Raw genomic sequence first — 67,330 nt, forward strand, 5'->3', positions numbered from 1 at the left:
AAATTATGCCATGTTCGGGGAAATGGGTGTTACTGGGGAACACTGTATTAAGAAAGGAAGCCTGCACACGTGCATATGTGTGATGATGTGACAGCAGAAGAGGGATCATTTGTGGAGAAGAGGGCACTATTTGGAAAGAAAAAGGAACCAGAGGGGTCGGGGTGAATGTGGTCAATAAGTGATGTACTTAAATGGATGCAAAGAATGTCATCTTGAAACCCCTCACTTCAGACAACAAATGTACACTAATTAAACAGCAACAGCAACAAATGGTTTGTTCAATTTTGCTTTGCTTCGTATTTTGAGACATGTTCTCAGCACATTGCTTGGCTGCCTGGAACTTGCTCTATAAACCAGGTTGACCTCAAACTTGAAGGAATCCATCTGCCATTACCTGCAACCACCAGCACTGGCGTTAAAGGTGTGCACCACCACATACTGCTTAAAAAGTGTGTGTGTGTGTGTGTGTGTGTGTGTGTGTGTGTGTAAGGAAATAATTAAGAACAGCATTGAGAATCCACAAAAAGACCATGTAAACCATAAAGTAAGTAAAAAATTACTAGAAAATCACTAGAAAAACACCACGACAAAAAGCAGCATGTGAGAGTTATTTTTAATTTAATTTAATTTTATTTTATAGCTTACAGTCTAACACAAAGGGAAGTCAGGGCAGGAAGAGGACCTGAATCAGGCACTGTGGAAGAAAGCTACCTACTGGCTTGCTTTCCATGGTTTGCCTGGCCTACTTTCCTATACAGTCCAGGACCTCCTTCCCAGTACTGAGCCCAGTAGGCTGGGCCCTCCCACAGCACATCAATCAAGAAAATTCCCCCAACTTACTTACATGTCAATCTGATGGAAGTGTTGTCTCAACAGAGGATAGCTCTTCCCAGATGACTCTAGTTTGTGTCAAGTTGATAATGAAACTGAGATAGCCTGTGGTGGGACGGGTGGGAAGGTGGAGGACTGCCCACAGTCAGAGGTCAGCTTCAGCCTTCCTGCCTGACTTGCACTCCTCACATTCCCTTCAACCAGGCGCCAGTCAAGTGTGAGAATGGCTTTGCCTCTGTGCTGAACTTAGACCGGAGACAGGGGAGGTTCTTGTCATTTGCAGATTGTAGTCTTAGAAGAACTGGTTCTCAGGAAGAGGTGTCCTACCCTCCCTTGATAGCCAGCCAGTCTTGATGCCACATTTGGCACTGAGGCATGAATATTAAGCCTTTCTGATTCCCAATCATGTGAACTCTCACCTCTCTGCCTGACAGAGTATGAAATATATACAGGGAACTTGTAGAGATAAAAATCACTGTCTGTGAGGTAAAAATATGATGGATGGATTTAATGGCCTATTAGACACTGCTGAAGGGAAATAGGCAGACTCCAAAGACAGCAATAAATATCATCCAGAAGGAAAACAGAATTAAATGCTAAAATGTATGACAAGATTAACAGCGCCTTCCATCCCTCTGTCCCCATCTTCTTTCTTCCTCCTTCCTCCTTCTTTTCTTCGTTTCTTCCCCATTCCTATTTTCCTTCCTTCTGTCCTTCCTTGAACTAACAGTAGCTCACTGGACTACAAAGATTAAAAATAAGTCTTGTCTACATGTAAACATGAGTGATCAGGTGCTGAGGACAAACACCTGGGCAGGTATATAAAGACCCCAGGCTCAGGAGGCTCCACATCTGCACACCTTCCTCTCCACCTTCTCCTCTCACCTACTCCATCCTCAACCACACACCAGAACCATGACCTGCTGTGGCTGTTCAGGAGGCTGTGGCTCCAGCTGTGGGGGCTGTGGCTCCAGCTGTGGGGGCTGTGGCTCCTGCTGTTGTAAGCCTGTGTGCTGCTGTAAGCCCGTGTGCTGCTGTGTACCCACCTGTTCCTGTTCCAGCTGTGGTGGATGCAAGGGAGGCTGTAGCTCCTGTGGGGGCTGTGGCTCCTGTGGAGGCTGCAAGGGAGGTTGTAGCTCCTGTGGGGGCTGTGGTTCCTGTGGAGGCTGCAAGGGAGGCTGTGGCTCCTGTGGGGGCTGTGGCTCCTGTGGAGGCTGCAAGGGAGGTTGTAGCTCCTGTGGGGGCTGTGGTTCTTGTGGAGGCTGCAAGGGAGGCTGTGGCTCCTGTGGGGGATGTGGCTCCTGTGGGGGCTGCAAGGGAGGCTGTGGCTCCTGTGGGGGCTGTGGCTCCTGTGGGGGGTGTAAATCCAGCTGTTGTAAGCCATGCTGCTGTCAGTCCAGTTGCTGTAAGCCTTGCTGCTCTTCAGGTTGTGGGTCTTCTTGTTGCCAATCCAGCTGCTGCAAGCCCTGCTGCTGTCAGTCCAGCTGCTGCAAGCCCTGCTGTTGTCAGTCCAGCTGCTGCAAGCCCTGCTGCTGTCAGTCCAGCTGCTGCAAGCCCTGCTGCTGCCAGTCCAGCTGCTGTAAGCCCTGCTGCTGTCAATCCAGCTGCTGTGCCCCTGTATGCTGCCAGTGCAAGATCTGAGGTTCTATCTACAAAACTCCTGAAAATCTGGTTCTCAAGAATTAACCAAAACTGTATCCTGACATTCTGAAAAGACTCTGTGTCCATTCTCTGAATTTTGCCATGGTGGGGTGCCAATATCAGCCCCCAACCTGCAAACGTGATGTTGTGGGGCACACCTGAGTTTTGCCCAAACTCCTAAGTCCCTTTTCTCTCCTACTTTCACCACTAGACCTTTCAAGGATTCCAAGATTCTATTTCACTTTCTGAGGATATTCTGAGGCTGGATGGCCTCGGAACAGAGGGTCTCACTGGCCCATGTCACCCCAACCCTCAACATCATCCCCTTCCCAGCTGCCTGCGCCCTACTTCCTTTGGAACTTAATCTCCAGGGCAAGATGGCACTGGAGACATGTAAGTTAAATCATGAGGGAAGGGATTCTCCCATGTCTCCCCTGTTTCTGTGGCTGTGACTCAGCCAGGAGCTTTCTGTTTGTTAAATGCTGTACCTGAATCCTTAAATAAATCCTTTGCACCCTCCTCAAGAGTTTGTACCATCGTGTCATGTTTTCAGTCTGTGTAATTAGGAAGCCATGTGATCTGCTTGTTACCCTCATACCTTGCTCCCCATGGCCTCCCTTTGCTCAGGTTCCACCTCAGACTTCTGTAGAGCTGGTGATTTAAATAACAAAATCAACACAAAGGTCTTACTGGAGATGTGTAGCCCAGTGTAGGCAACTGTGTAGCTTAAGTGAGGACCTGGGTTCCATCCCAGTATCATCAAAACAAAAGCAACAAAGCAAGCAAAACAAAGAAAGAAAGAAAAACAGGGAAAATACAGATGATCTCAGGATTGTGAAGGTCAGATGTCACAGGGCAGTAGCTGTGGCCTCTGTTCTCCTGTGTCCTCTGTTGATAACTTGCCAACTCTGTCTTCTCCGTGTGCTCTCTCATTTTCTGTGTGTCTGTGTCATGGCCCCATGTTACATTAAGGCCTTCATGGTCTGTTATGGCCTCATCATAACTTCTTACATTTGTGAAGACCCTTTCCCCAGATAAAGTAATTTCTGGGATGCTTCAAGGAAAGGTCATTGTCCATCTGAGGTGCCCCTTTAGGTTCAGGGAATCACACCTTCCTACCTCCCACAAGGAAGAGCATCTTTGATGTCCTTTTCAGCTTTATCTGTCAACAAACCCTACATTTTTTCCCAATAATCATTTGGCAACCCCCTTTCCCTCTACCTCCACCTCTCTGCAGGACCCCATGTCCGTCTCTTACCCATGATGCTTACTACTAAACTGAAGTCACAAAAACAAACAAACAAAAAAAACAACAATAACAAAAACAAAAAAAAAAAACCCCATCACATTGTGCTCTCACATGACATTCACAATGCATTGTATGGATTGTTCTCTCTGGGCTTTGCAAACATCAAATATTGGGATTCTGTAAACTCCAACCCACTATTGCCCCCCCCCGTCTGTCTCTATGATCCTCTTAACTCCCCCATGACCTGAATAAACTCTATTCTATACTATATGGTCATGTGGCTAGTCCCTCAGGGGGAAGGGATTCACAACATGGGTCCCCCAGAAGCATCTCCCTTGCCCCCATTCCTTGCAGGGGCCATATCCCCTTCCTACTTTCTTCATCTTTTAACTAACATTGGTGCTGTGACTCGGGACATTATCTTTTTCCTAACATTCTATAAAAACATCATTGGTGCCCTGTATGAAGAGATTAAATTTCCTCACGACACAACTGGATATCTCTCTTCTTTCATCAAGTACCTGCAAGTTGAGTCTCTGGCACAGTCTCTTGCTAGCCTGCAGCTATTACCTTTGCATAGGTCTTTATGATACTGGGTAAAGAACAAAATAGATATGAATAACTAAGAAAAACTACAGCTATGACTTGATGTCTCTTCTCTTAAAGCTTAGGATGGATGTGGTGTTTTGAATAGGAATGGTTCCCATAGGCTCATGTGTTTGCATTATTAGCCATAGGGAGTAGTACTATTAGGAGGTGTGGCCTTATTGGAGCAGGTATCACCTTGTTGGAGGTGTACTTGTTTGAAGTGTGTGACTGTGGGATGAGCTCTAAGATTTTCTATGTTTAAGATGCTCCCACTGTGGCACACAGTCTCTTCTGTGGATCATGATGTGGAACTCTCCGCTTCTCTATAACCATGTCTGCCTGGATACTGCCATGCTTCCTGGCAGAATGAGAATGGATTAAACCTCTGAAACCAGAAGCCAGCACCAATTAAGTTCAGAAGAGTTGCCTTGGTCACGGTGTCTCTTCAAAGCAATAAAACCCTAAGACAATGGCCTTTTGTGGTTGAACCTTCTTAAAATTAAAGATAAGTTATTCACATTATATAAGAAATAAAAACTTCTGAGAATCCAGACTTGTGCTCTACCAAAGGTCTGTATCTTCAAAATATCTGATGTCATTTTAGTATCCCTTTCATTATGGTACATATACACAGAGACACCACACACACACACACACACACACAAACACATCATGGAAAGAAAAACCCTAAAAGAAAGATATGGTTCATCATGATTTGGAAGGGAGAAGGGGTCACCTAAATCCATAAATATGTCACCCACTCCATAAATATTTATAAAACCTTTGAAATCCATAGTCCAGAATCCACTAGGCTGACTACTGCCTTGGGGAAAACCACTATAACCTTTATCCGAAATATGTGTATCACTTAGCTTTGCTAACTAAACTTCTGTTCAAATTACCTATGTGGCTTGGCTGAATTCTTTGTTTTTTAATTGAAAATATTTTTATTTTTGCTTTTGAAACAGGGTTTCTCTGTGTAGCCTTAGCTGTCCTGGATCTTGCTTTGTAGATGATGCTGCCCTCAAACATCTGCCTACCTCAGCCTCCCAAGTGCTGGAATTAAAGCCACTACCACCTGGCTTAGTTGAAAAATTGATTATACTATATTTAGATAATGTTCTTTCTCACCTGTTCTCAGATTCTTCTCACTTCCTTACTCACCCCACTTTATGTTCACTTTATGTTGTCTTTCAAAAACAAAATAGAAGCCCAACACACACACACACACACACACACACACACACACACACACACACACACACTCCCTACAAAAAACTACAAAAACAAAAATTAAAAACAAGCAAAATATCCATAAGGTGAAAACTGCTAAAACAAAACAAAAAGTCCACACAAAATACCACTAAGTTCCTTTGTGTTGGCTAGCTACTACTGAAGCTTATAAGTACATGTGGGGCCTGCCCTAAAGTGCACTGAATGTACCAGTGAGACTATTGGGCAAACACTTATTTTCCATTTACAAGTAGATATCTATTTCTAGTAGCTTCTTGGTTAGGGATAAGGCCCCTGGCACGTTCTCCCTCTCATTGCTGAGACCCAGTCAGCTTGAACCTATGCATGTCTTGTGCATGCTCTGGCTGAATCCTTTACTTCAAGAAGACAAGAACAGAGAGACACCTGTAACATCTGGTACAATATCTGGGATTAACTTCCTTCAAAGGCAGGACAAACTCTTTGACTTTTGTGAGACCAAAGGAGGAAAAATGTGTAAAGGAGCCTTTTGAAAAACCCAAGTGCCATTAAAGATTGTCTACACTTTGCCTAAATAATACAAAAAGTTAAAACTAAAGGCTAATGAAACTGCCCTCCTAGGTGTTTAACAGACAAAGATTGGAGACCTACACCTTTGGAGGGAGAGAGAGAGAGAGAGAGAGAGAGAGAGAGAGAGAGAGAGAGAGAGAGAGAGAGAGAGAGAGCAGCCATAAGGTCATAAGGTCACTCAAAGGTTTTTGAAGTGAAGGGCAAAGATCAAGAAGAACCTTACCAAGAACTGACTTTGTCAAGAGTCTAAAACCAAAACAGAACATTCCACTCTATGCTTCACCAGGTTGAGCTAGAAATTGGCTGATGCTGGCTGAAATGGGAAAAGTCAGGGAAGTGTCCTCAGAATAAAGTGACTCCAGGGCTCTATGAGACCACACAATCTTTCCTCTCCACCCTGGGCCAACTTTCTAAGGAAAAACATGTACTCTGAATTGTCATTGAGTTCAGGGGGTAGAATCTGAGAAAACTGACCAGATAAGGAAGCTTAATGAAACCTTTATTTCTGAGCACTCCGGGAGGCAGCTAGTTCAGGATCTGAACCAGGTCCCTGATCAGACTGTTCATTTTTAAAAGATGGGAACACAAAGTAAGTGGAGAGCTGGGGAGAGTTGCAGTGTTTTCCAGTTGTATTCTGACATGATGGGTTAAGCAAGGAAGTACCCATGGAGACTGGGCCAATCTAGGGCACCTGGCTTCAAGGTCCTTGTACTGGCTGATTTTGTGTCAACTTGACACAAGCTGGAGTTATCACAGAGAAAGGAGGCCTCAGTTGAGGAAATGCCTCCATGAGATCCAGCTGTAAGACATTTTCTCAACTAATGATCAAAGGGGGAGGGCCCAGCCCATGGTGGGTGGTGGCATCCCTGGGCTGGTAGACCTGGGTTCTATAGGAAAGCAGGCTGAGCAAGCCAGGGGAAGCAAGCCAGTAAGCAGCATCTCTCCATGGCCTCTGCATCAGCTCCTGCTTCCTGACCTACTTGGGTTCCAGTCCTGACTTCCTTTGGTGATGAACAGTGATATGAAAGTGTAAGCTGAATAAACCTTTTCCTAGGCCAGGGGACATGAATTTGTTTGACCCTGCCAGCAAGATGGAGAAGTTATCCTTGAGATATCTGGAATCAGGCAACTGTGTCCTTATAAGTTGTCCCTGAGATGTCTGGACATCTCACACTGTTATTACAACAGAAGCAGTTCAGCTATAAAAAAGTTCCCAGCTCCCCTAGGGCCTGGGACCTTGAGTTTAGTTTCATCCTGTGATTAAATGAAGTCCGAAAATAAAATAGTAGTCCTTAAAATAGGTTTTCTTTGCTTATTTCTAACACCACTGCCTTACCAGAATTGTTATCAGAGTTGTTAGGGCACAAGCCTGGGTCCCAGTCTTCCTAACCACCTTTGCCCAGTCCCTCTCCCAGTGAGCCAATTAACACAAGTCACAGTGAAAAGCAGAGAAAGGAAAAATATTCATTCAGTGCAGACACACTGGGAAGAGGAATGAAGAGGTGCAGTGACTCCCAAGTCTGTCTTCAGGGTCTGGACATGAGGCTCAGGCTTTGACAGCTGGCAGGAGGAGCAGAGCTGAGAGTCCTGGTCAGGGTGTGGTCCTGCCTGTCACTGACCCATCAGTGTCTCAGCTCCAGTCTCTCCTGCAAGGTGGTTCTGACAGGTTCTCAGACCTGTGTGAGGCTCTGGGAGACAAGCTCCCTCTGTCTCCAGAATTCAGCCTTTTTCTCTCCCCAGCTTGAGATTCCTGGAAAACTTTCAATTCCTTGAAGATCTTAATAATCTGATAGTGGAAGGTAGGAGTACACATATCCCTCAGAACATCTCTCTTCCTGCTAAGCTACAAAGGCTGTCCTGGAACATGATGAGAAAAGCAGGGATCCCGTCCCCCTGCAGCAGAAACCCCTGTCATCATTGCTTTGTCCACTGGGAAGAAGTCACACCAAGGGAAGTGGCAAATGGTGACCTGGCTCTGGTTTGAGGACATCAGAGAGCAGCCAGAAGCTTGGCAGGAAAAGGGATCGTCTGAGCATGTCTCAGACACACAGGAACAGATAAAGTCTCTGAGGGTAGGGACTGAGGAGTGAGAGGTTTAAGAAGGCAGAAGGCAGAAATTATCTCACAGAACTTTCATATCTGCATAGGTGACTCTGGTAGCTCCATTCTGTAGAAGAGGAGCCCACTGCTCAGAAGGACAATAAAATTTGCTCAAAGACAAAACAGTGTAAGGAACCTGGGTCCCAATCAGGCCTTGCTCACTGACATGAGCCAGGCAAGAAAGACTTTTCCTTCAATACAAATTCCATAGGAAATTACATCAGAAAACAAAACAAAACAAAACAAAACAAAAAACATTCCAAGCATGGAGAGTCAAAAAACCAAAGGGAAAATTACCAAACAAGTAAACAGGGAAGACAACAGTATGGAGGAAACCACGTGTAACTTCACACCTGACCTGGGCAGGGATATAAAGGCCCAGGCTCAGGAGGCTCACATCTGCACACCTTCCTCTCCACCTTCTCCTCTCACCTACTCCATCCTCAACCACACACCAGAACCATGACCTGCTGTGGCTGTTCAGGAGGCTGTGGCTCCAGCTGTGGGGGCTGTGGCTCCAGCTGTGGGGGCTGTGGCTCCAGCTGTGGGGGCTGTGGCTCCTGCTGTGGGGGCTGTGGCTCCTGCTGCTGCAAACCTGTATGCTGCTGTAAGCCCGTGTGCTGCTGTGTGCCCACCTGTTCCTGTTCCAGCTGTGGTGGATGCAAGGGAGGCTGTGGCTCCTGTGGGGGCTGCAAGGGTGGCTGTGGCTCTTGTGGGGGCTGCAAAGGAGGCTGTAGTTCCTGTGGGGGCTGCAAGGGTAGCTGCTGTCAGTCCAGCTGCTGCAAACCCTGCTGCTCTTCAGGTTGTGGGTCATCTTGCTGTCAATCCAGCTGCTGTAAGCCCTGTTGCTGTCAGTCCAGCTGTTGCAAGCCTTGCTGCTCTTCAGGTTGTGGGTCTTCCTGTTGCCAATCCAGCTGTTGCAAGCCCTGTTGCTGTCAGTCCAGCTGTTGCAAACCTTGCTGTTGTCAGTCCAGCTGTTGCAAGCCTTGCTGCTGTCAGTCTAGCTGTTGCAAGCCTTGTTGCTCTTCAGGTTGTGGATCTTCCTGTTGCCAATCCAGCTGTTGTAAGCCCTGCTGCTGTCAGTCCAGCTGCTGTGGCCCTGTATGCTGTCAGTGTAAGATCTAAGGTTTACTGGTCACAGTACTCCACTAATCCTGCAGACCAGTAAGTTTTCTCCAGACAGGAACAGGAGCAGCCCCCTGAGCTCTAAGGTTCAGCCCTGGGTCTTCACTTTTTGGTCTTGAAGCTACATCTCCAGACTGAGTGATGTGTCCTGGGGTGGAGAGGAACTCCTCTTGCTGGAAGCTCACTCCTCATTCCACACTCAGTGCATCTGATCTTCATCTACTTTCTTCTCTCCAGTCTCCAAGACTCTGACCTCCTTGGTACTGGGCCTCACTTGGAGGCTACATCAAGTCCACAGGTAGGTGGCAGACTGTGAAGACAACCTGGGGTCCCAGGGAACTATGACCTCCTTTCCACTAAGCATTGGCCTGGCCAGGCCCATTTCTATGTGACCTCCTCTGGGTTTCTGATCTTTCTGATTTCTCTGTCTGGGTGTGCACACTGTGCTTTTGATTCAAACATCCTTCAATAAACATTCTCTGCCCACTGTATTTCTCCTGTGGTTCTTTGTTCTCATAATGGATTAGTAAATTCTTTCATGTTCTCCCTACCCTGTGAGGTTTCTTGTGCTATTTCACAATGTTCTTCTGCCTTCTTCCCCTTCTTCAACTCCCACCAGGGCCAAACCCATCACACACCCAATATGAAGTTGAGTAGGCTAGAAAAGTTGGGACATACAGCAGCTACTTCAGAGTTGAGCGCCTTTGTAGAATCTGGATACAAACATGGCACAGTGGGTGAGGAGTTTTTTTGTTTGTTTAGTTTTTAGTCACCAAGTCAAAAACAATTGAAAGGCAGCCATGTGACTAAGAACTGGACGATTCTTGGGGTACAGATGCTTCCTTCATGGGTGTAGCCAGAGCTTCTGCACAGAGCTGTGTGGCCTGAGGCTTTCCTCGGAGTATCCGAACCTGCTTTGCTTGACAAAGATCCATTTAGGCTTACTGGAGGGGGGTAAGGTATGTTAAAGCCCTTTATCTATGTCTTGTGATCTCTTATTGCTACCATGAGTTAAGATGAAAGGAACTAAAAAAAAAAAAACAATTTCTTTCTTCTGTAGCGTAGGCTATCTCTCATCGGTAGCAGCTCATGTGGCCCAAGAGTGAGTCATGGATCAGTGGCACAGGACACATTCCATCGCTAGGAGGATGTCTGATAGATACTGAGGATTAGAACCAGAGCTTTATAGAACACATGTCATCCAGATGATAAAGCTAATGTTCCATACTCCTAATTTCTCACCCTCTCCTAGTTTCTCCTTTTTCTAGAGTTCAGGGCCTCACACACACTAAGCACGTGCTCTACCAACTCAGCTACCTCCAAGCACCAGACTTGTATATTTCAGACTACAAGAACTAAGGTCCCTAGACTGTTATAAGAAATTATAGAAACTGAATGGGTTCAAATAGGAGAAATGTGTTTTCTCAGGAAGTGTCTAGAGCTTAAATCCAAGGTCTCAGCCAGGAGCTGAGAGCCCCCATTTCTAGATGGAAGGAGAACAGGTGTTTCATCTGGTGGATGTTAGCATTCTTAGTGTCTTAGTTACTATTCTATTGCTGTGGTAAGACATCGTGGTCAAGGCAACACACTGAAGAAAGGTTTATGGGGGCTTTAATCAGGTTAGACTCCATGACCGTCACGGCAGGGAGTATAGCTGTAGGCAGCAGTTGAGAGCTTACATCCAGAGACAACTACCATGAGGAAGAGAGGGTGCTAACTGGGAATGTTGAGAGCTTTTTTTTTTTCTTTTTTCTTTTTTTTTTATTCCACATCTAGGACTTTATTCAGATTGTAGTCTTATTACACATGGTCCAAGAACATTCAAATAAGAACTAAAATCAGAAGCTAAAGATTGGTCTTCAAACATCACAGCCAATAATGTCACATTTGCCTATGGTTTCTATAAAACCACATCCACATCTCAGTGGCCACCAAACCATTCAGCACAGCTTCCTTAACTGTAAGGTGTCTGAAGCTACCAGTTTTAGCACTTGGAATTTTTTTTTTTTTTTTTTTCATGCTCTGAGTACCTGTAGGGATTTCACCAGGGGTTGGGGGAACCAGCTCAACCTTGGCAAAGTGCCAAAATGTGGCCAATCGAGGCTTCGAGTAACCTCAGAGTCTACCTCCAGTGGCTCACCTCCTCCAACAAGGCCACACCTCCTAATCCTTCCCAAACCAACTGCAGATTGAGTATTCAAATGAGCCTATTGAAGCCATTCTCATTCAGATCACTGCACATAGTTTGCAGGTTGCAGCCTTCTAACCTGTTTTCCTCCCTCCCTGGTCATATTTCCTTTGGGGCCTTTCTCTCTATTTTATAAGGATATGATGAGATTTAAGGCTGACCCAGATATTCTAGGTAAGCTCATTTCTCTTTGGGTTTGGTTGGTCTTTGTTTTGAGTTTAAATTTAATTTTTAATTATGTGCATAGCTGTTTTGCCTGTATGCAAGTCTGTGTACCATGTGCATGTAGTACCTGCAGAAGTCAGAAGAGGGTGGTGGATACCCTGAAACTGGAGTTGTGGGTGGTTATAAGCAGCCGTGTAGTGCAGGGAATTGAAAATGGGTCCTCTGCAAGAGAAGCAAGTACTCTAAACCACTAAGCCATTTCTCCAGCTCCTGGTTTCTTGTCTTCCTAAGACACAGTTGCAGGCTAGCTTTGAACTCAAGAAATCTTCCGTCTCCATCTTTGAAGTCCCAGGACTCTAAGCATAAGACACCATCCCTGTTGAGGCTCATTTCTAAATTACTTGTTGTCATTTACAGATTTATTTATTTTTATTTATGTGAGTGCACTGTCACTGTCTTCAGACGCACCAGAAGAGGGCATCAGATCCCATTACTGATCATTGTGAGTCACCATGTGGTTGCTGGGAATCGAACTTGGGACCTCTGGAAGAGCAGTCAGTGCTCTTAGCTGCTGAGACATCTCTCCAGCCCCATTTCTAAATTCTTAATCTGGATGTGTCTGCAGATTCTCTGTCAAAACAAGCTAAGGTCACCTTGTGCTCTGTCTGTGATGTTCACAGACTCCGGGGATTTGACATAGGCATGCTTTTTGGAGAGCCGCCATTCATTATCCTCTCCCTCCCCTGCAGAGAGTCACACATGCTCCGTGATCACATCCACCCACCCCACCTACTTTTCAGGCACACTCAAGCATTGCACTGCCCCTTGAAGCATACTTCTATGGGCGTATTAGCCATTTCTCTCATTGATGCCACAAATACCCAAAGGAAGCAATGTGAAAAGGAAGGGGGGCTGAGACCTGTTTTTGGGGGGTGCTGTTCATCATGCTGTACAACGGATGAAAGCAGGAATGTTTGCAGTTAGAAAGAAGAAAGAGACGAACTTTCCGTTGGCCATCTTCTTTTTCTTCAGCTCAGAACCCAAACCCATACATACTGGCATCCACGTTCAGAATGGGTCTTCCCACCTCAGCTAAACCTTTCTGGATTTTCCTTCACACACACCTAAGTGTGTCGTTTCGATGATATTTTGGTGTGGAGATGTTTTTTATTTATTTAAAACATCATAAGTACACCTGCCTCAGTTTTTTAAAGAAAGTGCCATGCCCAGCATCATAGTGAGGAGCACCCTGCTCTGTGAACCTACTTCTACAAACCCCAAGGCACAGGGCTCATGGGAAATTGAAATGTACCACCCAATTACCAAACATAATACATAAGAGGAAAGCATGCACAATTCAATGGCCATAAAAAAGATAGATTCATCAAAATATTTTGTTTAAAAATACTAAATTCAAGTTACATGGAAATTGCATGTGCATAAAGCATTGTGTGTAATCAGAAGGACTCGTTAGTGGTTGCTTCTAAAACAAACTTGAGTCAAGATGTTAAACTTGTTTAACTTCTCTTTTCAAAGTACGTCACAACCGCACCAAAGTAAACTACCGTATTTTAGCCATTCCAAAAGCCGTTCTACAGATCGGACCACATGCACTCCCCTTGTGGTCTACACAGACACAGCTGCTAATGGAATGAAGCAATGGGCCAACCTAGAAAAAAAGCTGACCTCATCAGGTGAGAGTCGGATCTTTAATCACATTCTCTTCCTTTTCCCACCATGTCTTTTCACATTGTCTTTGGAGAACAGGCAACTGTGAGCAGCTTATTCACACTCCCTCCTGAGACCTCTCCTAACCACTACACTACACTACCTTTACAGGTCCCCAGTCCTGACCCCTCCCCCTGCAGGACTAACATTACTAAGAGACTCTAATACTGCTGCGAGAAAGGGAGACGTCTTACTTACTGCTTGGTTGCCTTGATATCAATTCACCATTTAAATAAGGCTTACAGTTAAAAACTAGAAATCAAACCCCACACAGACAGCCTTAGGAAAATTACCCTAACCATGAAGTCTCCCTCTACTCCCATGCAGGCATTTGCTTTTCCTGCAGGAATCCTAAGCATCATGCGGGCCTCCCCTTTCAAGAACACTATTGGAGCCAGCTTGCTGGAAGCTCTGGGGCAAACAGGCCCTTTCAAGCCCATTACCCATCAGGCTGGTCTCTCCAGTTCTCAGTATGCACACCCAAAGTGCTAATAAAAAGCTTCTGGAGAGGGCTACTGGGGAAGGGGCAGCCTGGCTCCCTGCTGAGGGGTGGGCAGGGAAAGCCCCACACACAGCGAATTGCTTTGTGAGGTAAAGACTTACTGTCAAGGATGCCTGCAGCTAACCATCAGACTGAACAAGAGGACCCCAATGAAGGAGCTAGAGAAAGGACTGAAGGAGCTGAAAGGGTTTGCAACTCCATGGGAAGAACAAAATTATCAACTAACCAAACCCACCACAGCTTCCAGGGACTAAAACACCAACCAATGAGTTCACATGGAGAGACCCATGGCTCCAGGTGCATATGCAGCAGAGGATAGCATTCTCTGGCATCAATGGGAGGAGAGGCCTTTGGTCCAGTGAAGGCTTGTTTTCCCAGTGTAGGGGAATGCCAAGGTGCTGAGGTAGGAGAGAGAGGTTGGGAGATGGAACACCTTCATGGAGGCAATGGGAGGGAGATGGGATTGGGAGAAGGGGATGACATCTGAAATGTAAATGCAGAGAATATCCAATTAAAAAAATAAAAAGACTTCCTGTCAGAGAGGAGCACCTTGGCAGGAGGTGGCTGGGTGGTTTTGTTTTCAGCATTCTGGACATCAAGGGAAAGAGGAGCATGCTCAGATACCCCTGTGGCCACAGAGCACACCTCTGCCTTCCCACAGCTGCCTCTGTGACAGCAGTTTGCCATAGCCTCAGAGGAGATCGGGGCAGCGTTGGCAGGTGCCGCCCTCACTGAAGCAGAGTTCTTGACTTTAGTTTGGGTACCTGTGGAAGGGTCCCAAAAAATCTGACTGGCTTAGGACCAGTCTCACAGTTCACACCTTCATCTTCTTCACCAAGAGCTATCAGCCTCCTCTTTTAAATTGGGGCCATATGATGCAGGCTTCCATGTAAATGCCGCTCTTCCAAAATCTAACGTTCTATCAGCTCTCGAGGTGCATGCCAGTAGCTTATACTTTTACCTTTCCAGGCATCAAAGGCATCCACGTTTCCTTCAGCTCGGCTACCGAGTCGTAACTCCAAATATTCGGAACAATATTCCCTGTCTGTCCTCTGGAAACGCTTTCACTATGAATTCTTTCTCCCAGCTGCTCATCAATGGCATCTGCCCCATAGGTCTCTGTCACACAGTCACTGACGATTCTACTCTCACAGATTGCACCAGATGTGTTAAAACAGCGGAGAACCCAAACTGTTGGCAAACTAAGCCGTAGGAGTCACAGAATTCTGCTGAAGCCCTGGAGAATATGCGTCCATCTCATTGGCCAAGTAGTCAGACAAGCTATTTAGGTAAGGGATGGCTCTTCCTGCAGGGAGGCTCGAGTCTGCTCATGAGCAGGGGAGGTTATGAACCTCCCCATGGAGGTAGTCCCAATGTATTTAAATGGATGTTTATCATGGCCAATAAATAATACATGCCCAGGACTCATCTGTTTTTAGGGGAAAATGACCACTAAACATAAATGCCAGCATAGAGGCTTCAAAGCAACACAGAGACTCTTGCTGGGCTGTGTAAAAGCAGCTGCCCATGGTCAGCTGGTGAGTATCTAGAATTTCCTCTGCTTTGTGGCCTGACAACATTCTGTCTGACACCAAAAGTTTGCCTTAAGGGGTCAGAAACTTTGAAACAATCACAGTTCCAGACCTTACCGGCTACCATCTGAGAAGCACAGCAAAGGCCAGCCCCTGTATTGGCACTCCTTAGATGTGTCCACTGAGGCCTCGGTTTGGTAAGGTAGAGTTTCTGCATGGCCATCTGCAACAAACCATCCAACCGTCAAGGATGTCTGCTGTGTCAGACACAGCAGGGTCTGATTCAGAAAGCCTGAGACGTGGGACAGGAGTAGGATCTTCACTTTGAGAAACATAGCTCAGGAGAGCCCTTTCTGCTTCCGCAGAACAAAACCCTGAATAGTGGGGATCACCAGGTTCTGCCAGGGTCTCCCTGGGCCAGGGGATTCTAATTGGGTCCACATAGAAGCCTGGTGCCTGAGGTCCCTGAGTCATCAGAGAGGTCAGCCTCCCTCAGAATGACCCCCAGGCTGTGGAGCCTGGCAGCCAGCCAGCACCTTGTGGGCATAGCAGTGACTGCTTACCTGACCTGTAGCCACTAGGCCCTCTCTTAGGTGATTTTTAATCCCATTAAATTGACAAGCAAGCTTGACCATCACACCCACCCACCCCCAACATCTGAGACCAGCAGTCGTGAGTACAGATCTATACAGAGCACCATCAGCTCCGGAACCCTCATTGTCACTACCTAAACCACCCAGAACAGATTCTGGCAAGACTCTGGGAAGGATCTACCTTGGACCATGATGTCAGAGCTCTATGGCATAGGGGACAGAAGATGACATTTACAGGTACTCTCATTCTCAAAAAGGAGACGACAGAAGAAATCAAAGAAAAACCTATCCCCCAGCAGGTCTGAGATCCTGCTAGACAAATTTAATTAGGGACTGAGATTTTAGGTAAGAACTCTACAGCGCGGTACCCTGTCTTGCAGACCACAAAGGGTCCCATTGGATTCCAGGCCACCATCAAGCCCCCTTCTTCTCTCTGGAACGGCAGCACCCTAGCAGCTCAGGCGTCTTACCAGCTCTATGCATTGCAAGTGCTGTCAGACAGTTCAGCAGTTGATCAGGCTGTCTCTGCAGGACATGCTTCTTTAACAAGGGGTCATCATGCAGCTTAGGGATTCCTTCACTGAGGTCTTCACTCAATGGTCTCCTTCACTTCTTGCAAGCAGAAAGAGAAAACAAGTCACATCTCTAATACTTGGCTTGGAAATATCCTCAGCTAAATATCTACATCAACCACTTACAAGATCTGCCTTTTGACCTTGGCACCAGGTCCACCTGCATATAACACGATTGCCTGCCCTCTGGTTTCTAATAACTGCCACTTCTTTCTCAGACCTCTTTGGCAGAGTCTCACATGTCCACCAACAATCTATTCAGGGCTTTTTGGTCTTTGTGATGTATCTCAGTGTCTTTCCATGCCTGACTATCTACATGAAGGCTCCATCGTGTGGTAAAGTACTGCCTTTGCTGTCTTGCATGTTCGTGTGTTCCAATACCACCCCAGCAGCCTTCTGTTCCCAGATACCAAAGTCCCATTTGTTTTCCATGATCCTTTAACAAGTGATCCCAACATAGTACTTTGTATCATTTGACATTTCCTCCTAAATTCTGGTGACAGAAGTCTGAAGCTGAGGGTTAGCAGGGTCCCTTCTGCTGGAGAGCACAGGGTCATTCCATGTGATTGACATTTCCTGACTTGTGATCAAATAACTACAATTGGCCTCCTCAGTCACACAATATGTTTCCCCACACGTCTGTCTGTTGATCCATTGATCTGTTGACCATCTGTCTGTCTGTGCTCTCTATAAAAGTTCTTATTGTGGCATGTGGAGATCACAGAGATAAACTAGGGACCTCTCTGCACCTAAAGATCGTTGATTTTTGTCTGCAAAGACCCTTTCTCACAGTAATGTGTCCATGCATCCTTTTGGTAGATAAGATGACATCCACAAATTTCACATATTGGGAAATGGAAACGCCATAATGATGAACCAGAGCAGACAGAACTCACTATACCTCAGCAGAGGTGCTCTCTGCCCTCTGGGTATATCAGCACCATATCCCAGGGGTCCTTTTCTTGTGTGGTTCCAGTAGACTGTGCCATGAAGCAGGTTCTCTAAAGAACACAAGGAGATTGTGTGCAGAAGAGAAAGAAACTGGCATTCTGCAGCTCACATACGTGGTTGCTAACTCAAATGGTTGCTTAAACAAATGGCCACCAATCTGCTTGCCTATTCCTGTGGTTCACACCTGTGGCCACTGACCTGACATATGGTCATAAGCCTGCTCATGTCCCGTAGCTCACACATGTATTCATCATGCTCACACAGGGTTGCTGACCTACCCACTCCCTCAGCTGGTCATTTTGTACCCATACTCACAGGCCTATCAACTCAGCTCTGCTGCTGTGAATCGGTGGCTAAAGGTTTGTTCGTCTGGTTTCCCTGACCCCTGGCCAAGAATATGCATCCGGATCTGTCACAAGAAGCCCTCCCTTCAGCAGGAGCCTTATCCCCAGTAGAAGTGGACACATGACTCAGTCCATCCTCATGGGTCTCCAACTAATGTGTGTGGGCTCAGCCTATGTGATCCTGGTTTCCTAACCACCTTTGTGTGGACTTCAGTGTCCCATAACAGAAGAGGACATAGATTCAGAGAAACTGCCTAACTGGTGCCTAGAACATGTAAGCCAACTCTGTACCATCCCCCCACATCAAAAACACATGTGTGAATTATGTGACCAGTGAATATATAGTTATGGAATGTGTATAATGTATTTGTGTGTGTGCATATATTTGTGTATATGCTGTTCATGACTCACTATGCTCATGTACACAGTGTGCTTGCATGCTGTGTTCATATAGGTATAATAAAAAGAATGTATGCATTATGCACAGCGTGCTTATTTGCAGCAGATATAAAGTGTACATGTCTGTAGCATATACTCATACACATACAGTGTATACATAGTGTATGTGTATACAAACATAGTGTGAATGGGTGCAAGTGTCTCCTACTCCATTTTTAGCTGGTTCTCCTTCCTCCCTGCCCTGTTTTCATTGTGTCATGCTGACCTTTGGCCTTCAGTTCCCAGCTGATGCCCATCTGTAAAGCTGACCCTTTCCCACAGAACTGCCAACCTGAGGGTCAGCATCCATCCTTGATCATGTCTCCCTGTCCCTTGATGGAGGCTTCTCAGAAACTCTCCATGAGTTTCAGATCAGTTTTCAGAACATCTTTGTGTGGTACCCAAGACTCTTAGGATCTAGAGAACAGAAAGTATTTCAAGCTTGTTTCCTGACCCTCCCATAACAAGGAAGGTTCCTATGTTAAATGCTTCACACAGCTACCCTTTAACAGCCTTGGGAGCTCCACTCCCACCCTTTCTTCATGCTGAAGCTCTCTGCAGCTCAGCTCTGATCTTGCAAGTGTGTAGCTAAGTTAGGCCATGTCACCTGTACCGTGTACTCTTTGATGCCTCTTTTTCCAGATTCTCACAGATACCCAAGACTCTGAACCACTTCCTTGGTTCTCCAGCCTCCATTGCCCATGCCCTGTGTGCTCAGGTTGGTTTCACGAGCAGACTGGATAGAGTAATGCGTGTTGGCACTAGGAGGACAGAATGATTCATGCTGGCACAAGGGACTGATACAGGAGGCTCAAAGGAAGACTGGGCAGAGATAGGTGTGGGAGCAGGTTGCTGGTCAGTAACTAGAACAAAGAACCACAGGAGAAATACAGTGGGCAGAGAATGTTTATTGAAGGATGTTTGTATCAAAAGCACAGTGTGCACACCCAGACAGAGAAATCAGAAAGATCAGAAACCCAGAGGAGGTCACATAGAAATGGGCCTGGCCAGGCCAATGCTTGGTGGAAAGGAGGTCATAGTTCCCTGGGATACCAGGTTGTCTTCACAATCTGCCACCTACCTGTGGACTTGATGTAGCCTCCAGGTGAGGCCCGGTACCAAGGAGGTCAGAGTCTTGGAGACTGGAGAGAAGAAAGTAGATGAAGATCAGATGCACTGAGTGTGGAATGAGGAGTGAGCTTCCAGCAAGAGGAGTTCCTCTCCACCCCAGGACACATCACTCAATCTGGAGATGCAGTCTCAAGACCAAAAAGAGTGAAGACCCAGGGCTGAACCTTAGAGCTCAGGGGGCTGCTCCTGTACCTGTCTGGAGAAAACTTACTTGTCTGCAGGATTAGTGGAGTACTGTGACCAGTAAACCTTAGATCTTACACTGACAGCATACAGGGGCACAGCAGCTGGACTGACAGCAGGAAGACCCACAGCCTGAAGAGCAGCAGGGTTTGCAGCAGCTGGACTGACAGCAGCAGGGCTTGCAACAGCTGGACTGACAGCAGCAGGGCTTGCAGCAGCTGGACTGGCAACAACAGGGTTTGCAGCAGCTGGACTGGCAACAACAGGGTTTGCAGCAGCTGGACTGACAGCAGCAGGGCTTGCAGCAGCTGGACTGGCAACAACAGGGCTTGCAGCAGCTGGACTGACAGCAGGAAGACCCACAGCCTGAAGAGCAGCAGGGTTTGCAGCAACTGGATTGACAGCAGCCACCCTTGCAGCCTCCACAGGAGCTACAGCCTCCCTTGCATCCTCCACAAGAGCCACAGCCTCCCTTGCAGCCTCCACAGGAACCACAGCCCCCACAGGAACTGCAGCCTCCCTTACAGCCCCCACAGGAGCTACAGCCTCCACAAGAGCCACAGCCTCCCTTGCAGCCTCCACAGGAACCACAGCCCCCACAGGAACTGCAGCCTCCACAAGAGCCACAACCTCCCTTGCAACCTCCACAGGAACCACAGCCCCCACAGGAACTGCAGCCTCCCTTACAGCCTCCACAAGAGCCACAGCCTCCCTTGCAACCCCCACAGCTGGAGCAGGAACAGACAGGCACACAGCAGCACACAGGCTTGCAGCAGCAGGAACCACAGCCCCCACAGCTGGAGCCACAGCCTCCTGAACAGCCACAGCAGGTCATGGTTCTGGCGTTTGGTTTAGGTGGAGTAGGTCAGAGGAGCAAGTGGAGAGAGGGAAGTATACAGGTATGGAGCCTCCTAGTCTGGGGTCTTTATATGCCTGTCCTGGGTGACTGATTGGCCCAAGGTCTCTTCCTTATGTCTATTTTTATACTCTATAGGGACATTGCCTGTGATTTAAAATAACACAAACATTGCTATACCTTGTGACATACTTCCTACACAAACTGTTGTCTTCCCTAAGCCTTTAATTTTCTGATTTGAGGTTCTGGCATGGCCACGGTGCATTGCTGGGTGGCAGAAACCCGTTCTCCACAGTTTGCAGTTCCTGGGGAAAATGTACACTAGTGGGAAAACACCATTCAAAGATCTCCTGTGGTCACTCTCCATTCATTTTCTTCCCCTTTGAAGTTCAGAATTACCTGTCAGGAAATTGTTCACACTGTTCAATGGCACCCTTCATGAGAGGGTAAGTATCCATCCAGGCATGACGGGTCTTTTGTGCTGGGTCTCACACAAACTCTTCATAATCTTGTGCTTATTTAAAAATCATATTTTCTAGACACTTATAAGCTTTGCATAAAATAGTTTATTTGTACTCCCCTATAGAGTGGATGATGTTCCTAACAGAAGCCACGGGTTGCCAAATAAAAAGCCCACTGCCAGGTATAGGATTCTTTATCTTTGAGCTCTTGGTCCAAGGTGTCCTGGAGACCCTGACCCTTTAGACAAGGATGTAGTGGGTTGGTCTGCTGCCACTTGGATTGTAATGCTAAATATTGACCTCTAAGGCCTGATTGCCCACAAGGAGGAAAGAATCCCCGCATACACTAGGACCTTGCTCCTGAATTTAAATCTATTGGTTAAATAAAGATGTTGACAGACAATAGCTAGGCAGAAGAGACTAAGTGGAGTTTGGGGTTCTAGGCCTGGGGGTCTGAGGAAACTACCAGGAGAGGAAAAGAAGATGGAGAGAGAGGTAAGAACCTTAAAATAATGGCCATACGGGCTGGTTAACTGGCGTTAAGAGCAGACAAAACATGGCAAATCACATAGTGGAGTTAGTGGCAAGGAAATAGTCATAATAGCATAGAGGGTAGATATCTGTCCAGCTCTGGTGCTGATTAAGGCTTATTATAAATATAAAGGGTGTGTGTGTGTGTATGTGTTATTCAGGAACTGAATATGCAAAGGTGGGGTAGAAGCCCTGGATTGAGGTTAAATATTTCTACAAGCACAAGCTATTATCATTGTTCTTTGTTGCTCACAAGAATTTGATGGTTAAGACCCTATTGCTGAAGACCACATATATTGTTAGTATACTACAATGAAATCAAGCTGCTGCTGACCTACAGGCTTCCTCCCTGTTGGTTAGGTTTCTTGGTATTGGAAAGTCAGACATCCCTAATGCAGGAAAATGTCAGGAAGGATCCGGAGTCAGGAAAATATGATGAACCAGAAGTACACAAAGCAAAACTACTCTCTGTGGAGCATGGAGTGAAGTTAATAAGGAACTCAGGGGATGGAAACCAAGGTTTATGTGAAGTGCAGACGCTTGGGAGATCAATCAGCCATATTGTCCTAGACCCAGGGCAACAATGAGGGTGTGGCTAACATGTATGGACCATTTTGCCTGTGACCACATGAATTCTACCATATCTTGGCTACCTACCTCTGTGTGTGAGCACAGCCTCAACTGGGGCACATGTTCCCTGAGGGCTGAGAGAGAGGGAAGGAGGGAGGGAGGAAAGGAAGAAAGGTGGGAAGGGAAAATTGGCTGTTGAGACATGCATTCTTTTAGATGCCCCCCAGAATTAGTAGATAATTTAAGAGATCAAAATTATAAGCTTACCCTTTAACTAGCAGCTCTCTGTTGTCAATGAATATCAGATTCTGGCAGGTGTCTGACTAGATGGCCAGGTTCTTGCGTACTGCACTAAGAAGCTGAATAAACATCTGCTGTGGGGTGGTGAATTTGCTGAGGTATGCTCCCCCTCGTTACCTCTGACAGTAGAGAAAGCTGACCCCAGGAGTCATAAGAACACGACACCTCCACTGGGCTGCACAGTAGAGCTGGCCCTAGTGGTGAGGTAATGAGTGAGCCACCCCATCCCAAGGGCGTGAGCGTAGGAGAGATAGCCACGACTCACTGGCTGTAGCTCTCAGAGAGTGGGTCCTGCAGCACACCTGAGCAACACAGTAGAGCTTGTCCTGACAGCAAAGGCACAGGTGAGCCAGCTTCCATGGTGTGAGAGCTCTGGGCGGGGGGGGGGGGGGGGGGAGAGGTGTGCCTCAGGTTCAGTGGGTGTCTTAGTCAGGGTTCTTATTCCAAGAAGCAAGTTGGGGAGGAGAGGGTTTATTTGGCTCACACTTCCATATCGCTGTTCATCACCAAAGGAAGTCAGGACTGGAACTGAAGTAGGGTCAGGAAGCAGGAGGTGATGCAGAGGCCATGGAGGGATGTCACTTACTGGCTTGCCTCTTCTGCCTTGCTCAGCCTGCTTTCTTATAGAACCCAGGACCAGCAGCCCAGAGATAACACCACCCACAATGAGCTGGACCCTCCCTCCTAGATCAGTAGTTGAAAAAATGCCTCACAGCTGGATCTCATGGAGGCTTTTTCTCCACTGAGGCTCCTTTCTCTGTGATAACTCCAGCTTGTGTGAAGTTGACACAAAACCAGCCAGTACGCTGAGTAACACAGTGGAGCTGGTTCTGGAGGTGTAGGTGTGGGTGAGCCAGCCCTGAGGGTGTGAGAGCAGGAAAACTGGCCCTTCCTGTTGTAGTGACAATGAGTGAGCCAGCCCAAGGCCTCCCCCTGGTGGTGCAGATGAGTGAGAATCAGTGGGCTGACCAGCTCAGCTGCCACGCAGTCCAGACCCTGGGCTTTGAGTTGGCTTACCCACAAATCTACATCATTTGTGAACTGTTGGGGTGCATGAAAAAGCCAGTCCCGCTGATTCAAAACTTCAGGGTCTCCATGACACAGGGCAACAAACAGGATAACCCTGAGGAGTCCCAGTAACAACCCATATCATGGTGTCGCAGAAGCCAGAGACCTCGAACCAGACCAATGACTCACTGCAATGTAAAGTGAAGATGTATGAAGAGAGGGAAATACTTTAAAACACGCTACACACTACAGCTTCCACGATGAGTTGTTTTCTATGCTTTGTTTTGTATGTTTGCTTGCTTGCTTTTTTATTAGGTGGGGGAGGGGTTGCAATGGTGAAAGGGGGATAAGTGGGACTGGGGTGCGTGGTGTGAAACTCACAAAGAATCAATGAAAAAGTTCAAGAAAAGAAACTGAGTGGAGACATGTATAGAGGTTAAAAGTAGGGGCAACTCATTAAGAAAAAGTGCACTTCCAAGGGGAAATGAGGGCAGGACTAGGATACAGGCTGGAAGCTCGGGGTGCTTGCTCTTCTCAGCCTGGGGCCTTCCAGGGCTTTTATATGGTCTATGCTTTTTTGTGCATTTTGTCATTGTTACATGATGGCGTCTAGTAGGGAGTTTTCAGTCTTCCTTTATGCCAACTGGTTTCTTTCACGTGATCATTTTTAAATTTACCATTTTAATAATTCTTAGGAATTATTTATTTAATGTGTATGGATGTTTTCCCTTGATAGAGATAGAGATAGAGATATCAAACATCATGACCAAGGCAAGTCTTATAAAGGAGAGCATTTAATTGGGGATGGCTTATAGGTTCAGAGGTTCAGTCCATTATCATCAAGGTGGGAGCATGGCAGCATCCAGGCAGGCATGGTGCAGGAGGAGCTGAGAGTTCTACATCTTCATCTGAAGGCTGCTAATGGAAGACTGACTTCCAGGCAGCTAGGGTGAGGGTATTATGCCCACTTCCACAGAGTTATAGATGACAGTGAGCTGTCTTGTGGGTGTTGTAAATCAAATCTTGGTCCTCTGTAAAAGTAGGATACAGAGCCATCTCTCTAAATCCTTTCATACAGTAATTGGTAAAGATTTTTAAATTATTATCTATGTGTTTGTGCACATATGAATTGTGCACACATGTGTGCTGGTGCCCCCAGAAGACAGAGTTGGGTTTCTCTGGGGCTGAAGTCATAGGCAGATGTGAGCTGCCTGATGTGGTTGCTGGGAACTGAACTCAGATATTCTGGAAGAGCAGTGTATGCTCTCCGCCTGCAGTGATCTACCTGCCGCTATCGCCCGAGTTCATAACTTCTGTATAGATAAATGTTCTGACCTCCGGATCAGCACACTGACCTCTCTTGAATGCCATTATCTGGATATCACACTGGTGCTACAAATATGACATGTCCTTTCTGTGACAGCAAAGTTGTAAAAATGACTTGCATTTTACATCAATTCCCCTTACATGTGAAAGAAACCTGTGGTATGAAAAGACTGCACCCATGGAATGATGGCCTGTCAGAAAGGGGTGTTTGCAGGTATAACTAAGACCTTTTGTATAATTAAGACATTGTCCTATGTGGTCCTGGACAAACCGGGTGAGCTCTAAAGTAGGCGTATTAGTTGTCAGTGTTTAGGAAAACAGAACTAGAATAAAATACATTTATCATAAAAGGGAATTTATTGAATTGGCTTACACACATGGACTGGGTGATTCAACAACAGCCCTCTGCATGTTGGAGAGGCAGAGAATCTGGTAGCTGATCAGCCCAAGATATTAGATACTGCAGAACAAGGGAGACCAATTGATACAGCCTCAGTCAAGTGCTGAAGGCCTGGCGCCTCCTTGAAGAGTCACTGATGGTGAGTCCACACAGTGAAGGGCTGAAGATCCTGGATTCTGGGCATGGCAATGGCAGCTATGAATGAGGGAAAAGACGGAGCTTGCACACATACACATGTACACACACTGATTCCCTCTTCTTTCTACTCTCTTCCATCAAGACCTGGAGCCCACTGAACAGTAGCATGCACATTCAGGCCATGTCTTCCCCTCCCCCATCATTACTCTACATCAAGCCTCTCTTGAAACTTCCCTGTGTCTCACCCAGTCTGGGCATCTGAATCCAGACAACCAGACCCCACCATCCCAAGGGCCTTGAAGAGAGATGTCAAAGAGACACTACAGCCAAAGAAGATGCAGATGGCTAACAGGACAAGGGCTCTTCAGTTGATGAGAGGATCACTGGCAGACGACTCTCAGAAAAATGAGGAATCTGCTACTATAACAAAGAACTCTTTCAAGAACACACCTAGGAGAGGGCTCTGAGCTCTGGGTGGGTCTCCAAGCACAAGGTACAACTCAACAGTGGCTTCAGTGCACCCTTGGGGACTGAATACACCCCCAGCTGGGCTTGAGAAACACAGACTCTATGAGACTAAAATGCATGTGGTTTGAAGTCTGAGCTGGTAGTCTGCAGTCTGTTTTGTTATACAGTGAGGACTACATAGGCAAGCAACCTTCATGCCATTCACACTGAGCCAAGAAGTTTTCTAGCCTGCCACCCAACCCAAGAGACAGACACTGACCCTTAAGCCAGCAGCCACATAATCAGTGAGTTTCAGCTGTCTGCCTTCCAGGCCTCTGGGTTTGGTTAATCCAGATTCACCTCACTTAGTATAATTTACATAAACAAACTCCAGCAGCTTTTGGCACACTCCAGCTTTTGGTTCCTCCCAGTACAGTTCCTGAAGCCATGGTTTCAGTGATACTGATTCTGTCCCGTGTCCTTCCCATGTGCCTAGGCATATGTATGCCACATACTCTGCATGGTTCAGGCATTTCATCTTCACCCAGTGTCTTAGGCTGTGAACAGACACCATGACCAAAGTAACTCTTAATGAAGGATAATATTTAATTAGGGCTGGCTTACACATTCAGAGATTCAGTCCATTATCATTAAGGTGGGAGCAAGGCAGTGTCCAGGCAGGCAAGGGGCTGGAAGAGCTGAGATTCCACCTCATATCTTGAAGGCAGCTGGCTAGGAGAAGACTGCTTCCAGGAAGCTAGGGCAGGAGTCTAAATTCACGCCCATAGTGACACACCTACTACAACAAGGTGACACCTCCTAATAGTGTCACTCCCTGGGCTAAGCATATATAAACCATCACATTCCACTTCTGGGCCCCCATAGGCTTGTTCGAACCCATGAATCTCTGAAGGCCATACCTAGCCACAGCATAATAAAAATGTACGTTTAGTCCAGCTTCCAACGTTCCCATAGTTTATAGCAGTCTCAATAATGTTAAAAGTCTAAAGTTCAAAGTCTCTTTTGGGATTCATCCAATCACTTAACTATAATCCCCAACACAAGACAGGAAACCAGAAGAGCAAACTCCAAACTCTGTATCTCCATGTTTGATGGCAAAGCAGTTTTCAGATCTCCAATTCTTTTTTCATCTGTGTTGACTATTACAAACTTCTTTCTCCTAGGCTGGTTCCACTCCCTATTAGGAATTTTCCTCAGCAGATATCCCATGGCTCTGACACCTTTAACATCTTGGGGTCTCCAAGGCAACTTCAACGTTACAGCTTCTTGTTCCAATGTCTGGTCCATGATCTTCTGGGCTCCTCCAAAGGGCTTAGGTCACTTCTCCAGCTCTGTTCTCTATAGCACTTTAAGTTCAGGTTGATCCACACCAATGCTGCTGCTGTTCTGGGTGATGGTACTCCCATGGTGTTCATCCCATGGTACTGGCATTTCCAGTACACTGGGGTCTTCCACTGCAACTAGGCTTCACCAATAGCCTCACATAGGCTCTCTTCATGGTGCCAAGCTTCAACTTGTTCAACTGAACCCTTCACTCCTGAGCCATCAACTACAACTGAGACTGCACCTTTACTAGTGGCCTTCCTGGCCTCTCATGGTGCCAAACCTCAGCTGCTTTCTATGACCATTTCATACCATTAAAACCATTACCACCTGGGTGACTCTTACACAGTACCAAATCCAGCTGCAGCACAAGGTACAGCCTTGGATATCTCCGGAACACAGCTTCTTTGTGCTTTCAGAAAACACTTCCCAGATTTCACCTCAGTAATGCTGGTCTCTTCCTAATCACTGCTAATTTCTTAGCTCCAGCTACCCAGCATCAGTTGTCCCAGAAGTCTCTTCTATTCTTGATTCTAAAGTTAGAGCCACATGGCCAAAAGCTGCTGAGTTCTGCTGTTTTCTGGGACTGGAACATCCCCCCCAGCCCCGTTTTGTTGTATTATCATGACTTTTTCTATCTCCTTCATTGCCTAAGATTGGCTGTCTTGGAACTTCCTCTGTAAATTGGCCTTGAACTCAGATATCTGCAAGGCTCTGTCTCCAGAACTGTCCTAAAGGTGTGTTCCACAATGCCCGACTTAAGTTTTTCTTCTTTTAGAACCTGCTCTGTCCTAGGCTGGCCTTGAAATCAGAGATCTGCTTGCCTCTGCCTCCTGGGATTAAAGGCCTGTATTATCATACCTGAACCTAAATTTAGCTAGGTGGAATCTTGCCGCAAGGTCACCACTCCCTTAATTCAGCTTAATATCTGTGAACACAGGATTCAGCTCCATTTCATTTCCTGGTGTCCTCTTATAGTTGTCCTTTCTCAGCTTGCTATGCTTGTTCAAAACACTCTTCATAAGACTTAGCCAAAGAACAAAGTCTATGCTGGGCATTTCTGAGACTTCCTTTGTCAATATAATTAATATAAATCTCTTTCCCTTAGCCTCAGGTAGACTCTTCAGACAAGGACAAAAAGCAGCCACATTCCTCACTAAAATACCACAAAAATAGTCTCTAAGCCACATACTGAAATTCTTCTCCACTGAAAACTCCATTGAAGAGTTCAAATAACTCATAGCAGCAAAGTCTTTCATACTCTTACTAGGATGGCCCATTAAGCCCCAGTTAAAACATTCCCAAATCTAAAGTCCCAAAATCCAATTCTTTCAAACAAAAGTATGGTCAGGCCAATAACATCAGTACCCTAGTCCCAGTACCAACTCTGTCTTAGTAAGGGTTTTACTGCTGTTAACAGACAACATGACCAAGGCAACTCTTATAAAGGATAACATTTAATTAGGGCTGGCTTACAGGTTCGGAGGTTCAGTCCATTACCATCAAGGTGGGAACATGGCAGCATCCAGATAGACATGGGGCAGAAGATGCTGAGGGTTTCATCTCTTGTTCCGAAGGCAGCTAGGAGAAGATCGCTTTCAGGAAGCTAGGACAAGGGTCTTAAAGTGCACACCCACAGTGACACACTTACTCCAACAAGACCACACATCCTAATAGTACCACTCCCTGGGCTAAGCATATACAAACCATTGCACCCGGCATGGGGACATGAATGAACCTGTTTTGCAAATGAGCATGCAGAGGTATTAAGAACAGACAACTTGCTAGAATGTATATGTATGTGCTCCTAACAGCAGAGCCCAGGCCCTCCCACCACCCATTCATCAAGCCAGTGGGTACTACACCCATCCTCAAGCAAGTGTCCTTCTGACTCCTGGGAGGATCACTCACCCTGCTCCCCATGTCCATGTGCACAGTCTCCTCTTTCGTTCCCAACACCAGCTCCTGAGAGGAGTCTTGAAGGTTCCGGTCCTTTGTTGTCCTCTCCTGCTAATCTTCGGTATGACCCCCTCCTTTCCTTAAAAAGGCAGTGTGAGTTCCTGGCAGCTGTGGCAACAAGGACTTCCTGGGCCCTGTATAGCAGTCATTATTGATCTTCAAGTGAGTCCATAGATAAAGTGTAGGGGGAAGTTATAGAGGGGAGGTGTAGGTGGGTTCATTTGTTGGGCCAAAGATGGTTTTAAAAAAATCACTGTAAGTACTGTATCACATGCACAAGAAGGGTGTTTATTTGTTTATTTGATGTTTTACAGTGCCCCATTTGGGCCAAATGAAGAAAAGCAAAGCAAAAAGAAAGAGAAAAACCAGGCATAGAAGCTAGTGGTGAGCATACCTTATGGTAGGGTTGGCCTTCCTGCTATTGGCATGGAACAATGGATGGGGCTCTCGGGGGGCCGTGGATGTCAAGAGAAGCACTTCCATCCTGGGTGGCATGGAAAAGGATCTGGGTTTCCCATTAGAGGTGAGTGGCAGGAAGACCATATGCTCCTCTGTTGCCCAACACATGAATGTCCACCTTTGGAGATCAAGAAAAGCCCTTCTGGATCACAAAGTGAAATTAGAACTTCAGGGTTCTGAAGTGCAATCGAGATTCGTCAAATAGATGAGATGATTGGACCTCTGATCAGAACCTCAGATCTTGCAATGGCAGCAAATGGGAAGAGAACAGCTTGATGAAAAGCATGAAGACCCACAACCAGAAGAACAGCAAGGATTGCAGCAGCTGGACTAGCAACAACTGGACTGACAACAGCAGGGCTTACAGCAGCTAGACTGGCAGCAGCAAGAATTGCAGCCCCCACAGGAGCCACAGCATTCCTTGCAGTCCCCACAGGACCCACAGCCTCCCTTGCAGCCCCCACAGGACCCACAGCCTCCCTTGCAACCCCCACAGGACCCACAGCCTCCCTTGCAGCCCCCACAGGACCCACAGCCTCCCTTGCAGCCCCCACAGGAACCACAGCCCCCACAGGACCCACAGCCTCCCTTGCAGCCTCCACAGGACCCACAACCCCCACAGGACCCATGACCTCCCTTGCAGCCCCCACAGGACCCACAGCCTCCCTTGCAGCCCCCACAGGAACTACAGCCCCCACAGGACCCACAGCCTCCCTTGCAGCCCCCACAGGAACCACAGCCCCCACAGGACCCACAGCCTTCCTTGCAGCCTCCACAGGACCCACAGCCTCCACAGGACCCACAACCCCCACAGGACCCACAACCTCCCTTGCAGCCCCCACAGGAACCACAGCCTCCCTTGCAGCCTCCACAGGAACCACAGCCCCCACAGGACCCACAGCCTCCCTTGCAGCCCCCACAGGAACCACAGCCCCCACAGGACCCACAGCCTCCCTTGCAGCCTCCACAGGAGCCACAGCCCCCACAGGACCCACAGCCTCCCTTGCAGCCCCCACAGTTGGAACAGGAACAGGTGGGCACACAGCAGCACACAGGCTTACAGCAGCAGGAGCCACAGCCCCCACAGCAGGAGCCACAGCCCCCACAGCAGGAGCCACAGCCCCCACAGCTGGAGCCACAGCCTCCTGAACAGCCACAACAGCTCATGGTTCTGGTGTTTGGTTGGAGGTGGAGCAGTTCAGAGGAGTAGATGGAGAAGGAGGTATGAGTGTGGAGACCTCTTTTCCAGGAACTCTTAAACCTTTGTGTGCTAGCTGCCTGGACCACATGGTCACTTCCTGTGTGTATTTAGGATCAATGGTGGGGAAATCCCATTTGTTCTCTACTGCAAAACAAAAGCTTCATCTTTGGTTCCCCTTGTTGTTCTCTAACACTCATTTGTTGATCTTCCTGTCTACTGTGGAAACAGAAGCTGCATGTCCACTCAGGATTTTCTAGGTCCCCCCAATACACACACACACTTTCTGCACATACATTCTTATTCTATTCAACTCCCCCACTGCCCACTTGCATCATCTCCTATTCCCAAAGACCACCTTCCTCTCCTCTCTTAGTCCCCCTTCTACTTTCAGTGTACATGTGTCCACAAGTTTAATCAGGATTGCTTACAAGGGCATGTGCAAGAAGTTATTTACATGAACTCTGAGGTTCTTTTTGTATGAAACACAGACTCTCCTGGAGCTGAAGAGATGGCTCAGCAGTTAAGAGCACTGCCTGCTATCAAAGAGAGCCCTGGTACCATTCCCAGCACCTACATGGCAGCCCACAACCACCTGTAACTCCAGTTTCAGGGTATCCTATGTAGTCATCTCAGGGCACTGCACATACATGGTGCACATACACGCAGCCAAAACACTCACATGTACAAAAATGAGTGGAATTTTCCATTCTATTCAGCTATCTGCCTGGGCATGTTGTTCCCCCACAATAATTGCTGCTCTATAATGCATCTCACTGTTTGAATGCATCCAATTCTTCCGTCTGTCCTTCCTCTACTTTCCCTTGTTCTTTCTTCTTTCATTTCTCCTTCCTCTATTCTACTCCATTCTTTTCTTTCTTTTTTCCCAACTTTCCTTCCTCCTGCCCTACTCCCTACCTTCCTTCCTGCCTTCCTTCCTGCCTTCTTCCTGCCCTCCTCTCTGCCTTCCTTCCTGACTTCCTCTCTGCCTTCCTTCCTGCCTTCCTCCTGCCCTCTTCTCTGCCTTCCTTCCTCCCTTCCCTCCTCTCTCCCTTCCTTCCGGCTTTCCTCCACACCTTCCTCACTCCCTTCTTTCCTCCCTGTACTTCTCCCTCCCTCCTGCCTTTCCTTCTTTTCTTCCTTCCCTCTCCTTCCTTCTCTCCTTCCTGCTTCCTTCCCTCCCTTTCTCTGTCATAGCTTCATATTTGTCTGCTGTACTCAGGTGTCATAGTTTCCTTTCCTGTCATTGTAATAAAATTCTGTGACAAAGGCCAACTTAAGGAAGAAACAATTTACTCTGGCTGACAGTTCCTGGATACAGTCTATCACATCAGGGATGTGAACAGCAAGAACTCGAAGCAGCTGCTCAAATGGCATCCACCATCAGCGAGCAGAGATTGATGAAAGCTGCTCTTGTTCGGCTCCCTCTCTCTAGTTACACAGTTTAGAACCAAAGCCAGGGAGGGGTGCCACCCATGGTGGACATTTCATCCTATCTCAATTAATAAATAAATAATAATAAATAAACCCAATAAAAATAATCCCACACAGTCCAGAGGCCCACTTCCCAGGGGATTTTAGATTCTGTCAAGTTGACATTGAACATTAAGCATCCTATAGTAAAGTTGTCAAAAATAAATGAGTTTTATTATAATATTATAAATAAACAAAAAAGCAATTTCCTACCTCAAATTTAAAGATTTTGACTGGTTTCTTGTGTTACTATAGTAATCTGAATGAAAAATGCCCCCCCCCCCCGCACCCAGGCTCATCTATTTGAACACTTGGTTTTCTCTTAGTGGCACTGTTTGAGAAGGTTATTGAACCCTTAGGAGGTAGAGCCTTGCTGGAAGAACTGTATCACTACTGGAAGGTTTTGACCTTTATTTGTAGCCTCCGCTCACTTTCTGTTGATGCTTCGTTTCCTACACACAGATGAAACATCATTAGCCTGCTCTGCTGCCACGCCTCCCCTGGCATGCTGAACTTTCCCTCTGGATAAACCAAAATGAATTCTTCTATAAGTTGCATTTGGTCATGGCAGTGTTTGAAAATGATATCTAATTGAGTGGCAGACAAAGTGACAAATAAGAGAAAGATTTGACAGAATAGAATATGCCCAACTCTCAGGAAAAGACTCATCACTGCCACAAAAAAAAGGAATGGAACTAATACATCTATTTTGATGGTTTTCTTTGTAGTTGTCTTGAGTATGTCTTAACACACCATTATATGGAGGAATTGAATATCAAAAGGTGAGCCTGGGCTTCAAATGCCCACCTTTAAATGTACCTTTCATTCTTCTGTATTGTCATCTCAGACAGTTGTCTGTTAATCTAGGCTGGAAGCTTCTAGCCTCTGATCAACTTTATCCAGGCCTAGAATGTTTCCGGGCTCTAGGACCTGCTGCTGAATGAGTTCACCCTTTCTAGTTCTTTCTGAGCACTTGCTGCCTGGTCAGCTCAGTTATTCTAGCTCAAAACTCCTCCTCTCCAAGATGACAGATTTAATCTGGCTTCTCTCCCTCTCCTTCCCCTACCCATCCTCTCCCCCCCCCCACCTCTCAGCTTCTCCTAAATTGCTATGCTTCACCTCAAACTAATGCTAACAATTTGTTCTAATCTTCTTGCTCCTTTTCTGACTTATTCTGTCTTCGTTTGTGTCTAACTTGTTCTCTCTGCAACCTGTTTCTCTATAACTTCCAGTGAAGCTCCCCTTTCTTCTTTCCCCCCCTCCTGCCTCTCTTAAATAGCTTCTCTTTCCTCTCTTTTTGTGAGAGTTGGGCATATCTTACTCTGTCAACTTTCTCTTATTTGTCACTTTGTCTGCCACTCAGTTCGACATCACTTTCAAACATCTCCTTCTACAAACTAAATTTACCTACATTGTTTGAGTTTAAAGGGGTATACTAAGGCTGTGTGTATATTCTAGCCAGAAGGATTAAAGGTATGTGCTAAGGGCTGAGCCACACCACAACTAAAAACAGGACTTTTCAGCGAATAACAGGATCTCAGGGTTCATAATGTGATCAAATATCCTTCAACACCCACCTTTGCTGATCAGCATAGCCCTAGGCTTCCTCTCAGCATAGATTCAGGACTATAGGCTGACCTTACCCAGCTGCTCTGTGTTCCCAGAAGTTTGTGTCTTTTAGTCCTGCTGGCCTTGGTGTCACTCTCAGAATGATGATCTCAGGGATGGGGTGAGGGTGGGGTGGGGTTCCTCTGCCTCTGAGCCCTAAGCCTGATGTCATCTGGGAAGTTCTTTGAGAATGCAAGGCTTGTGGGCTGCCTCTCTGAACTGTTCAGCAGAGCCAGAGGCTTTCCCTGGTTCACCTTGCTAAGAGTACTCAGTGCTCTTAATCACTGATCCATCTCTCCAGCCCCAAACCCCTTATTTTGTACAATCAATATGTACTAACATTTTAAGCCTACAGAGGCACAGGCATTTATAAAAACCCACCAGAGACAAGAACACAAATAAATCCATTGTCTCCAGAAAAATATGAGCCCTTTACATGAGAAAGGATTGTGCCTTCTGTCCCTCCTTTTGGGATGAAGGTCAAAGATGAGCTCCTGGACAGAGGCAGAGGCCTCCTGAATGCTTGGGGACACCAGCCTGACATAGATGCTGCAGCTCCTAACCGGTGCTGGGCTTTTGAGAAGCAGGCTTACAGTGCAAGGAAACTGTGAAGCTTCTGCTGGGCTCAGGGCACTTCAGAGCAGTGTGGGCTGGAGAGCTCTGAAAACCCACAGTGGACTAAAGGAAACCTATGGAGTTCCAGAGAGCAAGAGTAGAAAAAGAAAAGAGAACTGTCCAGTAAAAAAGAAAACAAATGAAACAAACAAAAAAATCAAAACAGAAAAAAGGAAGAAAGAAAGGAAGAAAGAAAGAAAGAAAGAAAGAAAGAAAGAAAAAAAAAGAAAGAAAGAAAGAAAGAAAGAAAGAAAGAAAGAAAGAAAGAAAAAAAAAAGGCTTGGGTGAATGAAGGCAGCAGCTGAAAACAATGGCCCCCAGACTTGAAACAGAACCAGTCAAAGATGAACAGACTCCAAGAGGCCTGCTGAGCAAGGAGCCCGGAAGAGCCAGGTAACTTCTCCTGAACTTTCTGTTCTGACACATGATTAGAATAGGACCTCAATTTTGTCCAGTTTGAATGGAGAACCAGCAGAGCTCATCATTTCCACAAGACAATGAAGCAGAAACAACACACAGAAAACTCCTCATGAGTTGAGACCCAGGCTGTAGGGCCCTGGACAGGGAGGAGTGAAGAAGCTCTTCTGTGCCTCAGAACACAAGACCTTGGGAAGTCAAATCCTGAAGAAGTGTAGGAAAGCACTGATATAAAGGAAGTGACAGGAAAGAGCAATGTTTATTACATTGTGGTGCAGCTGCAATAGGAGAAAACAAAGAGCGATCAGGAAGTGACCATGTGAGCCTCACACCTGACCTGGGCAGGGATATAAAGGCCCAGGTTCAGGAGGCTCCACATCTGCACACCTTCCTCTCCACCTTCTCCTCTCACCTACTCCATCCTCAACCAAACACCATGACCTGCTGTGGCTGTTCAGGAGGCTGTGGCTCCAGCTGTGGGGGCTGCGGCTCCTGCTGCTGTAAGCCTGTGTGCTGCTGTGTGCCCACCTGCTCCTGCTCTAGCTGTGGGGGCTGCAAAGGAGGCTGTGGTTCCTGTGGGGGCTGCAAGGGAGGCTGTGGCTCCTGTGGGGGCTGCAAGGGAGGCTGTAGCTCCTGTGGGGGCTGTGGTTCCTGTGGAGGCTGCAAGGGAGGCTGTGGCTCCTGTGGGGGCTGTGGCTCCTGTGGAGGCTGCAAGGGAGGCTGTGGCTCCTGTGGGGGCTGCAAGGGAGGCTGTAGCTCCTGTGGGGGTTGTGGCTCCTGTGGGGGTTGCAAGGAAGGCTGTGGCTCCTGTGGGGGCTGTGGCTCCTGTGGAGGCTGCAAGGGAGGCTGTGGCTCCTGTGGGGGTTGTGGCTCCTGTGGGGGTTGCAAGGGAGGCTGTGGCTCCTGTGGGGGCTGTGGCTCCTGTGGAGGCTGCAAGGGAGGCTGTGGCTCCTGTGGGGGCTGCAAGGGAGGCTGTGGCTCCTGTGGGGGCTGCAAGGGAGGCTGTGGCTCCTGTGGGGGCTGTGGCTCCTGTGGGGGCTGTGGTTCCTGTGGGGGCTGTGGCTCCTGTGGGGGCTGTGGCTCCTGTGGTGGCTGTGGCTCCTGTGGAGGCTGTGGCTCTTGTGGGGGCTGCAAGTCCTGCTGCTGTCAGTCCAGCTGCTGCAAGCCCTGCTGCTGCCAGTCCAGCTGCTGCAAACCCTGCTGCTGTCAGTCCAGCTGCTGCAAACCCTGCTGCTGTCAGTCCAGCTGCTGTAAGCCCTGCTGCTCTTCAGGTTGTGGGTCTTCCTGTTGCCAGTCCAGCTGCTGCAAGCCCTGCTGCTGTCAGTCCAGCTGCTGCAAGCCCTGCTGCTGTGCCCCTGTGTGCTGCCAGTGCAAGATATGAGGCTCCACATGTAAATATAAAACCCTACATCATCCACTTGTATCTAAGATGATCATGGTCTTAGATCAGCCACACACACACACACACACACACACACACACACACACACACACACACACACACATTTACCTCTAAGGTATAAAAATAAGCTGCTGAAAGAAAAACTGATTAACGCATGAGATTAAAGACTTTGTCAACCCTGTATCATCAATAAATAAATATACCCTCACTAGCAAATTTTGCTCTTTTGTGGTTTGTTTTAATTAGAAAATATTCACCATGTCCCTACACTTTAGCTCAGTTTTCTCTTTGCATTCTTGCCTTTGTCCATTTATCACAAAAGGTCCTTCATTTGTTTCTTTAAATAAATTTGAATCCACAAGCTGCCCAAGTCAGAGGTAAACAGAGCATGTCCATTGCACAGTTCTGGGTAGAGATGGGGACACCCAATTATAACATGTTGGCAGGTGTGGGTAAGCATTGGAGAGGGTTGTAGGGTTGTGGGAAAAGCAAGAAGACATGAGGAATCAAATAAACTAACCTAGGGAAAGGCAGCTAAAGCTGTGTTTGGAAGGAAATTCATAGCATCAAAATGTGGATGTTGAAAGAATAAAGTAGCCCAAGTTTCCCCCTTTAAAGACTAAAGGAAAAGAAAGCAAACCGGAAGTACACAGAAAACAATAATAGATACTGGGTCTCAGCTTGTCTTAGTGACAAAATACCATCACCAAAGGAGGGTGAGGAGGAAAGGGTTCATTTGGTTCACACTTCCAGATTACAATCTATCACTGAGGAAGTCAGGGCAGGAACTCAAGCAGGGCTGGAACCTAGAGGCAGGAGCTGATGCAAAAGCCACTGGAGGAGTGTTGCTTACTGGCCTGCTTCCCATGGCTTGCTCAGCTTGCTTTCTTATAAAACCCAGCCCAGGGATGGCGCCACCCACAGTAGACTGGGCACTCATCCAATGATCACTAATTGAGAAAATGCCTTTCAGCTGGATCTCATGGAGGCATTTCCTCAACTGAGGCACAGCTAATGAAACTGGAATCAAACACATTAATAATAATATTAATAATAATGTTAAAGAATTAAAGGCAATTTATTTGACTGATCAGTAAAACTGGCAAGTCCTAACCAGAATGACCAAGAAGAAAAGAGAACAGTCACTAGTGTAGGAAGGAAGGAAAGAGTGTATATTTCTGGATAATGCACTTGCTGTCTTAGAAGAAGCAGATTCACAACTTGAAAGACTCCAAACCTCACTCAAAGAGAAGCACAAAATCTTAATAGTTCTGTAATTATTTTTAAAAGTAGATTTCTAGGGTTGGCGACATGGCTCAGCAAGTAAAAACACTTGTTGCCAAGCCAGAGCCACACAGTGGAAAGAAAGAACTAACTTCTCTGACATCCACACATGCATCATCATACATATGCACCACCCCACCCCAACACACACACACACACACACACACACACACACACACACACACACACACCAAATTAAAAATAGAGAGGCTACCTTCAAACCTTCCCCTCAGACCCAGTTCTCAAGGTTGCCCCTGATTGGCAACAGAATGTCAGCTGCACTTCTCCTCTCCCAGTCCATGCCTCCTGTGGCTCTCACAGGAGCCTGACCCTTCTCCCCCTTCCCTATCTTCCTGCCCCTGCTCACTGCTGTGCCCGACTCCTACTGGAGAATACACCTCTTGCTCAGCAACATGCCACACCTGTCAGCAGACTAGGTAGGCTGCCTATGGACCTTCTCACTCTCTCTGTATCCCTAGACACAATTCTCAGGGCTGTCCTTGACACTGCCATAGACCATCTCCCATTTCCCTCTGGCCTCCCCTTCTTCCAACCTCCAACACCAGGAAGTATTCCCAATGAACACACCAACTGAGCAGGTTAGTAAAAACAGGCAACACACAGTCAACATACTCTCTGGAAATCCAGGGGGTGGTAAAAAAACAGAAACCAAGGAACAAAAATATCCACCCATCAAAAACAAACCCAGAAATCAGCACCTAGACCTATATACAATCACCCCAAACCCAGATGCCCAGATGCCAGCCTATGAACACAATCGATAACAACCAGGGCAATATGACATCACCAGAACCCAGGCCTCTACCTGAATATTCCAACGTAGTTGAAGCACAAGAAAAAAGACATTAAAACCAACTATATGAAGATGATAGAAGTCTTTCAAGAAGAAATTAATAGATCCTTTTTTAAAATTTCAGGAAAACACAAACAACTGGAGGAAATGAATAAATTCCTCAAGGAAAGCCAAGAAAAAACAAACAGCAGGAAATGAATAAAACTGTTCAAGACCTGAAAGTGGAAATAGAAGCAATAAAGAAAACAAGCTGAGGAAATTCTGGAAATGAAAACTGTAGGATGAGAACAGGAACTACAAAGACAAGGTGTACACAGCAGAATACAAGAGAGGATCTCAGGCATTGAAGATACGATAAAAGAAATGGATACATCAGTCAAAGAAAATGTTAAATCAAAAAAGTCCTGATAGAAAACAACCAGGAAATCTGGGACACTATGAAAAGACTAAACAAACCTAAGAACAATAAAACTGAAGGAAAGAGAAGAATTCCAGATCAAAGACCCCAAAATTCTTTTCAACAAAATCATAGAAGAAAAATTCCCTAACCTAAAGTAGAAGATAGAAGAAGCATACAGAACACAAAATAGAGTGGACCAGAAAATAAGGTCCCCATGCTGTATAGTAATCAAAACACCAAATATACAGAACAAAGAAAGAACATTAAAAGCTGCAAAGGAAAAAAAAGACCAAATAATATATAAAGGCAAACCTATTAAAATTACATCTGAATTCTCAATAGAGACTCTAAAAGCTAGAAGGGCCTAGACAGATGTGCTCTAAGAAATCACAGATTCTAGTCTTGACTACTATACCCAGCAAAACTTACTTTCTTTCTATCCTTTCCTCCAACTCTTCTATAAAAGTCCCACCCTGGCCTCTGACCAATGTTTGGCTGTGGGTATCTGCATCTGTTTCAGTCAGTTCCAACAAAACTTTCAATCACCATAGATGGAGAAAATAAGATATTCCATGATAAAGTCATTTTAAACAATACTGTGATGATTTGCATATGCTTGGCCCTGAAAGTGGTACTATTAGGAGGTATAGCCCTGTTGGAATAAGTGTGCCACTGTGGGTGTGGGCTATAAGACCCTGATCCTAGCTGCCTAGAAGTCAGTATTCTGCTATCAGCCCTCAGATGAAAATGTAGAACTCTCAGCTCCTCCTGCACCAGGCCTGCCTGGATGCTGCCATGTTCCCACCTTAATGATAATGGATTGAACCTCTGAATCTGTAAGTCAGCCCCAATAAAATGTTGTCCTTTTAAGGGTTGCCTTGGTCATGGTGTCTGTTCACAGTAGTAAAACCCTAACTAAGACAAATACCTATCTACAAATCCAGCCCTACAGAAAGTGCTAGAAGGAAAAATCCAAACCAAAGAGATTAACTACAACTACAGAAACAGAGGAAATAAGTAATCTCACATCAACAAAACCAAAAGAATGGAAGTACAAACAAACACACACAGGCCCCACTACCACCACCACCACCACCACCACCACCACCACCACCACCACCACCACCATCAACAACAACCACAAAATAACAGGAATCAACAATTATTAACCATTGTAAATATCAATGGCATTAACTCCCCAATAAAAAGGCACAGATTAACAGAATGGATGTGAAAAAAGGATCCATCCATTCTATCCCTCTGCTACATCCAAGAACTACACCTCAACATCAAGGATAGATATTGCTCAAGGTAAAGGGGTGTAAAAAAAGCAAGCTGGCATAGCCATTTTAATATCTAGCAAAATTGATCTCAAACCAAAATAAATAAAGAGATGGGGAAGAGACTACATACTCATCGGAGTAAAAATTCTCCAAGATGACATTTTAATTCTTAACATCTGTGCTTCAGACACAGGGCACCCATTTTTGTAAAAGAAACATTACAACTTAATTGCATGTTGACCCTCATACACTGATCACGGGAGACTTCAGTACCTGCTCCACTCACACCAATAGACAGGTCATCCACACAAAAATGAAAAAGAGAGATGGTGGGGATAACTGGTGTTGTTTACCAAAGGAATCTAACATGCTTACAGAATATTTAACCCAAACACAAAAGAATATGCCTCCTTCTCAGCACCTCACAGAACTTTCTCAAAAGTTATCCACATATTCAGACACAAAATAAGTCTCAATGGGTTAAAAAAGAAAAGAAAAGAAAAGAAAAGAAAAGAAAAGAAACTAACTCCCCGCATCCTATTAGACTATCTAATTCTATCTATCATAGATTAGGGTTGGAAAGATCTCATACTAGTAACTTGGCAGCACACCCAAGAGCTCTAGAACAAAATGAAATAAGCACACCCAGGAGGAGTAGGTGGCAAGAAATAAATGAAGGGCTTAAATCAATAAAACAGAAACAAAAAGAACAATACAAAGAATCAATGAAAGAGTTGGATCCCTGAGAAAAAGCAACAAGATAGACAAACCCCTTACTCAAACTAAAAGATGGAGAGAGAATATCCAAATTAATAAAACCAGAAATGAAAAGGGGGACCTAACAACAAACACCAAGGAAATCCAGAGAACCATAAGGACATAATGTAAAATTTGTACTCTGAAACCAAGAACAAAAAAAAAAAAAAAAAGAAAGAAAAGAAAAGAAAAGAAAAGAAAAGAAAAAGGAAGAAAGGAACAAAGAGGGAAGGAAGGAAGAGCTGTTTATGGTTGCACATGCCTTTAATCCCAGCACTCTGGAAGCAGAGACACATAAATCTCTTAGTTCAAGGCCAGCCTGGTCTACAAAACAAGTTCCAGAACAGCTAGGGCTGTCACACAGAGAAACTCTGTCTAAAAAAAAACAAAAACAAACAACAACAATAACAAAAAACAAAAACCCTGGTGAGGTCTTCTAGTAATGGAGGATACTGGCCACCTTTTGTAGTTAAGTAAGGTTTCCAGTGATAGGACTAGGTTACATTCAGTTGAATTTTGGGGGGTCCCATAGACAACCCTAAATAACCCATATTGATGCTAAGACAGAAGACTGCTCTTTGAAAATTGACACTGCTGAGGACAACATCCACAAAGTCACTCTACATAGAGAGGTCAGGTTGGTACCTGCATGGAGCCTTCACCCTTACATTCTAGTCTCTGCTATGAGAGGATATTCTGCAGGGAATGGAAAGAGAATCCTAGACACCAGCTGTCTTAGCTAGGGTTTTATTGCTGCAAAGAGACACCCTGGCCAAGGCAACTCTTATAATAAAGGTAAACATGTAATTGGGCTGGCTTACAGTTTCAGAGGTTCAGTCCAGTATCATCATGGTGGGAAGCCTAGCAGCATTCAGGCAGACATGGTGCTGGAGGAGCTGAGAATTCTACTCCGTAATCTGCAGGAAACAGAGACTGCTTGCTGCACTGAGCTTAGTTTGAGCATAGCAGACCTCAAAACCCACCCTTAGTAACACTTTTTCCAACAAGATGACACCTCCTAATAGTGTCATTCCTTATGGACTAAGCATTCCAAACACTCAAATCTTATTCAAACCACCACACCAACCCAGCCACAAAACCCTTGGCCTACAATATGTCGTGCCTGTAAGATGTGCTGGGGCAATGGTGGCATAGAGCTTATGGGAGTGGGCACACAAAGTTTGGTTTAACTTGAGGCCCACTCCATGAGAGGAGCCTATGCCCTGCCTGGATGGCCAGTAACTTTAAACTAGAACTGGATAGCCTAGAGACCTAGGATAGAACCAAACATGAGACTGGGAAAAAATCATATGATTCCTAATGATATCCTGCTGTACTCATGGGAAGAGGGAGAGGAGTATTGTGATGCCTTGTCCAGTCAGAGAGGTTTCCTCCCTGCAACAGATGGGAGTGAGTATAGAGACCCACAGCCAGACATTATGGTGAGAGGGAGTCTAAATTGGAGGTCTCCATCAGATCCCTCTCCTAGGAGATTGAGGGTGTAGAGATCATGTTTATATGCACTGTGTGAAGATGTGTCTCTGTCCTTCCTTGCCTGCCTAAGGAAGATTGGTCAAAATAAAAAGCCGATGATAGACGACAAGCTGAAACATGATTAGAATGTAAGACATCCGGCAAAGAGAGAGGACTCTGGTAAAGAGTCAGGCATGGAAGACTCAGAGGAAGTCAGACCATGAAAGTGAGGAGAGGTAATCAGTCACATGGCAGATCGTATAAACAGGATCATTGATGTACAAACTAGTTAGTGAGCAAGCCTTGCTTAAGGCCTGGGCATTTATTAATAAATAATAAGCCTTGGAATAATTATTCAAGAACTGTGGTGCAGGTAGAAAAGACCACCATTACAGGGAACCCCATGGAAGCCAGGAGATGAAAGATTATAGGAGTCAGAGAGGATAGAAAACAGCAGGAGAGCACAACCCACTGAGTCAACTAAGCAGAGCTCACATGGGCTCAGAGACACTCAAGTAGCAAGCATGGGATGAAATGAGTCTGCACCAGGTCAACTGTGTTTATGTTATGGCTCTTAGCTTGGTGTTTTATGGGACTTCTAACAATGGAAGCAGATACGTTTCTGACTCTTCTGCCTCTTCTTGGGACTCTTCCTCTTATTGGGTTGCCTTGTCTGTTCTCAATATTAGGACTTTTACTTTGTCTTGTTTATATGCTCTTGTTGGACTGTTGGAGACCTGTTCTTTTCTGAAGAGGGAATGGAGTAGGGTGCAGATCCAAAGGAGAGGAGAAATGGGGAAAGGGGTGGCTGGAATGAGTTTAAGGAGGAAAAACTGTGCTCAGGGTGTATTTTATAAAAGAATCTATTTTTAGTAAAAAAAAATTAAAGAGGAAAAAAAACAAAGAAATTGGATGTGTGTTTGTTTATTTGGTTGGTTGGTTTTGATTTTTGAGACAGGTATTCTGTGTGCAGCCCTGTATGTCCCGGAACTCACTCTGTAGACCAGGCTAGCTCATATATCTACCTGCCTCTGCCTCCTGAGTGCTGAGATTAAAAGCAATACTTACCACCACCCAGCTGAAATCAGTTTTTTAAGTAAAAACTTTCCCCAAAATGTGACAGTGTGGTTTTAGTGAATTTACCAATAATTTCTAAGCCTTTTCAGAAAACTGAATAGGAGAGGGAACTTTCAGACTCATCCTCTGAATACTGAATTCCAAAGAGTTTCAGAAGGAAGACAAAAATGCACTCCAGTCTTTGGAACATAGGGAAGGAAGACATGGTTTAGTAGTTAACATGCTTAGTTCAGTTCCCAGCACCCATGCCGGAAGTTTATAACTCAGTTGTAAACCTAACTTCTGGAACCCTCTTCTGGAATCAAGGTGCAACTACACCCATGTAGACATGGGCACATAGTTTAAAAATAATGAGTTAGAGTAATACTAATAATAAGGCTGAAGAAACAGCTCAGCAGTGGAAGGTGCTTGCTGCTCTCCCAGAGAGAGCAAGTTCACTTCCCAGCTGCCTCTAACTCCAGCTCCAGGAGATCAACACCCGCCCTGGTCTACAAAATGCACTGCATTCCCATGCACACACAAACACACACGTATACACATCATTAAAAATTAAATCCTAAAATTATAAAACAGAATACCACAGCTGTGGCAGTCGCAGAGAATATCTGCTCCTCCAAAAATTAGTAAGCGAAGTCTAAAGGAATATGGATTGTTTGCATAGGCAGGAAATCCCGCCCCGTCCACTGCACTTACTGGGGTGATGGGCGCCCATGCCACCTAGTGAAGGCAGTCATTCTAGCTTCTTCTGTGAATGTGAACTAGACTTGGCAACCTCCAGAAAAGAGGAAAACACTTCATTTTATGATGACAGAAGCTGAATTGCACCATCGGGCCCAGGTGGCCCAGCAAGCCTAGCTAGAGCCTCTTCTACATCATTCAGGCAACTTGGCCTGTAAGAGTGTCTCCTCTCCTCTGCCATTTTCATATTGTATACAACCTTAAAAGACTTTGCAGATGCCAACTTCTTGAGCCTTCTGTGTCTTCCTCCTCCCTCCAGGAAGAAATATTTCACTTCAGAAAACATAGGCACTTTCCTAGTTTGGAATGCTATTGCTATGATGAGAAAGCAGGACCAAAAGCAAGATGGGGAGAAAGGGGCTTATTTAGTTTACACTTCCAATCACAGTCCTCACTGAAAAATCAGGACAGGAACTCAAGCAGAGCTGGAACCTAGACACATGAACTGGTAGACATGCCATGGAGGGGTTCTGCCTACTGGCTTATTCATCATGGCTTGCTTGGACTGCATATTATAAAACCCAGGTCCAACATTCCAGGGATGGCACCACCCATCATAGGCTATACCCCCCCCCCACACTAATCACTAATTAAGAAAATGCCCTACAACTGGATCTCATGAAGGCATTTTTCAACTGGGGTTAGCTCCTTTGTGTCAAGTTAGCATAAAATTAGACCTGACATTTACCCAGCAGAGATCCTATTAAAATTAGGATGTTTGTACCAGTGAAGAAAGTGAGGTGGTCCAAAGACCAGAGCCCTAGGTGACAAGATGCAGAAAACATGTGTCAGAGATTGGAGGGATGCAGCCATAACCAAAGTATGGTGGTTGAATAGGTGCCCCCCATAGACTTGTGTGTTTAAATGCTTGGCCCATACGAGTGGCACTATTAGGAGGTGTGACCTTCAGGGGTGGGTCTGGTTTTGTTGGGGAAAGGGTGCCAGGCTGGAGGTGAGCTGTGAGATTTTATATATGCTCAGGTCTGACCAGTGTGACATAGTCACCTGCTGCTTCCTGCAAATCAAGATGTAGAACTCTTAGCTCCTTCTTCAGCATCATATCAGCCCACATACCACTATGTTTCCTGCCATGACAATGATGGACTAAACCACTGAACTATAAGCCAGCCCCAGTTAAATATTTTTCTTTATAAGACTTGCTGTGGTCATGGTGTCTTCTCATAGCAACAAGAACCCTAACCAAGACACAAAGAGATACCAAGGGAAGCCTGGAACCACCAGAAACCAGAAGACTTGAAATATAGCATTATCGACACCTTGACACCTCACTTCTGGCCTCCAGGAATGGGGAAGAATATAATTCTGTTGTTTCATTAGCCTAGGATTTGGTCATTTGTTTATACAAATCCCCAAGACCATGGCCTCCCTATGTCCTCCACCTGCACAGGTCTCAGAAGTAGAACAGGCATGTCCCTCTCCATACCCCTCCTGTCAAGAGAGTGACAGCTGAATGAAGAGGGCTGGGATGACAGAGACACACATGGAAGCATGTGTCTGGGTGGCCATGGTGTGTTCAGCTCCTCCACCTGGGAGGAAATGTGAGCTTGGAGTACAAGGACAGCATTCCATCCTGGGGTGAGACAGTCTGCCAGCATCCAAGTGGAGGTGCTGTCCTCAGCAGGGGTGGATACTGGGAGTTCACAGCCCAGGCATTATCTGTACAACATGGCACCTGGGGTCCTGGGTTGCCTTCTGCCAAAGGAAGTCTGAGAAATCCTAAATCATAGCCCAGCCTCATGCCCCCTCACATTCAGAAATGGAAACACATGAGCTTCCATTTTGGAGGTCATTTCCAGGAAATTTTATCAAGAGTGGCAAAGTAGAGCAATGTGAAATGAAAACAAACAAGATTTCCCTGGAGGAAATGGCACAAACAGGAACTAGGAAGTGGCCACATGCAGCTTCCCACTTGACCCATGCAGGGATATAAAAGCCCCAGGCTCAGGAGCCTCCACATCTTCCCTCTCCACCTAATCCTCTGACCTACTCGTCCCTCAAACCAATACCAGAACCATGACTTGCTGTGGCTGTTCAGGAGGCTGTGGCTCCAGCTGTGGAGGCTGTGGCTCCAGCTGTGGAGGCTGCGGCTCCTGCTGCTGTAAGCCTGTGTGCTGCTGTGTACCCACCTGTTCCTGCTCCAGCTGTGGGGGCTGTGGTTCCTGTGGAGGCTGCAAAGGAGGTTGTGGTTCCTGTGGGGGCTGCAAGGGAGGTTGTGGTTCCTGTGGAGGCTGCAAGGGAGGTTGTGGTTCCTGTGGAGGCTGCAAGGGAGGTTGTGGTTCCTGTGGGGGCTGCAAAGGAGGCTGTGGCTCCTGTGGGGGTTGCAAGGGAGGCTGTGGTTCCTGTGGGGGTTGCAAGGGAGGCTGTGGCTCCTGTGGGGGCTGCAAGGGAGGCTGTGGCTCCTGTGGGGGCTGCAAGGGAGGTTGTAGCTCCTGTGGGGGCTGTGGTTCCTGTGGAGGCTGCAAGGGAGGCTGTGGCTCCTGTGGGGGCTGTGGCTCCTGTGGGGGCTGCAAGGGAGGCTGTGGCTCCTGTGGGGGCTGTGGCTCCTGTGGGGGCTGTGGTTCCTGTGGATGCTGCAAGCCCTGCTGCTGTCAGTCAAGCTGCTGCAAGCCCTGCTGCTGTCAGTCTAGCTGCTGCAAGCCCTGCTGTTGTCAGTCTAGCTGCTGCAAGCCCTGCTGCTGTCAGTCTAGCTGCTGCAAGCCCTGCTGTTGTCAGTCTAGCTGCTGCAAGTCCTGCTGCTGTCAGTCTAGCTGCTGCAAGCCCTGCTGTTGTCAGTCTAGCTGCTGCAAACCCTGCTGCTCTTCAGGCTGTGGGTCTTCCTGCTGTCAGTCCAGCTGCTGCAAGCCCTGCTGCTGCCAGTCCAGCTGCTGTGCTCCTGTGTGCTGCCAGTGTAAGATCTGAGACTTTCCAAGAAGTACCTTTACTATTCCCTTACTTCTGAAGCCCACCTTCTTGGGAAACTGCGCGATAATGATTTTCCTACTCAGGTTCAAAGCTTCCTTCTCCAGCCTTTGATGAGAAGGAACAAATCACTGCCCTGATGCTTCCCTGACAGGTTCAGGTTGTAACTTAGTCCCAAGATTCTTTATCCTGTCATTCTCACATTCCCTACTACATTTAAGCAGGCTTTGCCAACATCACGATGAGTCTGTGATGTTCTGAAATGTACCCAAGATCTATTAAATAAATCCTCTCCCCACTATCCTCAGTCTCAGAGTGTTGTCTCATTGTTAAAGCGATCACTTTCCCTGGCTCCCCTTCCCTAATATGTGAATGCCACCCATGCCAAGCTATCACCATGCATAAAACATGTTGCCATAATGTGTGATGCACATGATTGAGTGAATGTATGGAGGAGTCACAGTTCCTAAGTGTGAAAGGCATCAGAACAGGATCAGGGTGCTGGTTTGCACCACTAAAGGTGAGTCTACCAGTGGACAGGGTCCTTTGTGTAAGAGCATGTTGAAGAAGGGGTCTAATTGGTCTGTGTGGTCATGTTGTACCAGAGTGAGGGTCAAACCCAGGACATAAAGTGTGACTGAGATCATCTTCTTTGCTGAGAGGCTAAGGGAAGCAAGCATGAAACTGTGTCACAGAGGAAACAAGTGGAGAGTGAGATTTGGGGAGGTTTTGTGGCAGTCTGTGGGCTTAGATGTCTGAATGTTTGGTCCTCATTTGATGGCACTGTTTTTGGAGGGTTAGGAGGTGTGACTTTGCTGGAAGAAGTATGTTGTAGTAAATATTAAAAAAATAACAACCATTTATCTCTCTGTTGGCCCTGAGGTCTCACTCCTCAGGCATTCAGTTCGGAGCCGCACACTCCTCTGGCTCCTGATCTGAGCCGCCACCACAGCTCAACTCCCTTCCCTGGTGGTTTTCTACCGCCTACTCTCTGCCTCTGTCCCAGGGTGTTTCTCTACCCCAAAATCCCACAAACACATCTCTACAGCTCGATAGCTTTCATACAGGCTTATATATTCAACTCAATCCACAAGCCCACTACACAACAAGATTGCATCAAATAGACAAAGATACAAACTGCCCTTCAATATGAGATATTAGACCTATAAAATCTTTATTATTCATAGCTTTTTAACACCAATAAATCCCACCTGGGCCCAGCTGGTCCTTGGGAAGCTCCACGTTGGCAGGACCTATGACCAGTTCTCTGACCTTCTTCCCACCTCTCAGCCCTCTCTATTTCCCTTGCCCCGCCCAGTCACTGGCTTTCCTTTGTTTTACTAATTAAAATGGGAGGGTTCAGCCCAGCGTCCGTGTTTAAGTGGAATTAACATTAAAATACAAACTGCTTCAGGACAATCTACAGAAGTCTGCCACTGAGCTGGAGTGCTTCTAGGTTTGTTAGTTTGTGGGAGTGTTTTTGTTTGTTTTGTTGTTTCATTTGGTTTGCTTTGCTTTTTATCCAGGTAATCCTGGATGTCACTCTGTGTACTAGGCTAGCCTCAGACTCATAGAGATCTGCCTGGTTCTACCTCCTGACCAACTGAGGTTTCAAAGTCTCAATCCTAGTTTGCTCCCTGCTTACTGCTTGTGGTTCAAGATGTGAGCACTTGGCTTTCTGCTCCAGTCTACCTTGCCTTTCCATCTTGATAGACTCTCATCCCTCTGGAACTGTGAACCCAAATAGTGTTCCTTCTATAAGTTGCCTTGGTCATGATGTGTTACCACAGCAACAGTAGTTCATACAGATACCCAAAACTATCAGTCATTAGAGCAATGCAAATAAAAACCACAGCTAGAGGCTAGTTCTCAGCTCTTCAGATGACTGCTTGCCAAAGAAAAAGAGGCCAAGTGTAGTTAAGGAGAAGTCAGTGAAAGACCCCCGGAGGGTATCTTCCGTCTGAAGAGACCCGTCCCAAGGAACAGCGAGACCACTCACTTCGGATGCAAGTAGCAAGAGGTTTATTTACACAGGTACCTGTGGGCACACAGTCTCTCAGAGGACTTGTGCGCCGGACAAAGGGGCAGTCTCCTTTTTATAGGGCTTGGGGGGCAGAAGCAAGGTACAGAAGCAGAAGCATAGGAACAGGGCTTTAATTGGTTAGTTTAAATGTGGCCAGGGAGTGAGCCCAAGGACATGGCTCCAAGGAAACAGCTCCTGATACCAGCTGGGGCTGCAGCTCCTGAGAATAGTTGCCTTGGGCTTATCTAAGTGTGGGAACTATGGCAGACATATGGCTCCAAGGACACAACTCTTGGTTCTAGTCGGGGGCTGCAGCTTATCTGAAAGCTGGGCTTGTCTGAATGTCTTCTGTTCTTTGTCTATTGCTAGCTGGCCGCCCACCGGTATCTGGCCACCTGGGACCCCGACCTAGCCTGCACAGCCTTACAGACCCAAGTTCTCAGAAGAGGAGGGCGGCCTTGGCCCCTCCTTTGGGACAAGGAGTTGTTTTTCGTCCTTGCTTTGGTCCAGGTGGTCAACTGCAGATATTTTTGTTCTGACAGAGACTGGGCTGTCCTCTGGCTCACTTTTGTTTCAGTATTATTTTTTTATCCCTGCCTGCTCTGGGCCTAGCACAAAATGGCATTACTGCAGCTAAAGCAGGAGGGGGGTCTTTCAGTCAGAGCCTTACGCGTGAGAATGAAAAGCCAGGCAGCCACTTTAAAAGTCAGTCTGGCTCCTTTCAAGTGATAAGTTCAAAACATAACTTTATGACCTGGTGATCAACTCTTGGGTGTTTACCAAAGAGAACTAAAAATACATGTCATATACACATCACATAAGAACTCACATGGTAGGCTGGAGAGATGGCCCAGTTTAAGGTGGGCCTAGGAGGAGCTTTACTTTCCTTCAAAGGAATGGAGTAGGATTCCCAGTGTTCACTGGCAAGCATATGGGAAGTGTGGGGAATGCATCTAAAGGCCATTCGGGTGGCTGTGGAGAACTGCAAAATTGGATTCATCCCCATGAAGGTGTCCTATACTAAAGGGAACAACAGTCCCATTTGGCACTCTGTCCTGTAAGACTTTCCTCCCCAGATGGAAGTGCACAGAACTTACCTTTCCCTCCCACAGTATAGACTGGTCCACAAGGGACTAGCATCCTCAACAGCTATGGGCTCACCATTTCCCATAGATCACACTGTTGTCACAGGATAACAGGAACCAGGGCAGCAGAGATCAAAGGTAGAATAGGGCAAGGGTGTTAGAGGGGTGGTCCTGGGTCCCAATGTAGGGACTCCACAGGGCCCTCATGGAGACTGTTAGATTGAGAGAGAAACAGGCTGCTTCTTGGGACTTCCTTCAGAAGGCTGAGGGCCTAGTGAACACAGCACTCCAACCTACATGGAAGCCAGCTCACAGACCTGAGCCCTTGAACAAAGGAGAAACTGAGCCCTTGAAGAAACACTTGGCTTCACATTAGCCAATGGGAGATTGTACATGAAGCTTCTTGGCACAGTGACAACATTTTGGGGCCATCAAAGAAACAATATACTCCCTCGTGTGGTGGCTTCCTCCTTCATACACCTAGACACATACCTAGCACAAAGGCTGAACCACCAGGCATCTAGCCAGGAATGAATACTGGATCAGAGGATACCTGCTTTGTCTCCCTTAGCTCTTCCTGCCTACATGCCCCATTGGGGCTCCTGTCCCTTGCTCCACATGTTATAGCACACTCAGTTTGCTCAGGGACTTACTGGGTCATGACAGGGTGATGATCAGAGGCCCTGGGTCTCTGCTTCTGTCTCTGGAAAATGGCTATAACTCAGCCCACAGAGAAGGTGACAGGAGAAACTAGGGAAATGGGAAACATGACCAAAAGTTCTTCATGAATGCTATGTTTGCTTTAAAATTCTTCAAAATACTTTCAATTTTTTCTCTTAAAAGGTGACACAAAATCAGGAGGCGACCATGTGCAGTCTCCCACCTGACCTGGGCAGGAATATGAAGGCCCAGGCTCTGGAGGCTCACATCTGCACACCTTCCTCTCCACCTTCTCCTCTCACCTACTCCATCCTCAACCAAACTCCAGAACCATGACCTGCTGTGGCTGTTCAGGATGCTGTGGCTCCAGCTGTGGGGGCTACAAGTCTTGTTGCTATCAGTCCAGCTGCTGTAAGTCCTGCTGCTCTTCAAGCTGTGGATCCTCCTGCTGCCAGTCCAGCTGCTATGTCCCTGTGTGCTGCCAGTGCAAGATCTGAGGCTCTAACATATGCCCCTAGTTGACAAAGACCAATGCCCATCTCTCTGTCCTGCTGATACCTGGAGTGCAGTGGAAATGGCACTGTTGAAACGGGAACCAGCATTCTGGGACGTGTGAGTGCAATATCCCCACCACTCATCATCAGACCTTATGTTCCTAAAGGCATCGAGCTGCCATTTTGGTTTATTTTTTTTCCTGCCATCACTTCTGTTTCTGGGATCCTCTGTATGCATTCTGCCTTCTTCATGCGGTCTCGTGAGAGCTGCTCACACCACCTACCTTCAGGGCCCGCAATTCCCAGAGTTAATAAACACTCTCTTCCCACAGTCTGTTCTCAACACTATTCTTTTCTTAGTCTTTTTTAAATTCATTGTCTTCATACCCCTCCTCTCTCAGGCATCTCCTCCCATGGGCCTCCTGAATCCAGGGCACATCATGAAAACAGGATGGGACCCTGGCCTGCCTTAGAAACAGAAGTTCTTTTTACCTAGAGATACCTTCAAATTAGAATATTAAAATACCAGTAAACCCAGTTTATGAGGCTGAGCATATGTGACTGGGGTGTGGCTTTACCTCTTTTCCAGGTGTTTTCTGAAAATCTCAAAAAGACTACTGTCTTTCTTTACAGAAAACAACCTAAGTTCTGCACTACCTTTTACAACCTCCAGTGGTCCTTCACAGCCACACCCTATCAGGAGCACCTTGAGGACCCATTCCAAGGTCATCAGCAAGCTTCTAAAGTTAAGAACTTCAAAACCCAAAGAAATCTTATCTTTGACATTGTAAAGATGATGACGTGAGCTCTGCCCTACAGAAGCCTTTCCCCATGCTCTTGTGCGTGCTATTCTCTCCCCAAATGCCTCACTGTCTATTAATTCCCACACTTAAGTTTATGCTACAAATCTTTTAAAAATAAAATTAACTCTGCTTCATATGAACTCATCCTAAAATTTCTTCTTTTGTCCAAAGCCACAGACTTGATTTTCTGTGAATGGAAGCTTCTAGAAAACAAAGGATCTTCTTGGGTGCTGATGGCCGATCAGGGCTGCACCTCCTGAGTTGTTCAGAGAAGACAGAGGGCCTGCAACTGTAGAGCAGGGTCTGCTTAGCCAATGCCAGGGGTTACATGACGCCAGTTCTCATGTGATGGCGGCCGATATGCCCAGGTGACCGGACAGATGAAGAACAGGATCAGATGTTGCACCCAGAAACTCAACCAATTCCAAACCAGATCTCCTTTAACCCCTCTTGAGTTCTTCCTTCACTCCCTTTTGGCAACACACTGTGGAAAACCCTCCTTTCCCCATCACTGCCCTATGTGTGTGTTGGGGGCGGTCCCTAACGAGTGCCTGGACTGGCTGCCTCATCCTCTAGAGTCTCAGCCATGTTGGGAGGGTCTGGGCTATCCATCATGGGGACTCTCTCTGTTATAGCTTTCAGGGTCAGTTTACACTGGGCAAAAGAACAGGGAGGGGATTGAAAAATGACTCAGGTCACTGCCCTGGGTGATGTTATGCATATATATCACAAACACGTTAATTGTTTCAGCAAGTGATTTCCGGCTTATTTCAAATTTATCCTGTGGAGTCTTAATAAAACCCATAACGAGGCTGATGAGATAGCTCCGTGGGTAAAGGCACCTGCCGTCAAGCCTGATCACCTGAGTTGGTGGCCCTCAAGGCCAATGTGGTGGAAAGAATCAACTCCAGAAAGCTGCCCTCTGTCATCCTCACATGCACTGTGACATATATACATAGAATACACTTATAAACACACATGGTAATAAACAACTCTAACAACAACAAGAAACTCATGAGGAAATTTATGTTTTCCTTGGTTAAGACTGAAAGAATCTTCTTCCTGGAAATGGCCAGGCCTTCTCTGACCATTTCCAGGAGAAACAGGTGAGGCTTACTCAGTCACTCCTTTTCAGGCTTCAGTTAGGACACTCATATGCCAGAAAGGGCCAGGCATGTGTATAAATGAATGCATGTATGGGTGTATGTACATGTATGTATGTGTACCTCTGTGTATATATGCATGTGTGTACACATGTGTGTCTGTGACCATGTCAGCCTTTGATATAGGTCCCATTGCCTCCTCTCCAGAAAGCAAGCTGTTCTTCAGGCCAAAAGGCCGAGGATGGAAGCAGACAGAGCCAGTGGTAATGCCCAGCAGAGCTTCTCTGCAGCTTCTTTCTCTAGACACTTCAAGCACAGGCATGGCAAGTAATGGACTCCAGAGCTTCCACACCAGGTTCTTGGAACCAGGATAGGTTTGGAGGGTGCATCTGCCTGTCCAGAGAAGACAAGGACATACTTGGGGTCACAAATTCTCAGCTTGGAGCTGAGGTATTGTTGCTGAGCTTTTAGTACTGGATTTTGGCATACTTCTGGTGTGTCTGAGGCCACTTTGTGAGGGCTTATCTGAGAAGGGAAGACCCACCATCCCATGAGCTAAGGGTCCCAAACCAAATAAAAAAGGTAGAAGGGAGAAAGCCAGCTGGGCACAGCATTCATCTGACTTCCTGGATGGGGCGTGACCAGCTTCCTCAAGTTCCTGCCGCCAGGGCTTCCCTATCATAAAGATGGACAGTTTCTTCAAAGGGTGAACCAAAGTAAACTCCTCCTCCCTCACGTTACTTCTGTTACAGCAATGAGAAAAATAACTAATGTGAGAAGCACATCCTCTATCTTACCAGCCACCCATGCCTCGAGGAGAAGCAGGGCCTGCACTCCTCCATCAGGACCTTTCAACCCAACACCCTGCAAAGTCAACCCAAAGCACACCTGGGACCAGTTCAGCATCAGGGAGAGCAAGACAAGTCCTGAGAGAGCAGATGTGCACCAGGAAGATACAGGTGTTGCTAAAGTTGTCAGCTAGAGTCCTGGGAGGAGGAACAGGAGAGGGAGGCCATGGGGACCAACAGACAACTTCAACTTTGGAGATAAGAACACAGTGGGTAAAAGTTTAAAGCCCAGGGTCTGCCCTACAGGGTGAGCTAAACATATATGTCCATACGTGTGGAGGCCAGAGGGCTTTCATAGGAACCATCCACTTTGCTTTTGAGATAGGGCCTCTTACTGGCTTAGAGTCCACAAATTCAACTAAACTGACTGGGCAATGGACCCCAGGGATCCTCCCATCTCTGCCTTCAAAGAGCTTGGTTCCCAGCTTTGTGTGTGAGATCTGGTGTTCCAACTCTGGGCCTTCTGTTTGTGTAAGCATTTTACCAGCTAAACCCTTCCTCCAGAACCAGTCTTTCAAAAGAATTTCTGCCACTGATGATAAGGTACCCAGTGTTGTGGCATATAAGTGGGCAGACAGCCACAGGGTGCTCATGATACAGTGTGTTCTGCAGAGTTCTACTCAGGCCACAAGCGTGGGAAAGCACAGAACCTGAATTTGTGTCTTCTGAATAATGCAAGTTGTAAATGGCATGTCCTCAAATTTGACAATAATCCTAAAACTTCACAGTTATCAATAATAAATTATTAAAGCTGAAAATATTTACATACTGTTAATGATAAAAGAATAAAATTTGGGAGCTAGGGGATGGCTCAGCCAGTAGAGTGCTTGGGCTGTAAGAATGAGAGCCCAAGTTTAATCCCCAGAATTCATGTTTAAAAGACAAAAACAAAAAACTGGGCATGAAGCTGGAGAGATGGCTCAGTGGTTAAGAGCACTGACTGCTCTTTTAGAGGTCCTGAGTTCAAATCCCAGCAACCACATGGTGACTCACAACGATCTGTAATGAGATCTGATGCTCTCTTCTGGTGTGTCTGAAAACAGCAATAGTGTACTCATATATAATAAATACATAAATAAATCTTTAAAAAAAAAAACAGGCATGACAGAGAAAGAGAGGCAAGCACATTCCTGGGGCTTATTGCCCAGACACCTTAGCCAAGTAGGAACTTGTCATGTGGCAAGTTCTAGGCTAGCATAAGACTTTGTCCTAGTTACATATGTGTTATTGTGATAAAATACCTTGACAAGTGATTTAGCAGAGAAAATGTTTATTTTAGTTCAGAACTCCAGGTTACAGTCTGTCACTATAGAAAGGTCACAGGGACAAGTGCTTGCAACAACCAGTCACATCACAACCACAGTCAAGAACAGAGAGAAATTAACTCCTCCATACCTGCTTTCTTACTTGTGCTCAGGTTGACTTCTTTGATTTTTATAAGAATTTTTAAATTGTATTTATTTGTGTCTCTACATGAATGTGCCCATGTGAATGTATATACAGCACCCAGAGGCTAGAGAAGGGTGTCAGATCCCCTGGAGCTGGAGTTACAGGCCAGCTCCATGAATGTTGGGAACCAAACTTTGGTTCCCATAACTGAGCCGCAGAGGCTCTTAACCACTGAGCAATCTCTCTGATACCTGTTTCTATATTCTTACATAATTCAGGACCCGCTGCCTAGGGAATGGTACTGCCCTCAGTGGATTGAATTGATAACTTAATTAAGACAATTCCTGATAAACATGCCCAAGATAGACGATATTTACTGAGACTTTCTTTCCAAGTGATTATGGGTTGGGTCAAATTGACAGTTAAGGTTAACCTTCATAGTTGGTTAGGAAAAAGAATCTAAGCAATAACACCCAAGATTGTTCTCTGGCTTCTTACACACATGTATACAAGTGCATACGCACACACATACATACACACACACAGACAGAGAGAGATACACTCTCACATGCATGCCTGCCTACACACACATACCTTCACATACTCTGACACACATATACACACACTTCAGAGAAAGATATTAAAAGAAATACTGAATTGTACTGTATTTTTTAAAGGTCAAGTGCAGCTCCATTGGGGCCAGAGAGAAGCAGTCACCTACCCCCAATCTGCTCTGATGAGAGCTGGGAGCAACTGGAAGACCTGCACAGCATATGCATAGGGAGGACAGCTGCCAGCCAAGACTGAAGGCCACAGAGCATGGCAGGGACTCATAAGGTGTCCATAGTTCTCACACTAGGCCAGTGCTCACTGGACTTGTAAGGAAAGTGGGCACCAGGATGGAAAACAGATGACCCTGGAAAATAGGTCAACACAGAGAGACACCCTCCTTTTGTTTTGTTTTAAATGGGACTGGGAGATAGGTCAATGGGAACTAAATTCAGCTCTCCACCATTAGATAAAACAAGTCATGGCAGTGAACACCTGCAGTTTTGACATGGGGGAGTGCAGACACAGGTGAATCCTGGGGGCTTACTAACTAAACAGCCAATCGGTGAGTTCTAGGCTTAGGGAGAACTACCGTCTACAAAAATGAAGGGTGGAGAGAAGTTGAGGAACACCCTTGACCTCTAGATTCCGCATGTGTACACATGGGCAGATGGACAGACACCTCACACACATATGTATGCATTGTTAGTGCACATGTATATGTGCATGTGCGTGTGTGTGCAGCAACATAAGTGTTGACTCTGAGGAATAGATTTTAGGTTAACTGTTTTTTGTCTAATAGTCTACTTTTATTTAACTAAATTTTGTTCATAATGTTGAAACATTAAAATTAAATAATAAGGGAACTTTCACAAGAGAAAGCAGAAAATTTTCTCTAATCTCTGAAAAACACCTTGATCCATCATGACATGTGATCAAATATGACCATCTTTAAATATAACAAATAATGTAACCAATCTGCTCACCTAAAACAGGAAAAGATAATATGGGGAAGGAGCTAAACTTAGAAACCTAGGACAGTGTATGTTTGATTGGAATTACCAAAGTCTCATGACTCTGGAAAAAAAACAAGCAAACAAACAAACTCTAGTTTCAGAGAAAGGGCATGAGCAGGAACCAGGAAGCGACCATGTGAGACTCACACCTGACCTGGGCAGGTATATAAAGACCCCAGGCTCAGGAGGCTCCACATCTGCACACCTTCCTCTCCACCTTCTCCTCTCACTTACTCCATCCTCAACCAAACACCAGAACCATGACCTGCTGTGGCTGTTCAGGAGGCTGTGGCTCCAGCTGTGGGGGCTGTGGCTCCAGCTGTGGGGGCTGTGGCTCCTGCTGCTGCAAACCTGTGTGCTGCTGTAAGCCCGTATGCTGCTGTGTACCCACCTGTTCCTGTTCCAGCTGTGGTGGATGCAAGGGAGGCTGTGGCTCCTGTGGGGGCTGCAAGGGAGGCTGTGGCTCCTGTGGGGGCTGCAAGGGAGGCTGTAGCTCCTGTGGGGGCTGCAAGGGTGGCTGTGGCTCCTGTGGGGGCTGTGGCTCCTGTGGGGGCTGTGGCTCCTGTGGGGGCTGCAAGGGTGGCTGTGGCTCCTGTGGGGGCTGTGGCTCCTGTGGGGGCTGCAAGGGTGGTTGTGGCTCCTGTGGAGGCTGTGGCTCCTGTGGGGGCTGCAAGGGTGGTTGTGGCTCCTGTGGAGGCTGCAAGGGAGGCTGTGGCTCCTGTTGCTGTCAGTCCAGCTGCTGCAAGCCTTGCTGCTGTCAGTCCAGCTGCTGCAAGCCTTGCTGCTGTCAGTCCAGCTGCTGCAAGCCTTGCTGCTGTCAGTCCAGCTGCTGCAAGCCTTGCTGCTGTCAGTCCAGCTGCTGCAAGCCTTGCTGCTCCTCAGGCTGTGGGTCATCTTGCTGCCAGTCCAGCTGCTGCAAGCCCTGCTGTTGCCAGTCCAGCTGTTGCAAGCCTTGCTGCTGTCAATCCAGCTGCTGCAAGCCCTGCTGCTGCCAGTCCAGCTGTTGCAAACCCTGCTGCTGTGAGTCCAGCTGTTGTGGGCCTGTATGCTGCCAGTGTAAGATCTGAGTGGCTGACCACAGACTCCAAGTGGCTCCAGCACATCTGGATCATGTGCAACCACCCCGTGCTTCATGCCAAAACCTCATCTCTCAGTTCTGAACTCATCCTTCTCTGAAATGAAAACTACACTATGGGTCATCGCTGTGGTGTCCCAGATTCTGAAGACCTCTTGATTGTCACCCCATTCTCAAATCCCATAACCCATTTGCTTTGGAAGAGATGCCTGTTTCCACCTCCACATAGGGCATAAGACTTAACTGAGCTTGTTCAGTCCCCAGGCTGGTACCCTCCCACAATTGCCACCCCTCCTATCCTCCCTGTACCTGGCCTGTGCTTATCTGCCAGATTGAAGCACTCTTACAAATAAAGAAACAAATCTTAACTCTCATGCCTAAGCTCTATGTTTAAAATACTTTTTACTAAATCATGACTCCTTTTTGAGAAGCCTACAATCACGTGTGTGTGTGTGCTCATGTGTGTGTTTTAAATCTTTATGTGTCCATATTTGTGTGTGACTGCAGGTTTATGTACCATAGCAGGTATGTGGTAGTCAGAGGGCAGCCTCGGGTGCTGGTCGTTGGTCTTTCTTTTCTGCCGTATCTGACACAAAGTCTCTTGTGTGTTTATGTTTGCCAGGCTTGATGGCCCGTAAGATTTTGGGGATTCTCATGTTTCCGCCTCACATCTTACCATAGGAAGAACTCACAGATGCTCACTACTCTTAAGGCCTAGGTAAAATATTAAGACCTGGGTAGCTATTACCTGGCTAGCCTGCCATTATAAGGAAACTTTTTCATGTTTCTGTTACTAGGAACCTTTCTAATGCCAAGTTGGTTGCATATTTTATTATGCTCTGTGTCCGTGGAAACCAATGATGAGAGAAGTCAGTAGAATTGTTTTGTATAGTTACCCACAGTAAGCTTGGACCCAAACCAGCCACCCAGCAACTTTTTCTGTACCTGTGGATAAGCTTTTAGGGTATAAACTATTTCTGGGATGGGCCCCAACATAAGAGATATAAGAAACTATTTGGAATAAGACTTCCTTTTTTGAGTAGTGGTTGAGTAAAATTTAAGTTCTCAAGACCTCCCTGGGAACTGACATCCTGCTTAGCAAAAAAAAAAAAAAAAAAAAAAAGACATGTACATCCTGGTTGTCAAGTTAAGACATGAATATTAGACAAGGCAAGTCCCCTGTCACTTCGGTGCAATACTCCAACCAATGGGAGCAGGATACGTGTACAACAGACAAATTCCTAAGGAAATCCCCCCATCCCTAAATCCTGATGGGTGGGATAATTTGGCACAGATAATTTGCTAGATCTTGGGCTTTAAAATCCCTATGGAACATTAACTGGGAGCCATAGTTCAGGTCCCTGGACCTTGTCCCTGATGGGTCAGTCCTGGTGTGCATGCTCACTAAACTATCCTGGGGTGACTGAGGTCAGTGTTTGTGTGGCTTGTGAAGCACTTCCTGGACCCCAGAAACTACCGTATCTGCTTTTTATGGACTCTGGGGATTCAGACTCAGTTTCTCATCCTTACGCAGTAAGCGCTTTGCATGCTGAGCCATCTCCCTGACATGTGGGTGCACTTTATTTTCCTACATGCCTGTTGTCTTAGAGTTTCTATTCCTGCACAAACATCATGACCAAGAAGCAAGTTGGGGAAGAAAGGGTTTATTCAGCTTACACTTCCACATTGCTGTTCATCACCTAAGGAAGTCAGGACAGAAACTCACACAGGGCAGAAACCTGGAGGCAAGAGTGGATGCAGAGGCCATGGGGGATGCTGCTTACTACATTGCTTTCCCTGGCTTGCTCAGCTTGCTTTCTTATCCAACCCAGGACTACCAGCCCAGGGATGGCACCACCCACAATGGGTCCTTCTACCTTGATCACTAATTGAGAAAATGTCTTACAGCTGGATCACATAGAGGCATTTCCTCAAGGGGGGGGGGGGCTCCTTTTTCTGTGATAACTCCAACTTGTGTCAAGTTGACACACAAAACCAGCCAGTACACCCATCTTTCTAATTTTAATAAACATCTGACTCTGCTTTAAAGTGAAATTTTCTGGTTTCTTTGGAAACACAGTTATGTCATGATGGTTTCCTGGGACAGACAGGTAGGAAAAAAAAAAACATGTTGCTAAAGCAAACACAGGTGGTTTTTGTTTTTGTTTTTGTTTTTTTTGTTTTTTTTTTTTTTGGCTGAAGCAGGCACAAGAGAGGACATGTGATATTTAGAAAGAACTTAAATATGACCCCATAGTCAATAGGAAGAGGCTTGTTCTGCCCTCAAGAGAATGCTGCTAAGAGCATTCTTAGTTAAAAGTGGAAGAGGGATGGAGAGATGGCTCAGTGGTTAAGAGCACTAACTGCTCTTCCGGAAGACCTGGGCTCAATTCACAGCAACCTCATGGGGTCTACAACTGTCCCAGGAGATTCAAAGGTCTCTTCTGTCCTCTTCAGGTACCAGACATACACATGGTGCACAGACATCAGCCATCCACATTAAAACAAATAATACAAAAAAAAAAAAAGTTAAGTGGAAGAAGTATCCATCCCAACAGATGCACAGATCTCATCACAGAAACACAAACAATACAAAACACAAAGCCATATGACTTTTCTTGAAGTTTGTAATCCTTTAGAAACTGGATCCAATGACAGTAGACAGAGTACCAGGTATCCTGGCTAGTTTTATGTCAACTTGATGTAAACTAGCCATTTAAGGAGGCTCCCTCCATTGAGAAAATGCTTCCATAAGATCCAGCTGTGAGGCATTTTCTTAATGAATAATTGATGAGGGCCGGGCCATCCGTTATTCGGCAATTAGAATCAGATTGGCATATGCCAGCTTCCATTTCATTCATGCCCTACCCTACACTGGGCACAACCTGGAACCTCTGCACTGCTGTCAGGAGCTTCTGCCATCCCCTCCCCTCCTTTGGTTCAGAGCCAGAGCAGTCTTCAGATGCTGGCAAGGGACCTGCCTCAGGACCCTTTGCATTTGTTGTTTCACTAGAACTCATCCTGCTGGGTCAGATGTTCTCTCCTCAGATGACTTCTCCCTGCACCTGATAGTTTCCTCGGCATGTCATAACAGGCAGCTCTCATCTGTGTGGTGATCCCTTATTACTAGACTGCCTCTGGCAGATCCCCTAGTGAGTTGGCTGCTTCAAGAGGTTATGAGGGAAATTGAGGATAGGTCTTTCCTGGCAAAGGAAATGGCAAATGCAAAGGCCCTGCCTTGCTGGGGATACTGCTCACACCCACATACAGCTGCCCGTCTAGGGCCTCGGGTCATCAGCAGGCTGTGTAGTTTGAATCCAGAGACCATTACAGGCAGTTGGAAGAGCCCAGGGCAGCGCCAGCCGGTTGATGCATTGGTGGGAAGGAGAACAGGTAAGGATTCTTAGAGCAGAGTTTGCCCAGGGTGGAAATGACAGGCAGACACCTGGTCACCTGAATACCAGGGGCAGCTGGGTGGCTCTGAGTTCCACATCATGCTAGCTGAGCTGCTTGATAATGCCATGTGTCTTCTGAACCTTGGTCTCCTAACGCTGCATAAGAATAGACCAGTCTCTCCTGGAAATCATGGGACCCTGGGAGAGGGCAATGGGAATGTGGCTTGGAAGACAGGTGGTCATCTGAAGAGATCAGGTGTGGTATTTGTTGTGATGGTCATCTGGTCACTGTGATGGTCAGCTTTAGTGTTCATTCTGATGGTCCCTGAAGTGGTCAGCTGAGCAGTCAGCTGGGATGGTCACTGTCACTATTGTGATCACCTGTAATGGCCAGCTGTACCAATCAGTATTGAAGTAATGTTCACTGTGGTGGTCAGCATAGTGGTCACTATGATGATGCTTGGTTGTAGTAGTCACTGTGACGGCCAGTAAGAGTGATAGTTAGTGATAGATAGTAGGTCATGTGATAGCCATAATGGTCTATGTGGGGGTCAGTCATAATGGTCATTGTGATGGCCAGTCATAATGGTTAGGTGGTGATCAGTTGTAGTGTTCGTTGTGATTGTCAATAATAGTAGTTGCAGTGGTGGTTAACTGTAGATTTTAGTGTGATGGTTAGCTACACTGGTCACTATTGTGGTGTAGGGGTCAACATGATGGTCCATCATAGTGGTCACTGTGGTGGTCAGTTGTAATGCTCACAGTGATGTTCAGCCATAGTGGTCATTATTGTGGTTAGTGTGGTGTTTACTGTGAAGGTCAAAAGAATGGCCACTGTGGTGGTCATTGTAGTGTTCTCTTTGATGGTCAGCCACAGTGGTCATTGTGGGGTCAGTTATAGTGTTCAGTATGAAAGTCAGCCACAATGGTCACTCTGGGTCAGTTGAGATGGCCATTGTGATGGTCAGTCACAGAGTTCACTTTGATCATCAGTCACAGTGGTCACTGCGGTCATTTGTGGGGGTGACTGTGATGGTCAATGTACTGGCTAGTTTATGTCAATGCCCCACTATTTTTGTACCAACTTCAGTCCTAGTTAGGTTACCATTGCTGGGATGAAATGCCATGACCAGAGCAACTTATAGGGAAAAGGTTTATTTGGCTTCCACTTCCTTATCACTGTTCAGCATTAGGACAGAAACTCAAATAGGGAAGGAATCTGAAGGCAGGAGCTGATGAGGAGGCTGTAGAGAGGGGTGCTGCTTACTAGCTTGCTCCTCCTAGTTTCTTGCTCTGTTGTAGGGTGTCCACCAGAGAACACTGATCATACATAGGCTTAAGCCAACAGAGTCCTTATTAGTCAGTCAACAACTACAATGAGTATACAGGATCCCAGTGTAGCCCCGAGCTTTTCTCAGGATGAGCTTTTAAGCACAAAAACTATTTTCTGGGTTGACATACTTCATTTAACAAAAACATCCAGAACCAGAACTACAGAAACCAAAATTCAAGATTAGAACATTTAGAGACTTTCCCAAAACTATGGACTTTGATGACTACGTCTTTGTTTTTATTCTGGCAGGTGGTGCTATCTGCATGCTCAGTTTTAGAGCCTGGATAATACTTTAATTATGGAGTCAGTTATGCTAAGGCCTGGGGTCCTACTAAGGTCTGGGGCCCTATTATACTTATTCTTCTCTCTTATAGAACCCAGAACAACCAGACCAGGGATGGCACCACCCCAAAAGGCCTCAGTCCAGTATTAGGGCAGAAGCATGGCAGCATCCAGGCAGGTATGGTGCCGGAGGAGCTGAGAGCTATACATCTTCATCCAGAGGAAACCAGGAACAACTGAGCATCCTCAGGCAGCTAGGAGGAGTGTCTCCAAGCCCATCCCCAGAGTGACACACTTTCTCCAACAAGGCCACACCTTCTACTAGTGCCACTCCCTGGGCTAAGCATATACAAACCATCACATTCCACTCCCTGGTCCCCATAGGCTTGTTCATGGAAAACAAAATCACACTAGAGAACACACAGAAATGAAATGGGCGATAGGGCAGAGATAACACTGTGGTCGAGAGCATGTACTGCTCCGCAGAGAACCAGAGCCAGGTTCCCAGCACCCATAACAAGTGTCCTGTAACTGCAGCTCCAGGGAATCCAAACCCCTCTTCTGGATTCTGTAGAAATTTCACACACACACACACACACACACACACACACACACACACACAATGTATGTGTGTATGTTTATGTAATGTATATGTGTATGTATATGATGTATATGTGTATGTATGTATATGTATATTATATGGAGACACACATATACACATAATTTAATTAAAAATGAAAAGAAAATTAGGAAGGAATCTTACTTCAATTATGTAAACTGTCAGGGTTAAAGAAAAGAACAGGAAATGTTCAAAACAACCAGAAAGAAAATGAAATAACAATATTGAATATGCACTTTTAATTACTGCCCAAATTATAAGGTCTTAGCTCTGTAACTAGAAACTGCAGGTGTGTCTATACAATGCACACTTGTAACCCCAGCACCTTCAGCTCCTTGAAGCATGTGGACCACTCTGAGTGTGAGGCCAGCCTGGGGTACATTTTAACTTATAGACCAACCCAGCTACATAGCCAATTGTGTTCTTTAAAGAATTAAAAGAGCTGGGCATGGTGGTTTATGCCTTTAATCCTGGTACTTGACATAGCTGTGAGTTCCAGGCCCACCAGAAATACATTGTGAGACCTTGTCTGAAAGAAAAAGGGGAAAAAAGGAAAGAAGGAAGGAAGGAAGGAAGGAAGGAAGGGGAAACTCCTCCTTCCTTGATGACTGGGTTTAAAAACAAGCCTCACCTGTTTGCTGCCTGTGAAAAACTCATCTCAGTGGCAAAAACATAAAAGTGAAAGTGAAAGAATTCGTGAAGTGGTAATCCATCAGACTGGACTTTGAAAGCAATCAGGAATCACTAGACTCAAACTTGGCAGAGTAAATTTCAAGGTAAATTAGATAAATGAAGATGCTCCCTGCATACTAAGTAGGGAATAATCTACCAAGAAGATGTAACAGTTGTAAATGGATTGCACCAAATGTTGCAAATGTCAAAAAGCAGGTACTGCTGGAGTAAAGAGAAGATAGCGCTAGGTATAATAATGGAAGGTAGAGCTAGGTATAATGGAAGGTGACACTCAGCAGTACACAGATTATCCAGATCCCTTCCTCCACCCAAATCAGTGGGAAACACTGCACTGGATTACTCTCTTAACAAATAGACCTAACCAACATCAGCAGAATGTACTATCTGTAGCTCAGTGTGCACATTCTTCTCAGGATCTTAGTAAACGTTCCCTAAAAATATGAGTTGAGTCCAAAAAATCAGTGAGAATTAGTAAAGAATCAAATTAGAAACAAAAATAGAACACAACAAAAACATGTAGGTTATAGATACCAAATACTTTTGAGCAATTGGTGGGCCATTGAGAGAACAAATTGAACTGTGCCCCTTCCCCTTTCTTTAGTACTAGAGACTGAGACCAGGGTCTGCCACTGAGCTCTAGCCCTAGCCCTCCTTAACTTAAAAAAAAAAAAAAAAGCATATTATTTTTATGTATATGTACCTGTATTTATGTGCACCACATGGATGCAGTTCCCCTGGAGGCCGGAAGAGGGCATCAGATCCCCTGGAATTGGTGATTGTCAGTTGCTATGTGGGATTTGAGAGGCAAACTCAGGGCTTCTGTACAAATGGTAAGCTTTCTTAAAGTTACCTATACTGGCTTTGACCTCACCTTATAACCCAAGAGGACCTGGAACTTATGATTCATTTGTCTCAGCCTCCTAAGTATGCCACCAGACCAAGGTCAACAAAGACAACTCTAAGACAGAAGTTTGTAGCTATGACTGTCTATACAATACAAAATTAAGGTAATCTCAAGTAACCTAATGATGCCCCCAAAATGTTAAGATAACAAAAACAAACCTAGCCCAAAACTAATAAATGGAAAAATGATAAATACTGAACCAAAGGTTAATGAAAGAGAGTCTAAAAAATAAAAAAGAAGAAAAGTAAGAATACCAGTAAAGCAAAGAGATCATTCTTTAAAGGGTAAAGGGACCTTCAAGGGCTGACAGACTAACAGCCAAATGAGCCAAAAGACCCAAATTGATAAAACTAGAGGCAAAATAAGAGATGCTACCACATATATCACTAAAATCTAGAGGATCATTAGAAAATCACTTGAAAGAATTATAAAACAAAATTTGAAAAATCTAGAAAAAAATAGACAAATTTCTAGACATACCTGACCTACAAATTTGAACTAAAAGAATTTTTTAAAAACCCTAAACACATCATTTCAAACCCTCCCAATGAAGTCTAAGGACCAGACAACCTCCCTGCTGATTCTACCATACCTAAAAATCAATGTTCTCAAAGTTGCACCTAAAATAGGAGGGAAGGGAATTCTGCCATCTCCTCTCTGACTAAGCCAGGATTATCCTGACAAAACCAGATAAAGTCACCACACAGAAAGAAAACTATGGCCAATGTTCTTGGTAATATAGATACAAACACCCTAAATAAAGTTTTTCCAATAGCAATCCAACAATACAATAGAGGTTTTGTCAGTTTGATTCTACAAGATAGAGTCATCTGGGAAGACAGAACCTCAATTGAGGAATTACCTCCATCACATTGGCTTGTAGCAAGTCTGTGGGGTCTTTTCCTGATTAAAGTTTGTTGTGGGAAGATCTACCCTGCTGTGAGTATACCACCCCTGGGCAACTAATCCTAGGTTGTATAAGAAAGCAAGATGAGGGGCTGAAGAGATAGCTCAACAGTTAAGAGTACTGCCTTCTCTTCTTAAGTACAGGTTTGATTCCCAGAATCTACTTAGTGGCCACAACTGTCTGAAACTACAGTTGCAGGAGATTCATCCTCTTCTGGTCTCTGCATGGTGTGTACACCTGTGGAACACAGACATACATGCAGGCAAAACACTCACACATATAAAATAAAAATGTCTTTCAGAAAATTAAATTACAGAAAATATACTCCCTGGCAAATAGGACATGCAGTGCAGACAGGAAAAGAAGGAAGAGGAAGAAAGGAAGGAAGAAAAGAAGGAAAGAAACTGGAAAGGGTGCTAGAAAGAAAGCTAGGAAGGAAGGAAGCTAGGAAGGAAGGTAGGAAGGAAGAAAGGTAGGAAGGAAGGAAGGTAGGAAGGAGGGAAGCTTAGCAAGCCAAGGAAAGCAAGTAGGCTACATTCTTCCATGGTCTTCTCCTTCCCACCATAATTTGCCTTTGGTCAGTATTTTATCACAGAAACTGAACCAAACAATACATTTAAAAATCCTATACCACAGGCCAGCAAGATGTCTTAGTGGGTATGAGCACTTCCTGCCCAGTTTAATGACCTGAGTTTGATCCCTGAGACCCATGTGGTGAAAGAGAGAACAGACTCCTTCGAGTTGTCCTCTGATTACCAGGTGTGCGCCTTGGCACATTTGTAATCATTTTAAAGTAATAACAAAGACTATAAGATTAGGGTCTGCAAAGAAAAAATGTTGATAAACTGAGGAGTCACACTGATCATGTGAAACATTTAAGATTCCCCTAGTCCTGGAAAGAACTAGAATTTTCCTTACAGTTTAATTTTTATTTGTACACACACATGCCCACACATGTGTCTTTTTTGTGCATCACATGCATGCTCATGCCCAAGGAAGCCAGAAGAGAGCATCAGATTCCCTGGAACTGGGTTACAATGGAGTGGGTTTTCAGATCATTCAATAAAATAATATTATCTTCTAGATTTGATGGTGTTTCTACTGTCAATCTCTTCCAACCCCTGTTTTTTATGCTTACTTTTATATTACTATTGCTCTAATTATTAAGTATAATTGAACACTAGCACCTAAAATCCCAGAGACACATTTTTTTTTTTAAAGTGGCTAATCTGGAGATGAGACCAGATTCAATG

At 45.9% G+C, this 67,330-nt stretch overlaps 4 protein-coding genes and 1 pseudogene across 12 annotated transcripts in view; 3 read left to right on the forward strand and 2 right to left on the reverse strand.

Annotated features, from left to right (window-relative positions):
* Positions 1-1,746: 1,746 nt before the first annotated feature.
* LOC308417132 (uncharacterized protein) lies at positions 1,747-9,316 on the forward strand (the record flags this gene model as incomplete). Of its 3 annotated transcripts, none has more annotated exons than XM_080912257.1 (2): positions 1,747-2,459; positions 8,953-9,316. In XM_080912257.1, the coding sequence occupies 2 exons, from the start codon at positions 1,747-1,749 to the stop codon at positions 9,314-9,316; spliced, it is 1,077 nt and encodes a 358-aa protein (XP_080768383.1). The 3 variants fall into 3 exon arrangements, with proteins under 3 accessions (XP_080768383.1, XP_080768384.1, XP_080768385.1); XM_080912258.1 differs by lacking the exon at positions 8,953-9,316 and having other exon boundaries at positions 1,747-1,897; positions 2,105-2,472; XM_080912259.1 differs by lacking the exon at positions 1,747-2,459 and having other exon boundaries at positions 8,654-8,961; positions 9,196-9,316.
* Positions 9,317-13,359: 4,043 nt separating this feature from the next.
* LOC308417607 (BTB/POZ domain-containing protein KCTD18-like) lies at positions 13,360-15,428 on the reverse strand (annotated as a pseudogene). The gene is made up of 2 exons: positions 14,429-15,428; positions 13,360-13,423 (listed from the first exon to the last, which is right to left on the reverse strand). The product of its transcript is annotated as a BTB/POZ domain-containing protein KCTD18-like (transcript).
* Positions 15,429-19,710: 4,282 nt separating this feature from the next.
* On the reverse strand, positions 19,711-30,609 carry LOC308417133 (uncharacterized protein; the record flags this gene model as incomplete). Of its 4 annotated transcripts, XM_080912260.1 has the most annotated exons (3): positions 19,711-20,321; positions 29,877-30,026; positions 30,381-30,609. In XM_080912260.1, 3 exons carry the CDS (start codon positions 30,607-30,609, stop codon positions 19,711-19,713), a joined length of 990 nt encoding a protein of 329 aa, XP_080768386.1. The 4 variants fall into 4 exon arrangements, with proteins under 4 accessions (XP_080768386.1, XP_080768388.1, XP_080768389.1 ...); XM_080912262.1 differs by lacking the exons at positions 29,877-30,026; positions 30,381-30,609 and adding an exon at positions 20,370-20,478 and having other exon boundaries at positions 19,711-20,273; XM_080912263.1 differs by lacking the exons at positions 29,877-30,026; positions 30,381-30,609 and having other exon boundaries at positions 19,711-20,081; positions 20,244-20,478.
* A 4,580-nt stretch (positions 30,610-35,189) lies between these two features.
* Positions 35,190-36,134, forward strand: LOC308417135 (uncharacterized protein; the record flags this gene model as incomplete). 3 transcript variants are annotated; one of them, XM_080912265.1, is made up of 2 exons in its annotated part: positions 35,190-35,601; positions 35,863-36,134. In XM_080912265.1, the coding sequence occupies 2 exons, from the start codon at positions 35,190-35,192 to the stop codon at positions 36,132-36,134; spliced, it is 684 nt and encodes a 227-aa protein (XP_080768391.1). The 3 variants fall into 3 exon arrangements, with proteins under 3 accessions (XP_080768391.1, XP_080768392.1, XP_080768390.1); XM_080912266.1 differs by having other exon boundaries at positions 35,190-35,514; XM_080912264.1 differs by having other exon boundaries at positions 35,190-36,134.
* A 9,880-nt stretch (positions 36,135-46,014) lies between these two features.
* Positions 46,015-67,330, forward strand: part of LOC308417608 (uncharacterized protein) — a gene marked incomplete at both ends in the record, with an annotated part of 23,735 nt that continues 2,419 nt past the window's right edge. The window contains 2 exons of the mRNA XM_080912968.1: positions 46,015-46,109; positions 57,168-57,925. Of these exons, the coding sequence (XP_080769094.1) occupies positions 46,015-46,109; positions 57,168-57,925 (853 nt within the window). The remainder of the gene's footprint in view (positions 46,110-57,167; positions 57,926-67,330) is intronic.

The sequence above is a fragment of the Micromys minutus genome (assembly GCF_963924665.1).
Source record: "Micromys minutus genome assembly, chromosome: 2".
Taxonomy (NCBI): domain Eukaryota; kingdom Metazoa; phylum Chordata; class Mammalia; order Rodentia; family Muridae; genus Micromys; species Micromys minutus.